The 71,849-nt window shown below is 49.5% G+C and overlaps 2 long non-coding RNA genes across 4 annotated transcripts; one reads left to right on the top strand and one right to left on the bottom strand.

Annotated features, from left to right (window-relative positions):
- Window positions 1-29,698: 29,698 nt before the first annotated feature.
- LOC149915520 (uncharacterized) lies at window positions 29,699-57,429 on the bottom strand. The gene is made up of 3 exons (XR_016472083.1): window positions 56,686-57,429; window positions 56,190-56,258; window positions 29,699-31,762 (listed from the first exon to the last, which is right to left on the bottom strand). It is a non-coding gene; the product is annotated as an uncharacterized LOC149915520 (long non-coding RNA).
- Window positions 55,653-63,103, top strand: LOC116228517 (uncharacterized). 3 transcript variants are annotated; one of them, XR_004166786.2, is made up of 4 exons: window positions 55,653-55,742; window positions 56,295-56,427; window positions 61,786-61,873; window positions 62,871-63,103. It is a non-coding gene; the product is annotated as an uncharacterized LOC116228517 (long non-coding RNA). The 3 variants fall into 3 exon arrangements; XR_004166787.2 differs by lacking the exons at window positions 61,786-61,873; window positions 62,871-63,103 and adding an exon at window positions 58,782-58,928; XR_016472082.1 differs by lacking the exons at window positions 61,786-61,873; window positions 62,871-63,103 and adding an exon at window positions 58,371-58,697.
- Window positions 63,104-71,849: the final 8,746 nt, after the last annotated feature.

Genomic DNA, 71,849 nt, shown 5'->3' with positions numbered 1-71,849 from the left:
ATCCAACCTGTATATTTATTTTTATACACACGTATACGTGCACAGGAGGAGAAAGTGCCGAGACAAAACCCACACACCAGATGCAGGTGGCAAGAAATGCTCACAGCACATCATATGAAAGCACTGCCTGAAGCATTGGGGTCCAAGAAGGAGGATGCCAACACCCCTCAGCCCCCAGGCTCTCCATGCCAGGTGTGAGGCTCTCAATGACGCCGAGTGACAAAATCTGCATTAAGAGAACCAACAAGGCCGCCTCGGAAGAGGCCAAGTAGGAAATAGCAGGCCCCATTGCCTAATGGGACTTATCAATTATTATCTCAGACCATATTTCTTTGAGGGGTGATTGTTTCACAGAGCCTGACATCTCATATAGCTTTAAATTACTCACAACCGGGACGCCTTACAAGATAGCAGTAAAATCAGGAGAGGATTGGGCAATGTAATTATAGTATGGAAATGATGTTGATCGCTCAAGCAGTGAGCAGACCTTGAATCGAAAGCCCCCTCGGCCCCCCCTGCTCCTCACCACCACCGCCACCGAGCACCTGAGCGGGCAACGAGGAGAGGAGAGGGATTGGAGAGGGATGGGAGACGAAGCACACAAACAGGCTGCACTGGCAACAGAACACGGTACTGCAGTGGAAGGAGGGCTTTTAAGGACCTTGGGACTTCCTCGCTTGGACTTGCAGCGCATTGCAGCCAGCACCACTCCAAAAGCAACATTTCCATTTCACGGAGAATTTCAAGGTTTTGAAACACTGTTTTGCTCTTACATGGCATTAATTTTTAATCTTTCAAAATAATCTTTCAAAACACCGCACTTCGGTTTTGCTACTTTGGGTCTTTTACTCTACCTAACTTCAGAAGTCAAAAAAAAAAGAGAAGGAAAAAAAAAAAAAAAGATGGAAATGGTAAAATGAAAACACAATGTTCATATTAAAAACAGCATAAAAACTCCTCATCAAGTGGCAAAGAGCTTGGTAAAGCCCTTGAAATCATGATTTCCCTTCCATTGCTGGAGCTGTGCCACCCACCTGGTGCCCAGAGCCTGGGTCAGTCCCTGCTTTGCCAGGTGGTGCCTGGAAGCAGTGGAGGTGTGGGGTAACAGCCAGAGGTCTGCAGGAAGGAATGAAGGTCCCCAAGGAGAACCACAGAGCAGAGCTGCTGCTTCAAAAGCAGCCCCCATTGGGAGGGCTGGGGCCGGGAGCAGTCGCCGATGGGCACGGCTGACAGCGCTATCAATTTGACGCGTTTAAATGCTGGAGCAGGAAGGCTGCTTCCAGGAGAGGCAGAAATCATGAGTTGCTGCTGCTGCTTTTTTTTTTTTTTTTTTTTTAATTAAAAGCCCTGCTTTCCCCAGCTCCTTAAAAGTTGATGCTCTGTCAGAGGCTTAACAAGAGGCTGTCAGTCCTGTCCCCAGCAGGGAGAGCAGGGCTATGGGATCACAGCCACGCTACCAGCCCCAAAATGGGCTCTGCCCTGCACTCTGCCCTATTGCGTGCCAAGAAGCACCCTGAACATCTGAGGAACATGGGTTAGGGTCAAGCTAGGGGGAAGAAACCAGGAGCAGAGGTCAGCAGAATGGTACAGGAACACACTGCTGGTCCAGCCTGGGAGGAGTCCCCATCCTGAATCGCATCCAAAACAAACACCACATTTGGTCTAAAATGATGTCACTGCTGATCATTAGCGCAGTAATTACAGTGAAAGCCTTTTGCAATTGTATCCTCTGAAGGGTTATTAATGCAACCCAACCGCACCAGTAAATGTCTCATTAGTCTTATTTCAGACTTATGTATTTTTCAGAGCTACAGAATCCTAATAGACTTTTCCCTCCAATAACATTAATATCTGCTCCTTCCCCTAGCAGTGCTGGCAGCGGCCCCTTCCCCTCCAGCTCCAGGGAGAAAGGCTCCAGGAGGCAATGGAAGAGAGGCTGAGAGCTGCTCACAGCAGACATCGTCTATGGGAGGCAGAGGGGTGACCAAACCAGCAAGGATGGGGCCAAATGTCAGCAGCCAGTGATGCTGCAGGGGAATGTGGGGCAGGAGCTGCTCTGTGCTCCCCTGACCCTGCTTTGGGAAAAGGGGAGCAGCAGCTGTGTTTGCAGACTTATGGCTATCCAGAGGTATCATCCACCAACAGCTGCACAAACACGACCACAGCAAGCATGGGGAGGAGGGAACAGGCAGAAGGCTTAGGGCAGGGTTGCAGCTCTCACAACATGCTGCAATGCAAGACACAGAGGGAGGCGAGCGGAGTCCAACAGGGATGCCCCACAAGGGACAACACAGGCCAGATGTCCGGAGCCCCGTGTTTCTGGCATAGGGGGACTCCCTGGTGGGATCCACACAGAAACAATCCAGGAAAGCAGCGTGGTTGCAGCCTGAGGCACTGTGAATGGGAGCTGCTCCCCTCCCCACACCCGCATCACACCAAGCCGTTCCCCGCGCAGCCGGCACCTTTCATCCCAGAGAAACTCTCAGAACAGAGGACTCAAACCCACCAGGAAAGGTGACAGATTCTCCTATTCTTCAAAGAGGCTCTTTAAATATTAAAAATAGCATTGTTGTTTCAGCAGCGTTAATTTAAATGATGCACACATGACACATTTAATCGCCTGCGCGCGCTCCAGACGCAGCGCTTCTCACGGCGACAGGAGCCGGGTGGGAGCTCTGCCTTCCTTGTCTGGCCTAACACAAGAAAAAAAGGGAACAACCACAGCGAGGAGGAGGAGGAGGAAGGGGATGAGGCGCATTCCAAGCCTCTTCGTGCACACAGGGACAGGGCACTGCCAGCCACATGCAGTGCAAAGCTACAGAGCCCAGAGTCACATTCGCCGACCAGCCAGGCTGGGATCTTGTTCCCCATGGTGGGGATGTAGGTGGATCAAGCACAAGTAGACACCCAAAAAGCACACACTGAACTTCTTCCGACTTCTGGTCAGCCCATGCTCAGCTCCCACTTAGAGAAAAAGCATAACTCATCTGGGTTCTCCACCATGATTCACTCTTGCAAGTGTGCTGCTAAGCAGTCTCTCTAAGCAACTGAATCCACACGTAACAAAGGGCTTCTCCTTCCTTTGAAGACCCCACCAAGGGCAAGAGGGAGAACTATGTGATTGTCAAATGATGGAAATCATCTGCAGCTTGACTTCGCTAATGATGGATAGCTGCCTGTGAAGATCTGAAAGCATCACCTACAGCTGCAAGGAATTGAGAGGGACCCAAAGCCCTTCCTTTGTGCAATGCATGCAGGGAATAGTCCAGTTTCTGGCGACCAAGATAGCTAACTCTACCTATATGAAGTGAATACTATTTACGTGTGAAATCTGGACTGTTCATGAGTCAATGCAGCGGGCAGATTGAGGCCCAGCCCCTCACATCCAAATGTCCCCATACGATGTTCATGTGTCTCATTATGGTTTTACTTTGAAACAGACCTTGCCCAAGAGTTGAGCAAAGCTGAAAATAATTTAACTTTCAGTCCTGGCTGCTTGCCTCACTCTGAGTCATAAGTTGCTGAAGGAATTGTTTTAATCTGCAGATTATTTTCTTCTACTAATTCATGCTAGTAAAATAAAACTATCACAAATTGCTATCGGCCTAAAAGCAGATATGCTAGGAGCTGCCTTGTGGACAGGTCTCTCTCTGCTCATGGTAACAGGAGATTCAAAAGTGATGCAGTAGTTCTTTGTGCTCACATGGTGCTTTCCAGCTCAGGATCTCAACATGGCCATAGGGATTCTCTTTTCTTTTTACTGTGATCATTATTCTTTGAACTTGCTGCCAACGGAAAAGAGAGAAAGAAGCCAAAGCACAGAAATAAAGTGCAACAGAGAGATACAGATTAGCTATTTCTAGCTGCTAACATGCTCAGATGCAGAATAACAGGAAAGTTGCTCAGCTTGCCTGTTCTGTCCTTATTAAAAGGAGAAGAGCTGCAGAGACGGGAGCTAGGAACACTCTCCTGTCCCAGGCTACTCCTCATCTCTGTTTCAGTCTCCTGTCCCCTTGGACTAGCTCTGAGGTGTCCAAAAAGATCACGTCCTATTTCAGGTATGAGCACCCTGCCGTACCAGGGGAGGGACGCAGCTCCAGAGTTCCCAGCACGCTATAGCCAAAGGAGGGCCACTGCTCAGGCACCTCAGAGCCCGTGGGAGGCAGTGGAGGGGGCGGCAGGAGGAGGGCAATTAGAGAAACTCACGCCTGCAGACAGCTTAGCTGGAGCTGGTAATTACAGGAGTGAAGGTACAGAACACTTCATCCCAGCTCCTGCTCCAGTGCTTCAAGGAAGGGAGGTTTGGATTATGCATTCCGACATGTAACAAGGTCCACTGGCTTGGAACAAGAAGTCTGCCAAAACGTGCGGCCTTGGAAGGAGGAGCTGAATAGGAGAGAAGGCTGAGACCGCCTTGGTGCTGTCTCTGCAAGCGCAAAGAATATTAACAGCCCTCCGTGGGAAAAACCAGCCACCTCCAGCCGGGAGGATGGAGAATGCAAACCCTATTCCCACGTACGTCCTTGGATTTCATTTTCCAAAGCCAGATGTATTTCCCAATAGCCTCTACTGGAAAAAAAAAACACTGGGCATGGTAATTACAGTGGGCTGAGTCCCGTAACTCCAGCATCTTGAGTAAGGATTCAGTGGTCAGAATGGCACAGCTTGCTGTCAGAAGTGCTGATCCCATAGCCAGGACCACTGCCTTGTAATTCAGGAAAAGCCTTTTCTGACATTAGAATAAAGAAACACAGCAATGCCACCATCAGCACAGTGTAGTTAAAAGATGGTGCTTTTGTGTGCACACAGCTTGTATAACATCTCGCTCCACGTGCGAGTGCTTGAAGGAGTGTTTGTGCAGAGCTGTGCAAGCAGACGAAAGCATTCCTGTGTGTACAGGGTAAGGGTTAGGGTAAGAGTTGACCTGTTCGTGAAAGCAGATACTGTGCTCAAGTGCACCTGACAAGTTTCACAGTCTGCACTCGACTGCAAAACTCAGAATACAGAACTTGTCCAGAGCCACCCCTGCACAAAGTGCTTGGCACGAGCAGCGCTGCGCACAGCCTCACGGCGCTTTTTGTGTGTGAGCCATGCATGTGGGCACGGCACTAGAAGCGCAATCCTGAATGACACACTCATTCAGAAATATGAAAGGGATGTAATAAAAGCCTATTACTACGGAGTTTGCTGCTACGGGTTGGTCACCAAGCTCTCCACATTCTTGTGTGGAGGATCAGCCAGGGGACAGGAGCTGTGCTGACTGCAGGAGTGGTTACAGCTGCAGGAAGGGTGCTGCTAGCACCCCATAATGCACACCAGGCTTTCTTCAGCAATGGCTTGTTGCCTTCAGATCATCCTTCCTAGCTGCCAAAGCCTAAAATAGCTCTCTTATTCATGGAGGAGTGATGGATGCAGTTCACATTCATGATCAGCGTGTCATTCACAGCCCGTGCTCCACGGCAGCTTGGCCCCTCCTCTCACACCCCTGCTTTTGCCTCCCCATGGAGGATGCCACAGAGCACTCCCATGTAGCCCACAGCCCACACCAATCTGTGTGCTCCAGCAGCCAAGCTCAGAGAGATGCAGGAATGCTACAGCAATGCAAACAGCCACAGCCACACACAGCCCTGCAGCACCATGCCCTGGGAACAACACGCTCAGGGCCAACCCTGCTTGCACACCCATGGCTCTGCTGAAGCTGCTGCCCGCTCCAAAACCTCCCCTGCACAGTGCAACCCTTCTCTTCCCTGGGCAGTTATGTTTGGTTTTACAGAGGTGAAAAATACTTGTGCAAACAGGGGTTCACAGCACACAGCATCACTCCAGCTCCAGCCCACTGCTACACCTACACCCGGTCCTGCTGTTAGTACTCCTCACATGCTCCCATGTAAGTGATGGAGAAAAGTGTCAGGCTGGGGAAAAGACAGATCACGAGTATTTCTGGCCCTGACATTTTCCTCCAGATATCTGGATTTCCATATATTTGAAAACCTAATATAAACAACAGAGAGAAAATTTGCATTTCGGGCAGTGAGGAATGAAAAATGGAGGCGGCGTAATGTATTGCTGCTCGAGGAAGAGGAATGACAGTGGTAAAGTCGAGCACACACGACAGCACCCAATCGGCTTGTGGCAAACTCATTTCCTGGCAGAATATAGGGTTTCATCTGCTGGAACATTTAATAGGCATCAAAGAAAGATCACTTCCCCCCTCTCGGTGCAGATTGAGAGCCTTCGCTCTTGCTTTATTTTTGCCATTTTATTAAACCCTTTATATAGTTTTAATACAATATGTATGATTCTCCTAAAAACAAATAAATTCTTAGGCGCTTCCCAGATCCTAAGGATTTCTAATGGTTAAGTATGTTTTATTTATATTTTCAGAGAGACATTAAATACGTGATGTGTAAAAATATGCAAAAAGAAAATCAACTCTAATTTACTGCTCTGTACAGGACCGCGTTATGTTATGTAGTTAATTTGCAGCTCTGGGCAGAGCCCAGGGAATGGGCTGAGCACACTCCTGCCACCCCTGGGTTCTGCTGCAATGGGAGATGTCCTCACAGCCAGGACTTCCCATGGCCCCTCCCAGCCAAGCCACAGGAACACAGGAGTGGCATCTGCCAAACTTTAGTTATGGCTTGGAACAGCCTTTTGCTTTGAGATTCCCATATTTAGGAGAAAAAGAAATAGATCACGAGTTTAAACGATTCATCAATTCTGCTCAGGTTCAGTCTGGTCACATCATCCCTCCAGCTCCTGCTATGAGCTCCCGCCCGCTAAACACTCACCAGCATGCAGACACATGCTAAAAAGATATTAAAAAAAAGAAAAAAGAAAGATATGGAACAGAAGACAAAAGAAACAACAGAAAAAAGTAGGAAGAAAGAAGGGAAAATATACAGAAAGAAAGAGAGGATGGACGGAAGGAGGAAGGGGGAGATGAAAAGAGAAAGAATAAGAATAAAAACAAAGAAGGAGGAAAAAGAAAAAGGAAAGTGCAATACCTCTCAGTGCCAAGAAGCCTGCCACCATGCCCATTGGCCCTGCCTACTATGGGGTTGCTCAGTCAGTATCACGATTAGCGCTGACCCCATCATCAGCTCTACCTCCTGCCCATACCAAAACTGGCTGTGACATTGCACGTGTTCTGCTGCAAAAGCATGAATTGAGGGCCCTGGGTGGACCTGGGAGCAGACAGAGATGACTCCAAGCATCCACACCACTTGAGACCTGAACACAGACATCACTTCACCAATAAAGCTCCAGTGACACAAAGACCGAGCAGACATGGCTTTCACCAGAAGGCATGAGGATGTTCTTAATGTCACTGCAAAGCGTGCTGAGCCTGCAGACACTTATTAAAACACCCTAATTGCATATTACAGACATAGAGCTGAGCCTACACAGCAAACATCCACCTGTAGAGGAGCCAGGGGCACAAAAGAGACTTTTACAGCCTTTCTATCCCAGGCACACAGCAGTTAATTGTAACATCAGCGATGCAACAGGGCACTGTAAGTCCTTCCTGATTCGGGCTTGGATCAGGGCAGCCAGGCAGGAGTTACCCAACCTCTGCTGCCCACAAGGGGGTATTTTCCAGCATTCCTGAGAGCTTCAGCCCACCAGTGCCCTCCCTCCCTGCCCACAGCTCCTACCAGCCTGGCAGTGCTGTGGGGGCACACAGTGCTTTTTACTTTCCGGGTCTGCGGTTGGAATGATGATCCTCATCACCACTCAAATTTAATTTCAATGGTTTGCTTCTGCTTTCATTTTATTGGCACCCATTATATCCCCCTTGTACCTCTGGCATTTCCTTAATAGTCTTTTGACTCATCTGCTCTCAGGAGGAGAAACATTTTTTACCAGAACAATATGAAGTAACAGTTATAAAATCCGTAGCCTGGTGATAAATGTTAAGGACTCATATTCTTTTATTGGAAATTGCTGTCTTTCAAATGTTTAACAGATTTGTAAAAATAATTTCTCCAAAAGGTTACGGTTCCATTGAACTCCATTAGAGAGAGGCTGCGCTCTAAATCACGCACCGCGTCCAGGAGCCCGCAGAAGGGGACACGCCAAAGTCATAACTTTCTCCCTTCATACACAACGCCGCTTGGCTCCTCTCCAGCATTATTCCATTTCCAGGACACTTTCCTTGACCCCTGGGTCCTTCAGCCCCAGCAGAGGGGATGTGCCTGCCTGAATCCAGGCGTGAAATTATGAAGGAATGGGGCCTCGCTCGCTCTGCTATGCTAAGACCTCAGATGTGAAATCGACACTTTTTTTTTTTTCCCCTTCTCCTCATGCCGGCCTGTCGCATGCCGGGCGGAAAAGATTGTATTTATCACCTGTCAGGGTTTGGCAGAGCTGAGTTACGTGGAGCAGGACAGCATAAAATTATCATACACAAGCATGAAATTACAAAATCGCTCGGAACTGAACAACAAAATTATTTCATTTCTGAGGGAGGCCATTCCATTTTTTAGTCATGACACCTCAACTGCCAAACTTTGAATTGAAATTGAGTGTGAGGTGCATGGAATATAGACAGCAATAACAAGCAAAGGCATGTAAACTAGCCATGCAAATACACTACATTAATGGCCCCGGAAACCTCCCACAGGAGATATGTAACTAAATAAATGTCACATGTCCCAATAACTCAACTTTTCTTATACATTTTGAAATGAATTATGCTGCAATCCGAGTGGGCTGCTCCCGTGACGGAGTCCCACTTGCTCAGCATCCTCCTGGACCACGTCTCCTGGTTTTTTGTTTTTCCCTCTCCCAGCACTTATTGTTGGGGTGCAAACATTAGATCGTGGGATGGAGCTGGAGCTGCAAGGGGTGCAGCAGAGCAGAATAGTCTAGTAGTTTGTGATAGCAGTGGTAATGGGAGGACAGTTGGACTAGGTGATCTCATAGGTCCTTTCCAACCTTGTGACTCTATGATTCTAATGGGGCAGAGCTGAGGGTAGGTGACAATGGACCCATCCTATGGACAAACTTGCTGACAGTAAGGGATGATGCTATTACACCTCACCCAGCTGTAAAATCCCCCAGCCCATGGAGCAGAGCTAATATTTCTACTTGCCTGTCACAACCTGGGTTCAGGGTTGCTCTGTAGGCACCAAAAGGGCTCACAGAGCCATGCCAGGTTCATGAGGCTGCTGATGCAAGGCACGCAGCACAGTGAGAACAGTACTCCCCCATTTAGCTTCCCCATCAGCCCAGCAAACCTACGCTCTGCCAGGGAGCCAACACCGGCAGTAATTGCGGTGAGGAGTAAACGAGCAGTTCCATTTTATTGCAACTAGTAGCATCCTGATGGCTGCAGGCAAGGCAGTCCCAGAGGAGCAATATTTCACCCACGCTATTTGTGTCTCAGCTCACGCTGTGCTCACTGCCTCACCCCCAGGGGTCGGGCAGAGCAGGGGCAGCACCCTGTGCCTGGCAGCAAGGGTTTCACAGGCAGCCCCATCCCACACACCGCGCCCCACCTGAGGCAGCAAGGGCAACAACAGGAGCAGGAGGATGCACCAACACTTCCAGCAAAGACAACGGCAAACCAGGTTGAGAATGGAGACAAAGCCCATTGCTGAGGCCAGTTCTCCCAGCGCTGTGTGGGAAGCAGCCTCCCACACTCAGCAGCAGTGGGGCACAGCTTTCTGAGGGCTGCGGGGCTCTGATCCTTCCCTGAAACTTTTGATCTCAGTGGATTGATCATGATTAGCCATTGTTCTCCCGCTCTGCTTGCTTTAAAATATGAAGGGGGATTTTGTCAGGGTCAGAGTTCCAAACTGGAGCCCGAGTAGCACTCAGAAGGCAGCATCATGGCACGGAGAGATGCAAGAGAAAAGAGATTCCCAGTGATTTATGATGGAGGAGGCAGCCCCAGCCTTTGCTTCTCTCAGGCAACCCTTTGATGCTGTCCCTTTAATCCTTCACCACCTGGCACTAGTTATAACTGTAAGATAGCCTTTATATGGAGAAGCATTTCCTTGTTTTTAATTAAATATAATGAGAAGCCTTGGGCAATAGGCCCTGTTCTTCCCTCCCAGCACGCACTATGCCCACTCATCCCAGGATCACACAGCAGTGCAGGAAGACCCAAGCCCCCAGAAAATAGGAAAACCACAGGGTAGGGACAGCAAGGAGTGGGCACAGTGCACCAGGCTGCTTCATAACAGGTCCGGGCATAGGATGGGGCAAACCACAGGAGGGTGGAAAGGGGGAGATAAGTGCAAATCCTCTTCACAGCAGTCACTGCTATAAAGGCAGGCTGGCACAAGGATGCAGCAGGTGTGGGCACCCCAGGGACTCACGGCCATCCCAACATTCTGGAGGCTTTGGACAATGCTGATCAGCACCACAGAGGGGAAGGAGAAGCTGGGGATTATCATCAGTTTAAGTCAGTTCGACTTCAGTTCCCAGAAAAATATTGGAACAAATGATCAAACAAACTATTTATAAGCACCAAGGAGATAACAGGGTGAGTAGCAGCCAACATGGGTTTGTCAAGAACAAATCGTGGCAAACCGATCTAATTTTCATCTGCGACAGGGTAATAGGCCTTCTGGATAGAAAAGAAGCAGTAAATGTCATATCTTGACTTTAATAAGATTTTTGACACTGTCTTATATGACATTCTCACAAGCAAGCTGAGGAATCATAGTCTAGATGAAAATACTGTTTGGTGAGCATAAAACCAGCTGAAAAGATGCAGCCGGAGACTGGCAGTCATGGAGGCTCTGCTGTTGGAATGAGGGACTGTGGCCAGGTCTACCCAGGTCTGGATCTGGGCAATACAGACTAAGGGATAGAACCCACAGGTGGGCATGGAGAAGGAACAGAGCCCTGAAACCCTTCAGTTGAACAAGAGATGTGGGCAGAGCCTGCACAGCCCAGATGTTCCCACCTGCACCCACATCGCTGCTTTCCCTGCCAGGCTGCAAGCCACGATCACTATTTTGTTATTATTATTATTATTTTTACACAGGGGGAAGTGGTGTAGGTTATCTCCCCATGCACACACACCAAGGAGACAGCCCTTAGTGGTGGCTGCAGACCCAGGAGACCCACAAAGTTCAGCAGGAGAACAGGGAAAGGATTAAACAGCAGCGCACCGCCTCCCTTTGTGCATAGCTGCAGTGGCACAGCCCCAGCGAAAGGCACACCAGAAGCTTTCTGATGTAGTCAGACCCCAACTTGTCCCCCCTCCCCTCCCCCAAAAATCACAGCCCCAATCCCTCCAGGATCCCCCATAGCAACACAGTGCAGATGTGCCAGGAGCGCCTGCCCACAAAGAGTTAAAGCCGCTTCGCCAGACTGCAAATTCTCAGCCGGTCTCCCACATGCAGCCAAACAACAGCTTGACATTTTCCATCCTTCACGAGAAAGACAAAGGCGTGAAGATATTCCCATGATTCCTTTCTGCATGCCTAACTATGAGCTCAGGTGCAGCAGCATTTGCCCTGGACCGGCCTCATCAACATGAAGGGCGAACTCATCGTTTCTGCATCTTTCCTCGCCACTGCTTGATTAATTGGCTCACAACGATGCTGGCTGAATACCTAATGCCTCTCCTGTCCCTGTTCTTTCTTCACAGCCTTTTGCTGCATTTACATATACTTTATATTCCATAATTTTCACACACACACAAAAAAAAAAACGGGAGCACATCTCAGTAATTTGATGTAATGACGGCATGTCACCAAAAAGAGGAATTAGAAAAATCTGTAGGTATTTAATTTATTCTTGTTTTTTTTTTTCCAAGTAGATCTCTCTGAGAAAAGCATTAATATTCATGCACGTAAAAAAAAAAAAAAAGTACTCTCAAAAGGAAATTTCCAGCATTTTAGTTTAAATTAAATACGCTTTTAAAGAAGCAATATTTAACTAATAATGCTTAAAGGCAAAATTAACCGAAGTAGCAATTTTTACCTACAGATCAAGGTTTCATCACAGGGGTTCCTGCTAAAACTGCCCTTACAAGAAAATAGCACACTGCTTTTCTAAGGAAGGATTCTGTGAGAATCCCAGAAGGCACAGGGCAGTGAGGCCCCTAGAATTAACCTGCCCATCCCAACACTGCCCCTGAGCTCCTCTGGGACACAGCTCTAGGTGGGAGGCAGAGCCATGCACACAGAGGGTGCCCCATCTTGTTTCAGGCTTTCAGATAAGCAAGAGAAAGCAAAGAGTAGAAATCAAAAGGTTTCACAGGAAATAAACACACCACGTATTCAGCAAATGGGAGGCAATGACTGTTGTGGCAATTTCCCCCAATTAACTTCTCCACCTCTGCTTATCAGGACTACGTTAGAGAGGAAAACTGGAAAAAAATAAACATTAACTTAGGTTCCCTCTGAACTCATGGTGAAAGGCAGCACGGGCTGCCAGGGGCTGGGGCAGTGATGGAGACACCCTGAGGAGCTATGAGGGCTATGGGGAAAGCCAGAGCTGCCCAGCTACAAAGGAGTTCCCACCAGTTGCTGAGACCCTACCCCCAAATTCACGGGTCCTGGAATCTCTTGGGCACAAACCAGCAGCAACTACACACATTCAGGGGCTTCCCCACCTATTGGCCCCTCCAGCTGAGAGCAGCCCTTGGGGTGGCTGTGGCAGAAATGATCCACGGCAAGAGGAAGCTTCAAGGATGCATGTCCTTGACACATGAAATATAAATCTTCAGGCCGGGATTGCCTGTAAATCCTTCCTCATTAGCAGGGTTTGGAGCCAGATGGGGGCCAGGAAGGCCTGGATTCCCCCTCCCTGCTGGAAACACCACCCCTAAAGGACAGGGGCTGGGTTTCCTCCAATCCACCAATGCAAAACAGTCTTAACCACTGTGTCTATGGCAGGCAGGTTGAAACTAGATGATCTTTAAGGTCCCTTCCAACTTTATTCTCTGATTAATCTGGTGTTGTGGAAATAAGACTTCCCATCTTTGCCCCGGCACATTGTGGGAAGATTATCCTCCAGATGAAGTAAAATTATCAGGTTTATTCCTCAAGTGTAAAAGCTGAGAAGCCAGATGCAGGGGCTGGGTAAGCAATAGGAGCAGTCCCCATTGATGGGAGAGTCCCACAAACACCACAGGCAGGGCTGCACACACACAGGAGCTTCAGCAAGGTTCTAAATTGGTCTCCTGATATTTTATGAAATAATTTTTTTTTTTCCTAAAGTACTTCTTGATATTTTTATGTTTATATATTTTAACTCCGGATCGGACTCATAAAAAATACATGAGGAGTAAGTGGTTTCCGCAAATGTTTTATACATGATTTGGGAACAGACAGCGTTCAAGACAAGAGGAGGACTATTCCTCACCACGGCAACCCGGGCAGTACAGCGGACAGCTCCAAAAGCATCCAACCCTACACGCAGCTCAGCACCCAACCAGCAATGCTCCTCCAGCACCAAAGACCACCACAGCAAAAGCCTACCTGGGAGACTAAAGAGTTAACACAATATTTCATCGGCTTCCTCTGTCGTAGCATATATTATCTTTTTTTTTTTTTTTGACTGTGTAATACGATGCAAAGTTTTTTTTAAACGATACAATTGTGTTCTATTATATTCCGCTCTTCAGGGAGATTTTAGGCTCATTTTTTGCATGAATGATACTCACTCGATGCATTTCAATGCTGACACAGATAGCACTGTAGGCACACACAGCAGATAGGGTTATAGCAAGTGCACAGATAAATGCAAAAACATATGGCAACACGAGGAAACTCTACATTTTTTATTATATAAAAACAGAACACATGTTCCTAGATACAGTGAGCAGGATCTGAAAGATGGAGTTACTGTCTCCTTGAGATGGATTTTTATAGGACTTGCTTAAAATAAAATCTAAGCAGGGATTCTGTGCAAATATTCCCCTTTGGAGGATTGGACTACAAATCAAGTTTTGCAAAACCCCTGGATGAAAACAGGTTTGGGAAGGGTTTGTCCACCTTAACTGAACTGAGCATCATCCGGGCTCTGAGAGGCCCAGGGCTGGCAGAGCAGCCCCACACCTTCCCCCTCAGAAGGGACCCCACTCCAGCACAGAGCCCTGGTGCCATTGCAGCACCTCACACAGCAGTGGGACAGGGAGCACCACATCCAAAGGGGCTCCCAGGAGCCAGGAAGGACACCACGAAGGCTGTCGGCAAAGGTCTTAAAAGAAATTATAGCCTGCATAAAAATATTCACTCCAGCCAAGGGCCCTAAAACATTCCCCTGAGCATAGAGCAGTGACTGAAAGTATATTACCATGCACTTAAGGTTACTGTAGTAACCCAAGGTCAAATAGCAGCGCGTTACATCCCGGCGACCAGGATGGATTTCCTTCGGCGCTGGATGGCAGCGGGCAAGTAGGGCTTTCACCAGGCACTGGGATTTAACTCAATATTCAATTTACCCTGGAATCAATTTTGATGGAGTACAATTCCCATTTATAACCCCAGCTTATTGCCAGCAATGCTGTTTGATCAGACAGCGGCGGTCTCTGGCCAGGCACATCCATCCCCATCGCAGCACATCCCACACCACGCAGCCTGGGGACAGGTGGGATGGCAGAGGAGGTACTTCCCTCCTCACTTGAAATTCCCATTATTATAGAGCCTTCCCCCCTCCCCCCAGAAGAGCTAATTATATAATTCCTACGTTTAGACTGATCGTCCCCAGAGCACCACCAAACGCACCAGAGAAAGATTTCAGCCCCAGCAAAGAAGTGCTTGGTGGATGGCATAATGGCACGGCTTGCACCACAGCCCAGTGCCTGTTTTCATTTGTTTATAGGCTCTTCTCCTCTCCCCTTGGGAGTTCGTTCCCCATAATTACAGGGCTGGATGAGCCATCTCTGCCTCGCGCTGTTCACAGCTATTTATATTTAACATACTTAGGCTCCCTGGGTCAGGAAAGGAAATCATTCCACACCTAGCTCACCCTTAAAGTTACAACCGCTGCTCAGTCATCAGATGAACACAAAAGATAGGTTGTTAAAACTGCACAATTTCACAAAACAAAAGATGCACAGTATGAGGCACAAAGTCTCCGTATGGTTAGGTAAGCTCAAATTCCAATACTTGCCCATATCTGATTGGATCTGATGACCTTAGAGGTCTTTTCCACTTGATATGATTCTAAGATTCTGCAATTTCATATGAACCCAGAAAAAGCAGTGATGAATTGGCACAGCCTGCCCAGGGAGGTGGTGGAGTTCACTATCCCTGGAGGCATTCAATGAATGGGCACTGAGGGATGTGGTTAATGAGCATGGTGGGATGGGTCGATGGTTGGATTGGATGATCTTTGTGGTGTTTTCCAACCATAATGATTCTGTGATTCCACGATGCGCCTATGGAAGCAGGAGTGAATGCACAAGCAAGGAGATTATTCATTTACAAAGTTCACCATCCTCAGAGCCGAGAGCTGTCCCTTTAACCACCGCTAAATTGTTTTCTGACAGCCCTTGCTGCAATTTTATCCCCTGACATTTGATTTACATATGATCTTTAAGCACCACCACTGCTGTAATAGCTATTTGGTTAATATTCAAATCACTCTGTGATGTCACATACCTTGATAGGTCATTTCACTGCAGCTTGGCAAAATGCATGTAAAAATAAATGTATAACTAATGAAATAAACTGATTAAGGGGAGAAATCAATCGTTTTACTGCTGTAGTGAAGATCTAGCAGTTAATTTAGCATGGATCTGCAAGGGTGCACGTTAATAGAACAGGCTCTCATCTAATTGGTGCCACAGTAAATGAAATACAGTAATATTCCATGATGCATTGGAAGAGTTCACTTCATTTTCTCTGCTCTTTCCTGAGAACTGTTTACAGCACATAACAGCTTCAGTTATTTTTGTGCCCCCACAGTGGCAGGAAACTCGCCAGGTCAATTCCCCCCAGCATCCACCCCAACCCCATGCCTCCAGCAGCGCTATTTGGGGCAGTTCAAGGCTTTCCCATCTATTTGCTCACTGGTTGCCCACAGCAGGCCGGGTGAGACAAAGTCTGGCAGCCCTGCGGGCCATGCTCTGGTAAACTTCATACAGCTTTCCAACATTTCCAGTAAATAAGGGAGCTCCAGAGGGCCGCGCTCATTTCCCAGGCATTTAATCAATGTGACGCTGCCCTGTTCATTACAGCTGTCAGAAATATGCAAAAAGTCCCATCTGGTCCTTCCAGGTACAGAGCCTGGAATCTCTGGTCTAGAATAATCAGTTGAGTGTCTGATTGCCGCACCCCATTTCTCCTAATTTAAGGTCATCCCATTAAGGATGAGTTACCACCTCCAGTATAAAATGAAACTGTAAATATTTGAGGAATGCCATCTTGGAGCAGCCCACCCTTGGAGCGGTCACAGGCCCGTGCCCAAGTGAGGCAGGGGGAAAATCAGCAGCGATGGGACCGCACTCCCACACCGCTGGAGAGCCTCTCCCCTCCCCAAAATTATTGAGCCATATTAAAAAAAAAAATAGGGAAAAATGATCTATACAAAAGCTTTGCATAAAGAAAGTGATCAATGCAAATTCCGCTGAGAAAATTGCACCAACAGATGGAACCAACCCATTTCCAGCAAATGCCTCTGGCTGTGCAGATGGTAATTATAGGATGTATGTAAATACGCAAGCTCTAGGAAGCGCAGCAACGTGCACTGCTGAATTGGGGCGGTGCAGGGGATGCCACTCAGCCCATCCCAGGGCCATTTGGCCAGAAGGAAGCTGGACTTGGAGATATTCTCTGCCACATCCACACAGCTCATGCTGTGCCAGAGCCTAGAGGCCACAAGTCCTGTGCTTGGGCTCTATGCCATGGATGTCACCAACCCAACTGAGGTGCTGAGCCCCCAGCCCTGCCCACATGGCAGATATGGGGTATATAACCAGCCCCAACCCTGCCCCTTCTCAGGCACGGGGGGGACACCGGGCCGTTCCCAAGGGTCAGCAGGTCCACACTCCAGCAGATATCAGGCCTGGCTCCCATTTCTCCAGTTGGATGCCAAAGACCATTCCTAAGGCTACCGGCTGTTTTACTTCACATTGCTGCTGGCACCATTGTTTTTTCCTTTCTGAGAAAAGAGCTTGCAGAAGTTGTCGGTGTTAAAATGTTAATTGGAGCCAAGTAATTAGACAACAATAGTTAGTGATCTCTCCAAAGCAATAAGCTTTCGGTGCTTTGTTTTAGTGCTATAATAATCACTATTGCTCCATGAAGTGCCTCGGAATTTGACAGGAGGGGTCTGCAAGTGGCTGAAGACCCCTCAGGATAACAGTGAGTGGGCACTGCCACAGCCCCCCATACCCCATCCCCTGCTCCCTGCTGTGCAGAACCCATTAGGCCAACCAATGCATCCAGTTCCTCTGTTCACACTGGCACAACTAGACCCAGATTTATTACTGCCTTTCTTTCCCCAAAGCTTCTTGCTGCCCTTGCAGCTCCCCTACTCCTGAAGGTGATGAGTAGCAGACCTCTGGGTCATCATCCGTCACCCTTTCCCCCCCCAAGGCAGCCTGGCCCCAGAGTGAGAATCCATGTAGAGCTGAGGAGCCCCCAAAACAGCCTCAGACGTCTCAGTGATTTTTAAATATATTAAAAGAAAATTGCAGCCTAAACGACCCGTTGATTGAAATCGCCTTGGCCTTGAGCAAGCAAGCAGTTCTGCCTGGCTTCCTCTCCTGCCTGGTCCCACTGGGTGCTAACTGGGAGCAGCAACACTAAATCCAAGCAGCAGCTTCACTGAGAAACACATTCCTAAAAGGAAATCATTAGGTGTCCACCTGCAGATGTAGACACTGACAGGCATCCCTGCAGCCTCATTATGCCAACAGAAATGCCCTATCCATGCTGGATGGAGGAGGGCCAGACAGGGATGCACCTCCTCGAAGATGGGCTCCTTCCCAGCAGCTGAAGCAATGCTTTGCATCACTCCTACTGCAATCACTGCTTTGGACTTACAGAACAGAGATGCTGGAAGTGTTTTATGGCTCGCACCAAACGCATGGGCACTGCAGGATGGAGGCAGGGACAGCACCGTGCTGGGATCCCACTAACATTGTGCACCAGCATGTCATACACAGAGAGCACAAAGGGAGCCGTGCTCAGACATCACTCCTTCGTGTTCCGTACATCAACTCTCTATCTTTTCATCAGCAATCGCAGACAGATTTTCTCAGCGTGAGAACTGCCATGAAAATTGAATGATTGTACTGCAAACATTCTTTTCTCCTTGATGCCCCCCTCTCATTGTGCTGCCTTTGATTTTATTAATCTGTTTTCATTAATATCCCGAAGGCAAGAGAAAAAAAATTAGAATAGCAGCTTTTACTTCCTGCAATGGCTTCTGCTCAAATCATTCTATATTAAAGAAGGTGTACAGTCTCTAAGAGCACTCATTTTTGGGGATAAGCCCCTTCATGCTCCCCTCCTCCTCCAAGGATTTGGCTACATGCCTTGGATGCTCCTGCAGTGCCAGGGCAGATGCTGGCTGATACCTGGCCCCAGCAACAATGCCACTGCACTACACAGAGCCTAGAGCTGAGTGTAAAGGCCGTTCCTACTCATAGCATACACACTTGTAATGGCTAAAATGCAACAAGGCACCAATGCATAGCTCAAGGACACAAATCACTTCCCAAGCTCCCACCCTCCACCACATAACACAGAGGGACCATCCTGTTCCCACCCCACACTCTTGGAGCTCCTGGTGACAGGAGCAGCGCAAGCAGTGCTTCCAGCCACTGCCAGGTCTTTATTTTAATGGTGAGATGTGTGCAGTAACAGCACATGTGGGATTATTGATGTTCGCTTTGTACTTGCCTGTAAAATGCACTGACACAGTATATTGCATGGTCAATAGGTCTTTAGGGTTTTTCCAGCAGTATTAAATATCATTCCAAGTGATGTGCCCACATACCCTGTGAACTGCTCCCAGGATAGGGCACAAGGAGGGGTGCAGGGAGCAGCTGCACAGCCCCAGCATGCATGCAGGGCTCTGGAGGCAAGGTTGGGGTGGGGGGGAGTTCCTGCAGGCTCACAACCAGTTTTATAGCAGGGAGTGCACAAACACAACCACCAGCATCCAAGAGCTTGCTGCAGCAGGCAGGCCCTGAAATTAGGCTTTGCCCCTTGGCACCCTATTAGGGCACTCCTCCTGCAGTTTCTTGCAGTTTGGGAGGCCAGGAGGAGTATTTGATTATCCAATTTGAAATACAGCCCTCTGAAGAACCCTCCCTATTGAAGAAACCATAAAAAGAAAATCTTTCCTAATGTCACTCTTTCCTCCCTGTTCTTTAGGAGCCTGTGAACGCTGCCATTCATCACCCGTGTGACACTTTCATAATGTAGTCCCAGATAATGGCACACCTTCCAACTCCCCAGAATTGGCTGTCAGAGCAATCAAAGGAGACAAGTGTGAGATGCTAGAGTGGGGCTCCTCTCTAGGTATGGACCTACAGAGGCAGCTTAGCTCTGCCTTGAAGGACAGCAGGCAGCACCTGAGAGCACAGGAACATGCAACAGCATCACCTCAATGCCCCCACCATCTACAAGTACAGATCCCTGTGCAAACAGCAGCCATGGCTCTGCCCATCAGCACCAATTCTGCAGCCTAGTTAGCCACCAAAACATACCTGCCTAAAGGAACAACAGCTTCAAAATTTATTTTGCAGCTGCTGCAAGGAGCTCCTGGCTGTGGAAAGCCAAGCTGTGGGTCCAGAAGCCTAGCACAGAGATCACAGCTAAGCATTCGCATAGCATCTCCCACTCTACAGATAGGGCTAGAGCCTGCCCAGGTGCTCAGAGAAACACCTGGCAACACAAAATCAAGGACAGCTCTTACGAAAGGGTTCTGGCCACAACTCAATGCCCTTCATTCCTTACTTAGATCTCTCAGGTTCATCGAGAGCAAAACCAACACAGAACCAACACCAGGAACACCTTGCCTATAGCAGCAGTCACTGCTCAGACAGACAACCACTCATACAGACAACCAAGGCTTAAGTTTTAGACATTCAGACATCCTCCTACTAAGTCTCTAGCTACCTAAAAATAAGAGTTCACATAAAAATAAGAGTTCACAGCACTTAATTACTCCTCCTCCATACAGACCAAAGAAAGTGCACAGCACTCACCTGGAATCCCAGACTGCTCTGCTGCTCACATCTTCTTTCCTCCCCCCCCCCAAGCAAACAGGACTCAGCAAGCAGAGCTGAGTTTGGCTGTGAGGTGCTGTGCTGCACCCTGCTTGCCAGAGCTACATATATACCTGTGCTCTAAAGCCTTATTCAGCCCTGCTGCTGCTAATTAAGGTTGTAATCAGGAATTGCCTTCAGCTGGGGGTTGTGATCAGGAATTGCCTTCAGCTGGGGGGAGTTGGGGAGGGGTGAGGTAGCACAGCTCTGTTTGCTGGGCACGGCACGCTTGGATGGGAAGGGAAAGTGAATGCTGTCTGCTTGGGTGCCTTATCTTTGTCTTTAAATAAATACGATTTTGTCAGGTTTATGAAAAATAATATAGCATGTTATTTTTCATAAGCCTGACTGATATCTCCATTTCCCATGGTTCAACTTAGGCCATAAACATGACCCTGCTTGAGTGATTTCACCTTCCCCATTGAACAGAGAACCTCAGCAGCACTCAGACCAAGGCCCTGACTGATTATTGACAAATTAAAAATATAAGCTATTGACCAGACACTGAGATAGAGTCCCTGAGCCGGCGCCCGGAATCTAAATGAGGTTATTGAAGTTGTGCGGATCGATAGCGCAGTTATAGCACAGAGAGCAGGTGGATGGCTGCATACATAATGCGGAGGGGAGAGGGCTGGGTGCTTAAGTAAATAGTTGTTCAAATTAACAAGGATGCTCTGAGATGCATTCCTCTGCTTACAGCGTAATGACTTTCTGAAGTCAGAAAAAAAAAGCACCAGGCCAGCGAGCGGCAGGGCAGCAGTTCAACCTCTGAGCCTCTGCTCAGGTGCAGGAGAGATGGGGATGGGGTCTGCGTGGTGGGGACAGTCACCCCCAGACCGATGTTCTGTGTTATGAGAGGAAGGAGGGGCTGCAGATCCTTCCCTGCATGGCACTGCCTGGTCCTAGTGACCTTTCTCTCCATCCATGTCCCCACTGTGCTGCTTCAGGCCCTGCAGCTCCTCCTCGCAGACATCAGAAGACAGAAGGTCCGGGGCATTATCAGATGGGCACAGCTGGTCCCATCTGCTGCTTGCTCAGCAGTGAGAGTATGTGGTGCCCCGGAACGGGTTGCTCATGTCACTGCCAGCTAGCAGGAGGGATTCTGTGGGAACACAGCTGGAGGACCACGGGCACAGCTGAAACCCTGTGGGGCACAGCTGGAAGACTGTGGGGCACAGCTGGTGGCACAGCAGGGGGCAGGGCTGCAGCCCTCCCCTAGGGCAGGTTAGGAAGCACCAGGCTATGGGGCTTTTTGCCTGGAGCTGCATGGTTTCACCTCTCCTTTTTGCTGCATTTTTAGGTGAAACATGGGGAAATCATCCTCCTCACAGGTTCTGATGTTGCACCAATGGGGAGTTCTCTGGCTGATATGAAGGTGAGGGCCAGGTGTGAGCCATGCCACTTGAAAATGCCATGCCTCCCTCTCTGGGCAGGGCTCCCAGGTGAGACCCAGGACACATTGTGACCCTCCTGAGCCCCCTGTGCAGCAGCAAACCCTCCTGTGCTGCACATTCAGCTCCCAGCAGCAGGGAGCTCAGTAGGCAGTGTGCATGGCTGTGCCCCTTGCTCTCATGGCGCTGCAGACATCCTTTGTTTGCTAGTTAAGTGATTTCTTGGCTCTCCTGCTAATGCTTGCTGGCATTTATATTGCTTTAATCAATATTAATTATCTTTTGTCCCGAACCAACAAAAAAAAAAACACTTCTTTTATTTCCTTCCCACCAGTTTGACACCCTGCAGGATGTGTGCCTATTCCTACTCCTCCCCATCCCCAGCATTTCCATTTCCCCACTGTTCTCCAGCCCCAGCACTGAGCCCAGTTGCTGCGTGGCAAGAGTTAAGCACTCCACTAGGAAGCAGCATCATTTACCGGCACAACCGGCGCACAGCGAGCCCTGTCCTCTGGGGAAAGCACTGCTCAGAGCTGCCTGCATGTTTGAAAACACTCCTGTCACCCAGCAGGCTGCGGCAGCACAGCGGCTTTCCCAGTGCTGCCTGATCGACAGGGTCAGAGCCCAGCAACGGGGCTGCGAGGAGGATGCTCCTTCAGCCGCTGTGCGCCACGATAGGCGCTGACAGCGCCTGTGCCAACCTGTGTTATTGCACGGCTCGGTGCCAGGACCAGCAGCCGCTCATCCCGCTGGCGATGTCCCCACGCAGCCCCTGCAGGGTCACGCAGGCAGCAGCTATTGACAGCAGAGCTGCACGGAGGGTACGGCTTCAGCAGCCACTGCTGTGCAGCGCTGCGCTGCAGCTCCAGCGCCGAGATGAGGTTGGAGCAGGGAGCAGCTACTAACAGATTCATTAAACTTGCTCCAGAGCAGCTATAAAAAATCAATTTAGTTCACCAGGCGGCTTGAACCAGTGCCAGTGGCAGGGAGCAGCTCACAGCTGAGAGCTCTCCAGCCCTGAAGTGCCGCTGTGATATGGCCGGGGCTGAAGCACAGCAGCGTTGGAGCACACAAATGCAGTGGTGCAGGCACACGTGGGGCCTGGTGCTCCTCTCCTCTGGTGCTGGCCTTGGCTCCATCGCCAGCCCTGCCTGCAGTGGCGGAGAAGTGACAGCCCTCAGTGAGACCCTGTGCTTGTCCTCTCATACAAATGCCCTTAGATGCCACATCCCCCTCAGGCCACGCAGGCAGCATTGGGCAGGACTGCACACAGCACTCAGTAGCATTTGTATTCACAAAGTCCCTTTCTATTCAACTTTACTTGTAAATGTGTTCCTTAAGTTTCTTTTCTCCTTCTGAAAATTTTCCTATGGTGAAAAATAATGCAAGGCACTGGCGAGATGGAGCAAGTGACTTCCATCTCAATGACACGTTTAATGTGCCTGTGAATGGAAAGTCTCTTGCTCATTCTGGTCCCGTCTTGTGCATTCGGCTGCTTGGAATTTAGCAGGGCAATCATTAAAGCTGAGCGATGTGGAGGAAGGAGCTCGGTCCCAGATGGTGACACTGGGATGTGGCTCTTCCCAGTGCATCAGTCCATGGGAAAAGCCTTATATCCACGAAGCAACTGCACAGCACAAAAAAATCACATCTGTGGAGAAAATGCAGAGATGCCCACCGGAGTGCTGGTGGCCGTGAGAAAAGCCTGAGAACCCCCATGGCATTGCCACCAAGCCCACCCTGCCCCAAGCCTCAGCAGTTATTGAACAAACAGATCTGGAAGAACGCAATTGTCGCTGTAGGTTACTCTTAAGCAGATGATTTGCAGGTCAAGCCTGACACTGGTGGGGTGATTCTGCCGCTAATTAGCTTGGTTTTCAGCTCTTCTGCCTTTTTTTCCCTCTGTTTACATAATTAATTCTGTGAATTTTGTATTCTCACTTAAACTCACTTTTTTTTTATAGAGCAATCACTACTAAAAAATGAATTTTTTATAAGTTTGCCTTTGTTACTTTAAATTTTTTATAAACTTCTTACCCTAAAGGAATATTTCTTATAGCTAGCAATAAAGTATGTTAATTTCATTTGAAAAGGGAAATGTAAGTTTGTATTTTATTAAACACACACACCACCCATATATCTGCACGCGCGGTGCTGAGTGATGTGCAGGAGAACCAAGAGTTGGGTGGGAAGGCAGGGCCCTGGGTTGGGGCTGGGTGGGAGATTCTGGTGGATATCATGGGGGAGGTCATGGGGGGAGGATATAGGGGAGGCTATGGGGGAGGTCATGGGGGAGGCTATTAGAGTGGCCATGGGAGTGGTCATGGGAGGAGGATACAGAGGAAGCCATGGGGGAAGTCATGGGGGGTGCTCATAGGAGAAAATATGGGGGAGGTCATGGGGGAGATTATGGAAGATATGGAGAAATCCATGGGGAAGGCCATGGGGGAGGATATGGGTGATGCTTTGGTTGAGGCTACTGCAGGAGGCTCTGCCATTGCGGGCTGTAACGCGGTGTAAATGATCATCTTTTGCCTTTGCCACAAAAATCTGTCTCTCTTGAAATGAAGCCCTTTTTTTTTTTTTTCACTTTGAAAATATTGCATATTTTTATTCCTTCATTTGCATAGAATTTGAGATCGTCGGCTCAATACATAACGTGGAGTGCGTGCAGAATCACTGGAACACGCGTAACACAAAGCTTGTGCTACCTGGGGAGGCTGCAGCCCCAGTAACAGGGTATTACTGCATCATAAAGCATGAGCTACTGAAGGAGATAAAGAATGTTTTCCCCTTTGGACAAGTAACCAGCAACGCTCTGACATGTCCTCAGGTGAAGGCTGCTTGTCTGAAACTATAAAACGCAAGAGCAAGCGGAGGGCAATCGGCAGTGACACAGACACAGACGTTCTCCCTCGCAAGGCACCAGCATTAAGGCACGTCATTGTGGTCAGATGCAGTTCCTGGCTGGCCATTGTGGTCACACAGGCACCCCATCTGCCCTGTAAATTAAGTGCTCTTTGCACTTTTCATAGGATCATAGAATTACAGAACCATTAAGGTTGGAAAAGGCTTCTACATCAAGTCCAGCCATCAGCCCATCACTACCACGTCCACTCATACAATCACGGAACCATTAAGGTTGGAAAAAACCTCTAAGATCAGCAAGTCCAACCACCAACCCATCCTCACCATTCCCACTAACCAACATAACCCACTGTCCCCAAGTACCACATCTCCACAGTTCTTGAATACCTTCAGGGACGGTGCCCCCACTGCTTCCCTGGGCAGCCTGTGCCAATGCCACTCTTCTGCCCCACTGGTGAATGCTTTCCACACCAAACCCAGAGCCCGTGCTAATGACAAATGTTTTACAGAAGGAATCACCAGGGTCAGCCCAATGAAGGTGACGTACGAGCATTCAGCCCCGTTTGGGCTACTCAAAGACAAATCGATGGACCACTGAGTCTCCAGGCTAATAAATAATAACAATCATAAAAATAAAATATAGCTAATGGTCCTGCAGCACATTCATAGGATGCAACTCTCAGATCTAATAAAGGCTTTGCTCTCAAGCTTAATTAAAAGCGATACCGAATAAACTTTCCCTCATGTCTGACCCAAGGTCACAAGTGGTTTGTGCTACAGGACTTGGGCCATCCCCATGGGTTGGTGCCCAGTCTGAGGGCAGCAAAAATGTTCCATAGTGCTGTCCCACAGCAGTAATTCATCCTCATTATTTCCTCAGTTAGAGTATGCATTAATGACCCTCATATTAACGCAGAGCGATATCACTTGTTACCATATGAACCAGATTGCTCATTAATACCCTGTAAATTGTAACAAGATGCTTCTTGGCTGCTAAGTATCATTGTGTGCTTAGAGCCTGCCCCATGCATGGCATAGGACCCAGGAGATGCTGGCAGCCTTAGGATTGCCCCGCAAGGACAGCTGTGGGATTGTCCCTGCTCCTTGATGGGGTGAGGAGTCCTGGGGCTGCCCCTTTGTGGAGCTGTGGTCTGAGCTTGGGGTGCCCATTGGCTGCTCCCACTTGGTCCCCTGAGCCATCCTTTACCACAAAATCTCATGCCAAGGTTTGTGCCGGCAATGAACCTGCTGCTCTGGTGTCCCAAGGGCAGAGGTTTTATTGTCCCCAAAGGCAGATACCTGCTTCTTTATTGTCCCCAGGGCACGCACTGCTGATTTGGACAACACTCCACAAGCCGCTGCTGCTGTTGGAAGGACACCTCTCAGCCGGCTCAAAAGCAGCACCTGCCCTGTTTGAATCCTTCCTGCTTTGATGAGTTCAGATCTTTATTAGCACAAGGCGTTTTTAATCTCTTATCTATGGCATTTTGTTTTCCCTTTAATCACGCGAGGTGGGCTCAGCCGGGAGGGCACAGCGCAGCTCCCTCCCGCTGCTCCTTTGTAGCTCAATATTCTCACATAGTAATGTTCAATTATTCGTTACACAGTGTCTAATATTTTCTATAGTAAACGGAGTTTTATTATCAGTTAATGTATTGATGAAAGAGCACGAGTTAGTCGATCGAATATGTAATAAATACAGACATATACTTGAACTATCGATTACTTCAGTTGCTTACGTGAAGTATTGATATAAAGTGTGCAGATTTGCCCTCGGACTGTTGAGTCATGACACACCAGCCACCATTTTTAATAACAAAAAGTGACTATTTTTAAACACTACACAAGAAAAAAATCCATTTGCTTAATGGGTTTGTGCCTATCACTGGGAGCCTATCACTGCTCCCATGGAGGCAGAGGAAGGCAAATAGTGCCAGAGCCCAGGCAGGTCCCAGGTGGTAATGCTACTTGTGATTTCCTGAGTGATTTGGAAAAGGGAAGTGTCAGTGTTGTTAGGCCAAAGACTGTGTGAACCCGCTATGCCTACCAGCAAAACGCAGCCTTCCCATCACACCTGCTGAAAGGAATAAGCAATCCGAGCGGGCTTTGTGGAGATGTGCTGGATGCTTTGTCCTGCAGCCAGCAGTGCTGAGGGCTGCTCCCAAGTTGCGGTGTCTTCCTCTGAATTTTTCTGTGTGTTTAAACCTGGCCCAAGTTGAGAATCATAGTCCATCACATTCCACAGGCTGCGGGGCTGAGCTCAGCTGCAGCACTGTCTGTGTGCGCTCTCTCAGTTTGCAGCAAATGTAAATTTATATTTAAATCACTTTCTTGACATTTAAGATCAGTAACAGTTCTTAGCAATTACCTCTGGATAAGAGTGCATGTGTGCAGTTAGCTCCGGTGGTCTGCAGCAACCTGCTAAGTGTGTTTACTGATTTGCAGAAAAGAGGGAGAAAAATGAACTGAAAAGGAAGAAAACTCATTGTATGGGAATGTCAGAATTAAATTTGGCCACTGCTGTGCTGAGGCACAGCTCCTACCTCCTGCAAACACTGCTCCCGGGACACCACTGGCCACCTCTCTTCCTGTCCCATTGGATCGCCATAGACTGAGGCAACCTGGAGTGATGGGTGCAGATGTCCTGGCGGTGTGTAGGGGCAGGGGGTGGGCAGTGCCCCAGGATGAGGCCTCCCCAGAGCAGGGTGTTCCCAGGTTACATCCCTGTTACACCCCCGTGTAAGGGAGCTCTCAGCAGAAAGAGGACCCGGGCTCTTGAAACGTGATCTCAGCCCGCATTCGGTACACAGCTGCCCTGTGTCTTTATTAAGAGCCCTTCTCTATTCTGCAGCTCTTGTGTTTCTTTGGCCACCCCGTTCCAACCCCGACTCCTCCAGGGAGCAGCTCAGCTCATGCCTAACCCCATCCTGGGGCAGATCGCTTACAGCCGCCACGAATGGCCCCATTGACAGAGCCCTTTCAGCAGAGCAATGTGATCCTCAGCCCATGACTTTCCCACTCCATTCACAACCCTCTTTAGGTGTCCCCCTTCATTAAAGCGTCGCTGCTGTCTTCTGCTTTACCTTCACCAGGCACTACAGAAGGGACTGTTACGTCGTATGGAATTTCTTCTACACAATGGCCTGCGACCAGACGGCTCTATGGAGCGCATCCTTTTGTAAGACACGGCTTTGTTAAGAGGTTCACCACGGTCTGAAGTGTCATGGCAACACCAAAACCTCACAGCAGGACACCTGCAGGCTGCCCAGACCGCACCACACCTCCAGGAACAGAAGCAGGACCCATGTGTTGTATAGCCTGAATGTTAATTGTTGGAGCCAACGAATTTGCCTATTTCTGCAGTTCTGGCCATCGACATTGAGCAGTTTGTCTGCACGAGTGAAAATCCTCGAGTCCTTTTCTATCAAATAGATTCTGGGTCCTGGGAAATCAGAGAGCAAGCGACGTTCATACAGAGCACTTTCATCCTAGAGGAGCCACAAACATCCTTCTGATAGGTGTGAATGACTCTGTGCTGGGTGGTGCCAGGAGCTCAGAACTGTGGTTTATCACCAATCTGCACTTCTAGAAGCTATGATGAAAGTCCTCTGCCCAAAGAACCTGGGAACACAAAGAGCCTCCAGAAAAAGAGGGTCATTTTTTCCTTGTTTTTGAAGGAAGTATGGCTTGGGTTAGATAGAAAGGAAATCATTTTAGAAGTTTTGCCAATCTTTTTCTCTACTTTTCAAAGAAAATATTCCAGTTCCCACTGAGCAGGTCAATACCTCAGTAGTGCTCCACGCTGCTGCCTGATCTGCAGGGAGGGCTATGGAATTATCCTCACATCTGGGGCAAAAATAAATATTTAATCGTGGTAATGGCTGTAATTTGCATTCAAATGTTTTTCAGAGTAAGAATTCTTCACTAAATGGCACCAAAGGCTTTTGAGAATGATGAACTCATGCGAGAGCGTTGCTTTCTATTCCCCTGAATGTCATCATCAGAAAAATGGCTAAATTTAGCAAAAAAGAAAAAAAGAAAAAAAAGAAAAAAAAATAGCAAAAAGAAAAAATCTATTTTCTCAGTTGTAATAAATACAGTGTGTAGTAAAAAGGAGCATACTTCAGCTGTAAGTGGGGTATTGTTATTTGATATGTGGGAGAAAAAACAGAAACCTAATAAGACATTTTTATACATAAAAAAAAAAAAAAAAATCATGTAATCCTGGCGCATTACACATGCTGTACTTATTCATGGTCTATCTATGGGCAGATATTTATTATTATACACAGCCATCCGTTATGTGAGGAGATGCAGATCTGAGCTTTCGTATGGAGAAACTCAGGGCACATCCCTCGCTCGGAGAGGATCCTGCTGTTATCCTACCCATGCAGCCCTTCCTCTGGCTGTGCTGCTGCTGGCACTTGGTGACCCACTGCTTCCTGCACACACGGGGCTGCCCCATGGGACAACATCACCACTGAGACACAGCTCTGACCTCGAGGCCCCGCTCGCTGCCCCATGTGCTGGGGACACCCGGTGCTGCACCCCGTGGTGCTCAGTGCTGTGCTGTGCCTGCATCCAACCACAAGACTTCTCAGGCACTCTGAAGTCCCACGCCCCCTTATTCTTTCCCAGACAGTGTTTTATCTTTCTGTGAACCATTCAAAGCAACAAAGAGAGCACATCCTTTTAGTTTTGCCAGCTTTCCAATACTTTTTTTTTTTTTTTCCCCCAATATCCTTTCAGTCCTGAACACCGGCTGCCGTATGTCTGTTCTTGTGTGAAGATAATCCCATGACTTGATTTTCAAGTACATTTAGTGTCTAGACAGGGCATTGTAGTCCTTTGTCCTTCCCCTGTGGTTCCATTACTGATTTCTGTAGCCCTCCAGCGTGGGCACCACCCAAACACAAAGTGGTTGGTGCTGCAGCCCCCCACGTCCCACCTTCCAGCAGAGCCCACGCACTGCCATCCTGCAACATTTCCCTCCATTACTTATCAAAAATGGCCAAAAAACAAAAGAGGTCAGAATGGGTATGGAAATTACCATGGAAGAGGATAAAGAAAGGCCAAGCAGTGACCATGGCATGGTCATGGGCACTTAACTCTTTGGACGTGCCCTCAAGCCGCTGCCTGCGCTCAGGTCCTGGGACAGCCTGGGGGTACAGCACAGCCCTTCAAGCACTTCCCTGTCCCCAAGGTCCCCAAAGTCTGTAAGGTCCCCCCATGGACCCCAAGGTCTCCCCAATGTCCCCAGGCCAATGATGTCACAGTCCCCACTGTCACCCAGGGAGAGGCAAGGAGCAGCAGCCCCACACACCCAGCAGCTCCTTCCCTCCTCACCCATACATCAGAACAACCCAATTAAGTCATTTACAGTGAGGACCTGGAGATGGCAGCAACATATAATCACAAACATAAGCAGTTTTTACATGGTAATTATATATTCTATTTTTTTATCAGTGCAACACAGACAGAAGATTATTTTATGCTTGATATCATTCTAATTTTTGATCCATTTTTCCCCCCAACTTAAAAAGGATTAAGATTGGGCTTCTGGTAATAATTTTGGATATGCCGACTTCATAAGTACTACACAGCTTTGTATTAAACCGATTATTAGCTACTTTTGCTTATTGTTAACAGCGCTTCTCTTCTTTGGGCGAACATCTGAGGTGCGTGGAACCAGATGGTTGCAATGGTCAAACCGAAAGGCCAGAATATTTTTTAAGTCTGTTTTAAAATAAAACATACTATTCCTTTAAACTTCATCTGATAAAACAGTCTCGAGGAGATAGGCAACGAGAGAGGAAACACCGTGCCTGGCTTTGATCATTTTCAAAAGGAATTGGCACATGTGATTTTCTAGAAGATGAAGGCACCAGGTGAAACTATTTCATAACCCAAGCCCTTTTCTCTGCCGAAACCAGCATCTGCTTCTCGTTTTCCCTTGGTTTGAAGAGCAGCCCGCCTGACCCCCAGTTTACATCAATTACTGCTTGGTAGCGGCGGACAGCAAGAGGCAGAGGCTTGGAGAGTGGGCAGCCGTGGGGCCACGTGTGGTGGTGGGGATGGAGAGGAAGGGACACGAGCATAGGGGCACAAGGATGCACGTGGAGTGGTTGTAAATGAGGCTTCATTCTCCTCCTTTCTTATTATCACAACGTTCATCCTCGCACCCATCGAATGATTCACTCGCTTCCCACCACCCAACGCAGTGTGCATAGAAATGGGTGGGAGGGCTGGCAAATGTGGAACAGTTCCCTGGGGACACGACAGCAGTCCCCTTATCCCCCCTCTGCCTTGGCTACGTGTCCGTGCAAGCAGCTGCCTCCCATCTGCAGGGCCCCAGCAGAGATTGAGGCATTGAGGACACCACTGCCATGTGCACTGTGTCCATCACCATGTCTGGTACCGTGTACAAGAGCATACCCAGAATCATGCCCAGGAGTATAACCAGCACTGTGTCAGGCACTGCACCCAGCACTGTGTCCATCACCATGTCTGGCACCAAGTACAGCACTGTATATGGCACCACATCCAGCACCGTGTTCAGCCCACGTTTCCAACCCCATGTCCAGCAACCTCAGCCCCACTCCCACCACCCCTCTGCCACAAAGCTGCGCACAACAAACCAAAACTCCTGTGCATGCAGAGCACTCTTTGGCCAACACTCATGACTAAAGCCAGCCCTGTCTCATCTGGCTGTGTGGTGTTGATGTGCCAACCACCAATGGACAGCATCGTTGCGTAAAATCCAGATATTATCAAAGACAATAATAATTATAACTAGTACCATAACACTGAAAATAACAAATGTAATTCTCCCTGTTTGGTGCCAGTAGGGAACAAGTGTGGAGTGAATGAGTTCATGGGTAGGAATCAAAGATTTACAGACTATCTAGGAGTAATTTCTTATCCACATGAATTAGTAAATCACAGGTAATTATTGCAGACAAAGCTAGGCAGGTTCATCTTACCAGGTCAGTTAAGAATAGCCAGGATAATCAAACTGTCTCTAGAGCCAATAAACAGTGCTGGAGCTGGAGCCAAAAGGGCCACGTTTCCCAGGTGCTCACTTCCCCATAGCTCCTCCTGCTCTGGTCATTCCCTGCTGGAGGCAGTTACACACACCTGGTACACACTCACAGATCAGTGCCCACCTGAAGCAATCACAGCATCTCTCCAGTGCTGCCATGGGCGGAATGGGATGGTGGCAGCTCGGGGGAACCACTGGGGATGAGTTACTCCAGACACCACCCAGAGGAGGATGCAACGTTACTCTCCCAGTGCTCAGTGTTTCCTGGAAAAAGGATGCGGCGTCATTAAAAATAGAAGCATGAAAGATTATTTACATTTCAAGAATAGCTGACGTCTTTAAAGAAACTTCCATCATCCTTTAAAGGCTCTTAGTCAAACGCTGTTCATTATTAATGCCTGTTGGCTTTATTTAGCCTATGACTACAATTATATATTTATGAGGTAATCAGCAATTGGAAATTTCCCTGTAATGGTAACTGGAGCTTGGCATCCAAATAAAATGAACACCATTAAGAAAGTATTGCGGTCATTGGGGTGGATCAAGTGTGCTAATAGCCCAACTAACAGCAATTAAGTCAATTAACCATTCAGACATATGCTGCTCAATTTCCCTGCTTAAACAGCCCGGTGCATCTGCGAAATTTGTGGAACTTATTTATGGTGTAAGCGGCTGCTAGTCATTATTAACCAGGGGAAACAGTGAAAATAAGGGAGGCTTGTAAAAAATTAACTACTGCAGCAAAGGGTCTGCTAATTGCCAGTTCCCCTCCCAACAGGGGAAGGTTCTGTTTTGCCAAGTGTTTATTTATTGTCTTTTGAATGTCCCTGCGAGCATTTTATGGAGCTACCTCCATAGGTGGATGAGGCAGGTGGGTGTTGTGGAACAAACAGCCTGGCCAGAAGCAGCGTGAGGTGCTGGGAAATGGGAGATGAGCAATGGGGATATGGGCAGTGGGTGATGGGAGATGGGCAATGGGAGATGGAAGACTGGCATGTGGAGATGGGTGATGGATGCTGGGAGATGAGTGACGGGAGATGGGCACTGGGAGATGGGCACTGGCTGGAGCGAGGCCTCTCCTCTCCCTTTCACTGTTTTGGGTTCTTGTCATCTGTCCAGGAGAGGATGTTCCAAAGTTTTGTTAAGTGCCTGTTTTAATGAACACCATTAAAGTTAACCTAGCCATATAAAATACAGGAGAAATCTCCCATAAATACAGGTAAATAGAGATTGTAAAGATAAATAACAATACCGGTGTGTGAGAAGTGATAATGTACTCTATTTACTGCAGGCCCATAAAAGGCCAGTAAAAGATACTGCGCCTTTAATGACTTACTTTCTCCATGGCAGCCAGCACTCACAGTTAGCAAGCTAAGGATGCAGTGACACAAAAAAGCTTACAGATAATTAAATATTGATTTTTGTTTTCTAATCCTATATAAAAATTGTCCTGGGTCTCCCAATGGTAGTTTCATCTCACTAGGACACAGGGAGTGCTATTAACCCTGTTTGGTTTCAAGCTGTTGCAGAACAAATAAACTGGGGTCTGGAGAACCCGGGCAGCTGCCAGCACCCTCCATGAGCACCGTGCCCAGGCAGACAGCCAGGCTGTGGTTGGAGCCATGTCCCTTCCATGAGGGATCCACCAGCCCTGTCTCTCTGCCCCCCATCCCTGCCCCATGGAGCACCATTGGGTGCATGCTGACAGCTCGTGGGCGTTCTGCAACGAGCAAAAAGGTATTAAAGTAATAACCTCCGAGTCTGCCACGCATGATGTTCTCTATCACTATTGGGAAAGCAATTGCCTCCAGCAAAGATCTATTTCCTAAGTTGCTCATTTACAAACATGCGGTAAGTACTGTGTACACAGTATGAAATGGAATAAACCCCACCATTATACAATAGAGCCACTCATTCACAAAATGAAGCAAGGGGCTTCCTTTCCCAGCTATCTTTTCAAAACCACCATGCAGCACAATTCGCACTGTTTGCAGACCTCAGGATGTGAGTAAATCACGTTGCTTTGCATAATTCCTGTCCTTGGGTACACTGTGCCTTGTCTGAAAGAGGAGAACATCCATTCCCATCACTTCTCCAGTGCTGTGCGTAAAAATGAGGCCGTTGCTTTAACGTGCTGGATGGGTCTGATTGAAGGGAAAACAGCAAAACATCCTCCTGAAAAGCTGCATGCACCGTTTGCTTCGAAATCTTACTTTTACTTTTTTTTTATTTGATTTTATTTTTATTGCACAAAGCCTGTAGGCTCAATATTTTCCATGCCAAGTATAAGCAGTTCACCACGTACCCTAAGTCCCTGCTCAGCCAAGCATGGAAGTGCAAAGTAAGGACTGAAGCATGCCCTAACTCCGTGCTGACCGCAAGCACTTGGAGCAGGGGGCTGAGGTCTCCTCCAGATGCTGTACAGCCCCCCCCAGCCCCACTCCCCTCTTCCCAGCTCCCAACTGAGCGCTGTGTGGCTGCGGAGAGCTCAGGGAGGGCTGGAGAGACAGAGCAGCAGCCCCTGCGCGCTGCATCTGAACCTGAGCAGATAACCACAGATCTTTTGTGGTTGTCTGACTCTTTCTCTGCTCTTCCTCTGGGGGTTCCCGACCTCATTTGCAAGCGGTGCAAGCTAACCGCTGCGCTCCTGCAGGAGGCTCCATGGGAAGCAGCGCGAACTGAGACTGCTGTGCTGTGCTGTGCTGTGCTGTGCTGTGCTGTGCTGTGCTGTGCCGGGCTGGGGGTGCTGCTGCCTGAGCTCACCAGTGCCCTTTCCCTGCCTCCCCCCACCAAATCCAGGCTTTTTATGGAGTCTGGATCAACACCTGCCCTGTGTTACAACACCTTCTGCCAAAGCCCCAACACTCGGTCTGCCATTGGCTCTGCCTGTCTGCCTGCCCCAAAAACTTCAGGTTGTTTTCATCAAGACAACCAAGTCCTTCCTGAAGGGATGTAGTGAGCCCCACTCCTACAAATGTCTTCTCCTTACCCAAGGAGGAGTGGTTGGCAAGTGAGGAGGAACACTGGAAGTAGCTCTGCATGCAGCCCCCACCTTCTCTGTAGGGGAAGCAGTGATGCTGCCCTGCAGCCCCCAGGATATGTGCAGGAGAGAAGCACCAGGGCACAGGAACATCACCTGCCCAGAGATCAAACTTAAGCACCAGATCCACAGCGTGGAGCTGGCGGCACTGAATCCTCAAGCATGAGGTCAGCACTGCATGGCAGCACCCACTGACCTCACCAGATCGTGATGGTGGCACCCAGCTGTCCCCTAGGATGTCCCCGTGCCACGGCCCTGAAGTGTTCAGTGTGGGGGGCACCTTCAGGCACTGCCAGCAGGATCCACTGATTGAGACTCAAAAGAAATTCTTGGAGGCCAGCAGGATGCCAGGCCGAAGCAGAACAGCAGCAGGTTTGAGACTACAGACGCGTTCGTCAGAGCTGATGAATGCTGGCTTGTCAAGCCTTCCCATTTCAGACCCTGGATTGCCTTTAAAGTTTGCCAAGTCACTTTTCAGCATTTGTGTGGGCAGAAGGAGACGTGCAATTAAGCTGCAATTGCTGCACCGAAGCTGAATACTTTCAAGTTTGTTATTTCCTCAGAAATGACAAAATGCTGGTACCGAGACAAGGAACAGGACAGGCACTGCTGTTGCAAAACTGTACTCAGCGCAGAGAACACGTTTGTCCAAAAACTGATCTGGCTTTTACTGAAGAATGAAGACGTGTACATCAAGAGCTGCTTTAGTATTGGAGAAGCAGGCTGGGGAACTGGAAGCCACAATCACAAGCCGCATCAGAGCACTGGGAGGTGGAGGGGGCACAGACAGCAGTGCTGCTGCAGCCACCATCCAGCACACATATCCACTGGCACTGCTCGGTGCAGGGCTGTGGCTCAGCACCACCTGTGAGAAGCCAGGACACCAATTTCCCAACACCAGAGGGACAGCTTGGTGGGTACCTTCCCCACAAAGTTCTTATTCCTGCACGCATAGCAGCACAGTGCCAGCATTGAAAAACTTCCTCCTAGGCCATAAAGCACGCCGGCAGCAGGACGGATCGATCTGGAGGCAGTTGGCTGCTGCACTGCGTTAATTTCAGGCTCCTGGCTGAAATGCAGCAAGCACCTCAGAAGGAGACACAGGACTGGGGAATGGCTCACCAGGCCTAGAGATCGTGATGTTCTCCCGGGAGTAACCAGGCAACAGGAATGGGAGCACCCAGTTGGTGCAGAGCCTTGCTAACATATTGCTTCTTAATCAACACTTAAACAAAAAATGCTCTTTTCCGTCTAATGCCTGGGCTCATTTCAGAGCAGCTCGTCATGCCACCCAGTCTGAAAGCAAGAGAGGAACTCTTTCAGAAGGGAACGTTCACCCAAAATATGTGATGTAATCCAACAGTCATTTTCTGCCTTGGTTTTGCTGACTGCAGAAAGCTGCGTTTGGTTGCGCGCTGCTCTCCTGCCAGCTCAGCTTTGCTTCCCACTGCAAAGAGGCAACACAACCACAGAACAACCAATTACCTTGCATAGACAGCCCAGCACTGGGATGGCACAGGGCACTCCTGGCTGTGCACCTTGCAACCCCTTTCAGCAAAGCTGTTCCCTGCTGCAAGCTCTAAGCCAGGCCATGGGGCACAATGGCACGCAACATGCACATCTTAGGGATGCTGTGTCAGTACGCAGAGCCCCGCTCATTTTGTTCATTAACTGGGCCAGAACAAGTGCAGCTGCAGTGGCCGTGAGCACCTCGAGTGGGAGCTCAGGGCGTGGGAACCACACCAGCACTCCCTCTGAGCTCGTTCCACTCTTGCTAGCCAAAAATTTTGAAACCCAAACTCATCTCTTTGGAAACGGTTGTGTTATGGTTGCAAACTTCCCATGGCAACATGTGATTTTGATAAAGTTTAATTTCAAACAAAATTGAAACAAAGTATTTCAATGAAGGCAACACCGTCCCCTTTTTAACATTTTCCAAATGTCACATTCTGATATTTCGCTTTGAAATGTCTTTCCTTTGGAAATTTATACTATTTAAGAAAATGAAGACAAGGTTCGATCTCGTCCCAAACCACGCGACTGAGGGCGGGGATCCCTTCCATGCATGTGGATGTGGCACTGGAGCCCACTTACCCCAGCGGTGGCACTGAGTTTGATGGTGCAAAATAAGACAACAAGGGAGGGAGGAGAGGGCACGGCGAGCACAGAGAGGGATTTCTAAGCATCCTGGGGCGTTTTACGCACAGGGCTATGTGGATTGTTGGAGGTATTGGGCAGCAGAAAGGCGCTGTGGCCACTCATGCCTGGGGGATGGGGTCACGGCAGTTCTTTGCAGCCTATTTTAAATCACAGTTTCCAGCAGAGTTGGAGAAGACAAGGACAGGAGGGAAGGGGAAAAAAAAGTGCCGTGCAAAAAAAAAAAAAAAAATCACAGACAGCAATAAATTCTCCTGCAACGGTCTGAAGAACAAAACGCTTCCTAAGCAAGTTCAGCTAGAAGTACGCGTGCAAAAACCATATGGGCAGTGGGAGTGCGTGGGTGTGCTTGTCAGAGGTGCTGAGCGCCCAGCGCTGCCCGGGTGCAGAAGCATGGCATCTCAGGGCACTCGGCTGGGAGCGGCGAGCGTGGGTGGTGTGTGCATGGCTGTGCACGTATGTGTCAGCGTGTGTACATGTGCGTGCATGCGTGTGCGTCCTGCTCCAGCCAGCCGCGTGCGGGATGCTGTAGGTGTGCTGGGATGCTGCTCTTTCCAAAGGGCAGCGCCTGGAGCCCCACATGCAGTGCTGTGCCCGCTGTGTGGGTGGCAGCTCTGGGCTCGTGCCCACGTGGGGTCACCGTGTGCGGCTGCTGATAATGCAGGGCTGGTGGCTGCGTGGAGCGTGATGGGAATAGCGACAGCGCTGCTGCTCCCGAGGGCTGGGAAGGCACGGCGGTGTGCTGGAGCTGCAGGCAGCCTGTGAGTGGAGACAGATAAGGGACAGCATTGTGAGCCACGGGATATTTTTAACACATGCGCTTAAAGAGAAGGTTGTGCCCCGTTCCGATGGTTCGGATAGCAAAGCCTCGCTCCTTGTGATATTTTAAAAGGCTGCGGGAAGGATTAAAATGTAATTCCAAATTCAGATTCATGTCTCCTCTTCAGCTCTTTTAAAGGTCCAGTGGAACTCGTCCTATTTCAGAGGAGCATTTCTCCTCCTTTCTGGCACCTCCATCACTGTCTATGCTCGGCAGCCTGTATTTACACCAGGAGTGAGAGAACTGAACACAATGGGAATGTTGGAATGTTTTGCCAGTTTACAATCCGCAGGCCAGCTTTGGTTGCTCCTTGTACCTTGTTCTGCAGGAGCTGAACGACTGGTCCAACTTTGCCTTTGGTACCTGAGTTCCCTTTGCAGCCCCCTACAACCCCACAACAGCCGCGTGCTGCTGCCCAGGCCGAGGCATTGCCCAACTCTCCCCGCAGCTGTATCAGAATCACCCAGGAACCCAAGGTTCCTTCAGATTTATGCCACCACAACTGAATTTAGCACGTTAATAAATGGCCAGGCCATTAATAAACGGAGAGCTACCAAAGATCATGGACTTCATGACTAGACCAGGGTCACGCAATCACTTCTGCCCCATCGCTTTCCTCGCCTTCACATCCTCCGCACTCCGGTCTTTCTGATGCCAAGCTGGGTATGAAGTGTGTCCGCATGGAACCCCATGGAGCTGTGTGTGGGACAGCCCAGCCCCTGCTGCCAGCCCTGCAGTGGGGCAGAGCAGTGCCACACTCCTCGTGACACGCTTCCCGCGGTGACATCCCCCCCCTCCACTCACGGCTCTGGCACTTCTGTCACTCTCGTCCCAAACCATCTGGCTCCTGCAAGCAAATAGAAGTCCTCCTACACAGACCCTCTGCTGAGGGACGGATCCTTTCCCGGCTGACACCAGCAGCCTCCCACTGACAGCGGCCATCCCCAAGCATCCGACCTGGGCCATTTTCCCCCCAGACGCTGCCTTGGGAAAAAGGGAGCAGGGTCTGGGTCAATAACTGCCGTCAGCAACAAAATATTTCATTCTGACTTCAGATTTTAGAAACTATTAAGAAAGCAAAATGAATTTGAAAATGAATATCTGGCAGTCCGTTCCAATAAGGCCAACAGATAATGCTTTAACCTTGTTAAAATGTGGGGGGTTTATTTCAAAGCAAAAACTTATTAACATAGAAATGTTCCTGCAAAAAAATAGTTTCAACGTGATATATCTCTGACAGGTAAAAATTGAATTGCAAAACTGTCAACCAGCTGTGTTTAGATCAGGCACCTTAACTAGAATCCGAAGGAATACAAAATAATGGGATTTTGCTTACGCTCAAATTGTCTCTTATGTTTAGAGCTGTGAGTAATATGTTCTCAAAACACGTGGTGGGAAAACAAATAAAGAAATAAATGCATGGGATTTTGACCATTGGTGAATCAGAATGTTCCGAAAAGCCGATTTCCAGATGAACAGAGCGGCTGCGTATGGGAGTTTTCATTTTATCTTTACTCCTTTTACCTTTTCCCCCCAGCAACTGTGTTGGTGCCATGGCTCTGCGCTACCCCTGTGCCTGGGATCTGGCACCCAGGCTGTTGTCACCAAGCAGTGGGTCTGTGCCTCACCCAGGACGTCCTCACATTTCTTCCCCTCTTCTATTGGTGTCTTTTGATTACAAGCCCGCTTTGAAGAGACACTAATTGTAGCCTGCACACAATGCTTGTAATTATGCCTATTACATTTTGATTCATTTCCATATGTCAACACTACTACAAGGGGGACGCTGGGGGGGGAGCGCAGTTTTATAATCGGTTATTGTCTGCAAAAAAATCTGCGCGGCGCGTGAGTGAAGTGTTCTTTGTGGAAATTGAAAATAAGATGATAAATAAAAGTCTTCCTCTGACATCCAGAAAATGGACACTTTAAAATAAATTGCCACTGTTGATCAAGAAGATTGCTAGCTACCTTTTACATTAATGAGGCAAATACTCTTCAAGTCCCTAATAGCAATATGTTTGAGTATGTCATTTCAATAGCTTCTTTCTTAATAAAGCTTGACCCTAATATTCCCTTTGCTGTCAAAGGCATTGTCCTGCCAGACGTAACTGTGAGTTTTAGCTGCTAATCAGAATAAAAAGGGAGAGGCGAGAGTGACTGTCATGCAAAGGGCCACAGCACCAGGAGCAACGAGGTGCTGCCCCTGGCCAAGGTGGGACCCATGAGGATGGACGGGGTCCTGCATCCCCCTCACCCCGTGGCTACCAGTGTTTCCAGTGCACCCCACTGCTTCCAGTGCCCACCTCGGCATCATTACACCCAGTGCCCACCAGGTATCCCGACCCACTAATTACAGCACTTGCAAAAGTCAGAGAGGAGCTTATTCTTTAGCAATCAATCAATACAAGTTAAAAGGGCATCTTGTTTGTTTCTGTAACAATGCTCTTTAGAAAATTGGGACCTTTTACATTTCCTGGCTGATACGCCATCAGTCATACGTTGCATCAGTCACATCACGTTACGTCTCAAAGCATAATATAACATGATGTGACCGGTGCACTGGGCCAGGGATTTACAAAGAGAAGCGTTGCATTCTGTGAGATATTACAGCGAGTTTTTCTTTTTACCAGTCTGAGTTTGAAGATGAAGCAGTCGTCTTTGTGCAGCTGGGAGCTGCACACCTGCATGGCCATGCAGTGTTGGTAGCTGTGAGAAGGGCAGGGACACGTGCCCAGAGCAGTACCCACATCTGTCACACACTGGTGGTCACTGCCTGGTGCCTTGGTGCCCACCTGGGCACAGATGGGTGTTCTCAGGGACGGTACTTCAAAGGAACACACAGGGAGGTTTTGTGAACAAAGCTGCTTCTGGGTTTGTCATACGGATGAATTCCATCTTTCAAGTTCCTAAGACACTCTTATTTTAGCAAAGTGAAATTTTAAACTCCGAAACAGCAGAAAAGCCACATTTTCCCTCAAAATAATGGTAGCAGAAAGATTTCCTGGATTGGCACCAAGCTGTATTACATAAAAGAGAGATAGCTCAAGCACTGATGGGGATACAAAGCGGTTGACTTTCCAATGCCTCCATTTGATCAGAGACTCCATCCTCCAGACCTCCCTGATTGGAAGGTGATCTCAGAAGACAGTTATACATGAAGTATAACGTCTGAATTACAATTAACCCCGAGTTTCTCCAAGCCTGGGCGCTCAGCCTCCCTAAGCACCTGTCACCAACCACGGCTGCACAAGCCCTCATTTGTGGTTCCTATTGCAGAAGCAGACCCCCAGAGGCACTGCTCGTGGAGGGATGCTGAAGAGCTGAGGAGGCTTCAGGAGCGAAGGGGATGATGTATTCCGTTTTTAATCAGGGCTGTGGAGAATATTCAGGCAGCTGCCCACATAGGGACATAACCTGGATGTAAAGCACAGATTGGTAGAAAAGTTTCTGAGAAGGGAATGTTGTGACTTCTTCCTACAGAGCAGCTAAACAGTAAAAAAGTTAACGATTGGAAGAGTCCTTATTTATTCTGATAAGTTATCATCAGTGTCACCGAGATGAACATTTAGGCAGAACAGCTCCCCTGCCCACACACGGTGTTTGCTTTTTAAAAGTATTGCAAATAGCTCAGTGGCTTTAAATAAATAAATAGCTAATGAGTCACACCAATAGGAATTTAATGTCAAGACGGAGGAAGTGCCTGCTGAGTGCCTAGCCTAGAAAGTTGGTTAGCACTTGTTAACCACCTCGGTGCCACTCCTGTTAGCAGCTCTCCAACAGGACCCAGGGGAGCAGGGCTCCCAGTCCGGGGGCTGGGGACATCAATGGGGAGGTGACAGGGAGCTGGAAGGTGACAGCATCCCTCTCCTTCATTCAGCTCACCTGATGGAGCTGTAAAGCTCCCCAGTTGCTCAGTACTCCAGGTCCCCTCTCATCACCCACACCGCCTGTATTGGGACTTCCCATGTACAGCAAGCTGGCTGCTGGGAGAGTGGGCTGAGCTCAGGCAGCCCTGACTTGCCAAAGAGCTGGGCCTGCTGCTGACCCCAGCTCATGCTGGCAAACCTGCTCCCATCACACGGCACAGGCTTTTTCTCATGGAAATCTCATCAGCAGAATAAGAGCATTTTTAATTTTTTTTTTTATTTATTTATTTTTATTTTTTTTTATTTTTTTTTTACAGTGCTGGTCAATCTGAAAGCCCAGACAGAGATCATTTAAATTGCTTCTCCATCCCCAGTGACCCCACAGTCTGTCCAACAACGACCCATTGAGGAGCCAAGGAGAGAAACTCCAGCTCAGCAGCCACACAGCTCCTCTCCCCGCTCCTTGCCCTGGGCACTGAGCAGCACAGGAGGGGTCAGCTGTAGGAAACCCAAGGTGCATGGGCAGGAAGGCACCGGAGCTCTGCACAGGACATCGAGGTGTGATGCTGAGCCCTGTGCATAGCAGCTGCCACAGGGGAGCACAGGGTGTTCAGACCCCAGTGCTCCCAGTGTGGGCATTGCCCAGCGCCTGGCGGTGGGGGAGGCGAAGAAGGAATGGAAAAATCATCACACACATTGCACAGATGGAAAGAGTTTACAGCCCTCCTCACTTCCTCATCCTCGTGGTGTAAATTATACGGACAGATGTACAATCTGGGACGTTGTCCAGATTTCCTATTTTTTATATATATTTCTTTCTTTTTTTTTTTTTTTCTTTTTTTTTTTAAGAAAGAGAGATGCTAAAACAACACTAGCTCTGCCATGTCTCGTCCTTGGCTCTCAGTGTTGGCTATAGGATGGAAGCAGCCAGCACTGCTGGCACGTGGGGAACGATCCAGATCAGCTCAGGGGCTGCCCGCGGCGCTGCTCGCTGCACTCTGGCACATGGGGACGTGGCACTGCCCAGGCAGGGTCTGTCTGTGCCCACTTGGCCTCTGTAGGCACAAAGCACCACGGGCACTGCTGCCAGTGCTGGGTTGACCGCACTCCCGCACCTGAATGGGAGCAGCTCTTTGGATATTTACTAGATTGCCAGGAACAAGAGGGAGGAGGTAGATGACAACATATTTCCAGTGCTTTGCTTTGCACAGCCATCCTGAAGGCAGCATGTGTGTGTCTGCAAAGGGCTCAGTGTGCCTCTCTGTGCTGCTTCCAAACAAGGATCAAGCACATTTTCCAAAGCATATTCTCCCCCGTCAAACGCTGCTCTCACTTTGGAGACTGTCCACGGCTTTGACACTCCTGTGGGTTTTCTACCCACATCCTTGTGCCAAAGATTCCTTGGCGGAGCAGCAGGTTATGCTTGGCTGCTGCTGGGGGGGGGGGGGAGGAGTGGAGCCGCTCACACCCTGATCTCAGGGACCCAGCCCTGCTGCCAGCAGGTGCCCAGGGACCCTGCATTGTGATGCCTATAGGGGTGACATCCTCCTGCTCCCTGCTGTCCCCCCCCGTGGACCCAGCCACAGACTGCACTGAGACGTGAGATTTCCCAGTGCGTTTCCTTTAGAAAACAGTCTGATTGCAGTGAAATACGCTTCTCTGTCTGAAAAGTTCTGACTTGCTTTAGGAAAGGATAAACAGTAATTAAGCAGTGAACTGGACATCATAGAAACGGGTGTGCCAGCAGCACCTCTGCAGGACAGAACTGACAGAAGCACACATGGCTCTTTCAGCTGCCATCCCATGGCTGCAAGGTCCTGGAGGACCCAAGGATGAGAGCAGGGGGAGGGACATGTGGGGCAGCATGAGGGCTGAGCACTGAGCACGCAGCCCAGGGAAAGCCTGACGCGTGCTGGGAACCAGGGGACAGCAGGTGACAGCCCAGGAGCTTCATGGACACACCACCTGGGCAGCAAGGAGTCACCCCAGGGACCTCTGTGGGCAATTACAGGGGATGAAGACTTTCTTTATGCCTTGCTACAGCGGGGAATCAGAGCTGTTAGTGGGAATTCCCAGGCCTAGTCCTGCTCGGCTTTGCTCTTAATGGGGATGGATTTTTATTCTAAACCACCAGAGAACCAGAAAGCAATAAAAATAATTTAAAAAAATTAAAAATCAGGCCACAGGTTGGCCTCCCATGCCCCACTGCAGCACGGCACTAAGCATTCCCACACACTGACCGCAATGTTCTCCGCTCTCCCTGGGACCTTACCCAGAACTGACTGTTCTGCTCTGCACCCAGGCTCCAGCAGAGCACAAACAAGTTGCTCCAGAGCAGAGAATGAAATCCGAGGCATTTGTGTGTGCTTTGTACTCTAAACAGGAACTGGCCTGCCACCTCAAACTCCATACCAAATCACAAGCAACAGAGCAGAAAACCAAATTATTCTCAGCTGTTACACTGCTTAATTTAATATTTCCAATGAGCTCCTTTTCCTTCTCTTCAAGAATGAAATGCATATTTGTGCTGTGTCACAAAACATTAGATTTTGTCAAGGCAATTCATTTTTCAATGGTAATTTGTAAGTGCGCACCATACCACACACGGTCTGGGGAATTTTATGGCTTCTTTCAGAGGGAAGGAAAATAAGGAGCACTCAAACTAGTGATGAGAGCATGGAAAATAAAAGTGAGGAGAGGTAACAATAACAGGCAGAGCATTCATCTCAGCCACGCAGCTCTCAGGAAGGAGAGCCCATGGAGCCAGCAGTGGCTGCGGGCTTTGGGTGCTCCAAGGCCAACTCTGCAAGCGTTGCCGATGGGCGCAGAGCAAGCTCCAGCTCTCTGCAGCGTTTCAAACACGGAATGTAATGGGGCATAAAACAGGCTAAATAGCCTCATCAGCTTGATAATAAAGCAAATAGAAGCCAGCCAGCTCCTGGGCTCGTTATCACAGGGAGAACTTTGTTGAAGACAGCGTTTAGGTGGGAAGTTCATCAGAGGAACTGCATGATGAGACAGCGTGCTCCTGTAATTACACCTGTGATTTGAGGCTTGAATTATGTCACCAGTGGGGGCAAGAGGGGACTCAATCTACTGTTTGTCATACTGTACTCACAGGCAGCCAATTAATTAAACTCATGCTGCAGAGACCTCCGTGACCAGACCCAAGGAAAAGAAAGGAATTCCCCACCCCAGTGCTGAACTCAGCTTCTCTAGCATTGGTTTGCTTTTCCACCTCTTTGCAGGCATCAGGCATGGAGTGCAGCAGGATGGGATGCAGCCTGCATGAGCTCTTCTCCAGTGATGCTGAGAACACTGGTAGCAGCCAGTGCTGGTGCTTGGTGCCAGGGTGGGATTTCCCCCAAAGCAGGCTGTCTAGAGGCTGCTTCCATTTCTGGTTGGGCCACCATAGCACCCACACCACACCGAGCCTCTGGGTCCCTCAGTCTTGCCTGCTTTCTCCCCAGTTGGCACTGCAACTCAGGGCAATGTGGCGTTTGTAGCGAGAGCTTTGTATAGAGCTATCAGACATCAGAGGGCATTTTCAGTTTATGCTCTGTGCCTTTGGAGGGCACTTTGTTAGTAGGGACAACAGGAGGGTTTTCCAGCTGGGGGTTTCTGTACTCCTGCCCCACAGACATCACAGGGGAGCAGTGATCCCACAGGTGCTTATTGCCTGATGAAGCACCAAAGAAAGATAGCGCTGCCATGCTCCTGTCCCAGAGGGCCATGGGATCCTTGTGCATCCCAGACCCCCCTGCTGGGTCCTCCCACGTGCCACCCCGCACAGCACCCAGTGCCCGCGGCGCTCCCTCTGCTCACCACCTGCACTTTGTGTTTGTGCTCTGCTGCGAGCTAATAGCAGGTATCCAGCCTGTCAGGGGCTGACATGTTGTGACACACCGCAGTGTGACAAGTCCTGAGTGATGCCACTAAACGGGATCCTGTTGCATCCGTGCCAGAAAGCACTGAGACTCTCCTGGTTGGTACCACCAGCCGTTCTCCTCCTCCAGCAGGAGATGGGCAGGGCAGCCCAGTGTTGGCACGCATCTAGGTGGCAGAACGCTGCCAGCTTTGTTCTGCACTGTTGGCTGCACGCTGCCCTGGGGAGCAGCGCAACACCCAGCAGCCCCACACACCCATCCCTGCTGGGTGCTGGGCTCCAATGGTGCAGGGAGCTGTTTGCTTCTTCAGTGCCCAACAAGCAAGCAAGAGAAGATTTATAGCGTATTTTAAGGTTAATCAGTAAAATCTTTCAGGCAACTAACTGTATAAGCTTCCATTCAAATCGCATGATTTATAACGCTGAGAAGAAGTGATTGGAAACAGCACAGAGAGTTGCAGGAGGTGGTGTTTGCTCAATGGGCACTGCTAAGCTGCACCCATGCTGAGCCACCAACATCCCCAACGTCCCTTTGCAAGCTGGGCTTTGTTCCCCACCATCCCTGCTGCCAGCTCACAAACCTGTGGACACAGTGCTTCAGCTTAACAAAGACAGCAACCAGCCTGTGGATGACCACAGCCAGTGCACTGACCACAGCCAACACATTGACCATGGCCAGGCAGAGTTAAACAATGATTCCAAGCAGAGAGAAAGCAATTATACAACATCTAGACATTCTGGGTGGCTCCTGAGCCACTGAGCTCTTTGGGAGCAGCCAGCGAGGGGACTGCAATAATCACAAATGGTGTTTATTTGCCTTACTTAAAAATATACGGATTTTCTCTCCAGTTCTGGGGAGGGGGAAAGGTTAATGAATTCCTTCAGAGCCAAGAGATCTTCAGGCCTCTCAGTGGAAACGAGGTCAGAAATCAATGCTGGAGGTGGAGAAGGGAGGCCACGTTGGAAAATAATGAAAAAGGGGGGGGAAAAAAATACATAAATAAAGAGGCAGGGAAAAATTATAAGCTAAACAAATGGCAGGGCAACATCGCTCAGCTCCCCACAAAGAATATTGAATTATTGTCTATAATTTGGGCTATCGAACCTAAATTAGGGCCTCCAGACTAAAAACCACTGCATTGTGCAGGGGTACATCAAGGGTCAAACGCTCCTTTGGTTTGCTCATTATTTGCTCTGATACTAGGCTGTCATTAGCAGCAGCAGCACTGAACAAAGCTACATTACAAAGGCAGTACACATCAATGGTGCTAATTAATTGGATTAATGGAAGGGCAGCACAAATTAGGTCTGGCTTGGATAATTTCAATGAAAACTGAATACCAATCCCCAAAGTCATTGGAATATGGATGAGGCAAATTGAGTTAAAATAGAGGAGACTGCTGCATTCATTAGCCCGCCCACCCTCTGAAGTAGTTGTTTAATATGCAAACTATTAATATGCAAATCAGCACAAATGAAAAAAGTGCATTTTTTTTTTTTTTTTTTTAATTCTCCTGAACACAGGCAGCTGCCTGACGTGAAAGAGCTGCGCGTTTCCATGCTGGCAGAGGATGGCATTGCAGAGAGGAGCTTTAATCTCAGAAATTCACATCTCGTAGGCTGCGCTGCCCTCGGCCCAGCAGCACACAGCCTAGGGCACGGAATAGGCTGAGATCAGCAAAAAAAAAAAAAAAAAAAAAAAATCAGCAGTCCTGCCCCAAACCAGGCTGCCAGGCTCAGGTTGCTCTGCACACAAGCTCTGTGAGCAGAGCACAAGCGAGGTGGGCTTGGGAGATGCTCAAACCCAACAGGTTGGCACCTTGTCCTGCCCCTAGGCCCAGGGCTGGGCCCGTGTTCCCATGTTTGAGGCATAGCCCTCAGCTCAGTGCCTCTCCTGGTTCCAAAGCACGGGTAACTGCTTTGCTTGCTAAGCGGAAAGGCAGCTTTCTCACTGGTTGTGATCCCTCTTGCAGGAGGAAGCCTTTCAACAGCAGAGAACTCTTCACCGATACAGAAACAAAGCAACATCCAACATCCAGACCAAAGCCCCTACATTTGGGCCAGAAACGTGAGAAAGAGCAAACCAAACCATTTATTGAAGCAAGGCAGCAAGCCTGCCCACCCCTGTAACCAAGGCACTCCATCTCTCCCAGGACCTTCAGATCCGCGTGGGTCTCAGGCAGAGCTCTGGTGCCCAGGCACTGCAGGAGCATCACAAGATCACACAAACGGTTCCTCCCGAGACCATAATCCGAATTGCCTTGGTCAGCATAAGAACAGCTGAGCGTGTGAAGATTAGCAATAATTCCCAACCCATTTCTGACTTCACGGTTCCAGCCCCGTAAATTACAGCTCTATTGTGGTGCTTTCCCAGCGCTGCTGCGGCGCCAATCACCACCCTCCGACAATTACACAGCAAGTGAAAAACTTCTTAGAAACTGTAATTACACCTAAGAACTGTTTCCCTCTTTGGCTTCCTTTGCCTAGCGGGTGACCCTTCAATGTTGTGACAAACGTGTTGTTTGGAATTATTTTTTCATTTCTAGCTGTTAACCAGACACGTCACCGCTTCAGCTTTCGGCATTTCGCGCTCTGATTTTTCTTCATAGTTAAATAAGATTATGCGTGTTATCTCACACCCAGCCCACCACGTGCCACTCGGGGCCCATGCAGGCAGATGCGGCGCTAGAGAAACTGAGGCACACTTGCAGAATCATGAAGGTTGGAAAAGACCTCTAAGATCATCCATTCCAACCATCCACCAATATTGCCCACTAGCCATGTCCCAGAGTACTACAGCCACCCTTTCCTTAAACACCCCCAGGGATGATGATCACACCCCTGCCTGGGCAGTCTGTGCCAGTGCCTGACCTCTCTTTCTGACAATGAATTCTTCCTAATATTCCATCCTTTGACTTAATTGAGATTCCCACCTCCAGGAAAGCAGCTCCTTCTTCCCTGCAGGAATGAGCCTTTTGCAGCCTAAGCACCCCTTGTCAGAGTAATGTCAGCAGGACAGGGACAGCACTCTTTGTTCCTTTTTGACCTGTTACTTTTACACCTTTCCGTTCTTCTGCAGGTTCCTACACTGCTCACCACTTGGTTTTGAGTGCCTCATCACTGCAGAATACTTGTAAGCCCTTCGCACACAATTAAGCCATTAAATGTCACAAGAGATGAGGGTTGCTCCTCTCTTCCAGGACATCACTGAGTCCAACAGACCACACCATCAGTCCTGAGACATTTGGATGTGTGTGAAAGCAGCCCACTAGGAAGTAAACATCTTAGTTTGACCCAACCACAGCACTGCACTGATTTGCTCGGTGCTCCATCCCACCACAGGATGGGCATGGGGCGAACGCAGGGGTTCCTTAATGCCACTTTGCAGGAGCACAATCCGCCTTTCCTAACAAAAGTCAGATCAGCTCCTCAGCAGAACAAGCCTGGAGCACGGCAGCTATTTTCTTGGTGATTTCATTGGGTTTGTTTTTCTGTGCATAAGGCGATGTTCCTGTGATCCCTCCAAGACCTGGCAGAGCCTGCGCGCTCTTGTCACCCTGTAACAGCTTCCTGGATTAATGATTCTGCAAAGGGCTAATTCTTAAGAGGGCAATGTCTTTTGCAGGCTGGTATTGATCTTTGTCAGCTTCCCCTTGAAAGAAAGAAAATATTGGCTTATTTACAAAAGGCAGCTTTTTGCTCCTGGCAAGTCAGCCTCAAGATTCACGGCTCCTCGTGTCCCTCAGAAATTGGATAGGCTGAGGGGGGCTCCTGCAGTGTCAAAATCAAAGTCCTCAAAGTTCACAAAACTGCAGACTTGGAAGGCAAGAGAGGGTGGGGACTTCCGCCAAGCCAATGGGCAGAGGGTCCCACACTGCAGATCAAAGCCCATCATAGGGCTGAGCTGGGAAAAGGAGCTGTGCAGAGGGCAGACCCCGTGTCATGCCTGAAATGCTGCAGTTGAGCTCTGGTTTGTGTTCCACAGCAGAAGATGATAGAGGTTTTCAACAGTATGTATGGGATAGATTTTATATGTATATGTTGATATTTGTGTAAGAGCAATGTAAAAATATAAAAAACATTACACATGTTGAAAACAACATTCAAACTGAAAAACAATCTAAATTCTGGGAGAAAAAAATAGGAAAACACAAAGAGAGACTCTTTGATAAGCAGCATTATACTGAAATGGAAGCATTCCCACCAACCATTTTCCCTTCAGAAGATGGCCCTTGCAGCAGCAGGACACAGCCAGGCAGCTCTGGTTCCTCCCTGCAGAGGGTCCCGCGGTCACTGAGCAGCACAGGAGGTATACACAGAGAGCCCTGAGCTCTCTCTGCCTCCTCAGAACAGAACCCAAAATATCTGCACAGCAACAACCAAAGGCACAGGGCTGATTTGCAAAGCCATCCCAGAATAGCGCAAATCTGTGTGCATCTGTGCATATGTATAGATACGTACACACACAAATAGAGAAGGAGGCGTTTTCGGCTCAGATAAAGGAGGAAACATGAACTACAGTGCTAAAAAGAGGCAGGAGGATGCATGGCTACAGAGCACTGCCTGGGGTGCACCCAATGCCTGGTGCACTCACTGCACGCCCTATAGCTGCCCCATGCCTCCTGTGGGCACTGTGGCACTCAGCACAGCAGGCACAGGGCTGGGCTGCAAATTCCCCATTGGATGTTTATGGCCAAGCTTGGGGCAGCACCACCAAACACCGCATTGCCAGGCCTTGGTGCTCTCCCCATCTGAGGATGCACACCTGAGTGCCTGCCGGGCTGTGCATAGGTCGGCGGTTCTGCACACCCTGAGCCCCCGCTGTGCAATATTACACACAGAATACAAATAAACAAAAAGACGAAAAAGCTCTTCCACCCACCAACTCCTGCTGTGCAGAAGGTGCCAAATCAGATTACAGCGCACAGTTGCCACATTATCCTGTCTCGACTTCACTAACGCTCATTAAGCTTCTAAAATCCTTTTTATGGTGTTTATAACACCTCCAGAGGAGTTTACTGTGTAAATATTATTCTACCATTAAATCCTGCAACAAGGCAACCGTCAACAAGTGGAATTTGTAATGGGCCTGCCGAGAGGGCTCTGCTTGCAGGCTGCAAAGCCTGTGAAGTGAGGCCAACGAAAGCAGCCAAGAACACAGTACGGAGTGATAAAGCACTTCATTTTGATGCTTTAAATCTCCTACCACTTGGGCCTGCTTAATGTAACAGGCCCACTGAGACGTTAGATTTGGGCCTGGAGTCAAATAAGCTACGGGGAGCCACTTACTGAAAGCAGCCTTCCACGTAGCGGAGCATTAGCAGTTTAACCCAGCTAATCTGGCACGGCGGTGTGGGAGGGGGTGTGAGGGGGGGGTTACCCCAAAATGGGGCCAAGCCCAGCTCCCAGCATGGGGCAGTGTGGATGCATGGGGCAATGGGACCACGGAACCATGGCACAGAGCTCCCTGCTCAGCCCACTGCAAACAAAGGCAGGCAGAAGGAGATGGGCGCGTGGAAAAGAGAGAGCAGAAAGAGGGGAAGGGGGGGGGGAGGGGGTCAGGAAGTGGAGGGGAGGGAAGGAGACTCCCTGAAGATCCCGCGGAGTTGGCGAGTGTCAAAATATCAACAGCTGTTCCCAGAGCACAAAATAAACACATTGGAAACGCACGCACTCTGCAGAGCCGCGCTGCCCGCGCCAAGAGCCGCTCTGTTCCCCCGCCAGCCCCGGCACCCGGCTCTGCTGGATGGCAGCTCTCGGGGTGTGCCAGCCCTGCTCACTGCCAGGCAGCACCCGGCCAGCCAGACACAGCACCACCGCCCTCTGCTCCAGTGATGGAAAATGAACCCGGAAAGAAGCGTAGGGCGATCGATAATGAAAACGCTGAGCACATCGCCGATGCCCAATTGAAATATTTCAAGTCGTTGCACCCCTTTCTTAAAGCCTCCCATCCCAGAACAAAGGCAAAATCCCAAATCTGCCCTTAACTGTTAAACACCGCTTTGAAATGAAAAATCTCATCTTGAAATAAGGAATCTGATGCATTGTGAGGTTTTGGGAAATGAAGAGCCTTCCTTCTTTTTGGGGCCAAAGCAGCAGTCAAGCTCAAGCTCCGGTTCAGCAGCCCCCCTGCCCTGACCCTTGGGGCTGTGCCAGGCAGCATTGGGGTATCTCAGCACAGCACGGTACGGTACAGCACGGCCCCGCAGCTTGGCAACCTGCACTAGCGCAAGAAAGAAGATGACCAAGTTTGGAAATGTTGCTAAATAATTTCTACCAGATGTGTTTCCTTGTTCCTTTGTCAGTGCCTGCACCCACAAACGGGGCTCCTCAGGTTCAGGGGCTGCTCTCCCCCCACACAGAGCCAGGCAGCACCACAGCAGCTGGGAGCCCATAGAGGGTCCATTCCGTGAACTTCGCATCTCACAAAGCCATTTGGAAGAGCAGAAACAAACACTGCGAAGCGCCTGTGAAGGAATACGCTGGAAAGCATTGCTGCAGCTTAGCTAAAATGGTTGGGGCTTGACAAAAGCGCTTGGAGTTTATTTTGATTTTGACTTCCAGCAAAATGATCTACCGTGTAAAAATAATACAGAAGACAACAGTTGTGATGCAAAACACAATGCAATATGATAAATAATGAAAATATTGAAATACAAGCTGTTTGCAAATTAAAAATTGAAACAACTTGATACGAGAATGTCACAGAGGGTGTCACAGCGTGCTGAGTGCTTTTCCAGCCTCCCCCCCCAAAACAAAACCCTGCTGCACAGCTCCAGCACTGGGCTGCTGGCACACAGCTTGGCAGCTGCTGGCACCGGAGCACAGTGCACCCTCTGCCCCATGGTGTGCCCCCAGCTCTGTGGTGATGGCAAACACACAGATGTGCAAAGGAGCAGCCATTGCCATGGCAATACAACACAACAGGCAGTGGGTGGGGGACCAGGATGGAACAGGGCAGGGCCCCCCATCCTGCAGGGTTGGATCCTGCGCTGCCCCAAGCCCCACAGGGCACAACCCTCTTCCAAAGCCATGTTCAGACACAATAGGACGATGGTAGCATCAGGAAAGGAGGGAAAAATATCTCCTCATGCCTCTCCTAGGAAATCACAGCTCAATAACTCCCCCCGAAGATGCATATTTTAGCAGCGTTGTCATCCACATATTTATCTTCTCAGTAAGCCCCGAGAAAAGGCCAACACTGTGCACACGCGAGAGCTGCAGCTGGTGCTGCTTCCTGCATGAGGCCACAGCTGTGGGGAGGGCTGAAGGACTGGAGGGGTCTGCCCTGGGCAGGAGCCACCACAGTAGGTCACCCCACTCACACACAGCCTACCTGTGTCAGAGGTGATGGAGCAGTGCTGCAAAACACACTGGTGTTCACAAGGTTTTGTGGCATAGCACAGCACATAGCATGGCATGAACACTGATATCAAACGAGGGAACTCCAGGGAGTCACCAAAGGGGCTCTTTTCCAAAATGAGGTCTAGAGGAATCATAGAATCACAAAGGTTGGAAAAGAGATCACCCAGTCCAACCATCCACCTACCACCAATATTGCTAAAGTACTACAAACACGCTTTCCTTAAAAACCTCTAGGGATGGTGACCCCACCACTCCCTGGGCAGCCTGTACCAGCCCCTGACCACTCTTTCTGAGAAGACATTCTTCCTGAATGGGCTCGAGACTTTCTTCAAAAATGGGCATGGAGCTGCAGCTGTGCAGACGGGGTTTGGCAGAACAGGAGGACTGATCTGAGTGCCAGTGCCTGCGTTCCTTTGGACTGCTTGGAAATACATGGTCCGTCCATGGCGACAAGTAACACTGCAACAGCTCCTACGCAATAAATGCTTTACATGATAGTGCAACAAGAGGCCAACTGCAAATGCCCTATCTCCTGATGAGCAAAGACACAATTCCTGGTAAAGATGGATGGTGGCCCTGCACTGCCTTCCCAGCAGTACCCACTGGACATAGGGCCAGCCCCACAGCACAGCTCCCTGCTTCCATACCCTGAGCCACAGCAGTCACTCTCATAACCCAAAGCAGACAGCAGCAGTGGGCAGGATGAGGAGCACTGCTGTGCTGCTACAACATGCTGAAGGATGCACTTGTGCACCACACAGAGCCCAAAACACCCCAACCTGAGCTGCCAGCGTGTGAGAAAACAACCAGGGTGCTGAGGGCACTGCTGCACGTACAGAATGCTAATTAGAGGGTTTCCATCAAAAGACAGGCTGGGTAAGGTTCCCAATTATCCAGACAGGGATACAGATTTTAATGGGCACCAGCACTCCCAACAAAGGTCTGCGTGCTGCTCCTGACACAATCCCATTCAGGCAGCTTTTGTGAGCCTGTGAGGGAGCGGTGCTGGGAACACCACCATCGCTCCAGGCAGAGGACAGGGCTGGAGCAGCTCTGCTTACAAGGAAAGATCACACCTAGCTCACAGCAGCAAGAAGTTTCACCCTGTCTGATCCCACCCACCACAGTGCTGCCCTTCGGAACCCGCTGCTGCGTTCCTTCTGCAGCGCTGCAAACGCATGCTCAGAGACCTGTCGTTTGCACAGAGAAAGCCACACTCCCACTCACTCAGCTCTCACCGAGGGCACCCTCACCAGCAACGCCTGCACCCGCTGGTGCCAGCAGCACCGTGCCATGGCCGCCCGCAGCCGCCACACGCCGTGACTCAGGCAGCAGGAATGTGGGAGCTCAGCCCCATGCGGCGCTGAAAGCCTTTTAATTCCAGCCTGGTGATGAATGGGTAAGGCCTGAAATGAAATGTTCGGAGGCTCAGTGTACCAGGCCTCCCGCTTGTAATTATTTTTGTACAGAATATGTCAAGTGTCGTGCTTCACAAGAACTCGTTTAGCATGCAAACATTTTGTGATTAAGTGAGGCTTACTTAATTAAGCACTTTGTAATGACTCTTAAACCAAAGAGTAGTGGATTAGTGCGTCCTATTTGTGTCTATCATGTTAAAGGCGCGGTAATAACAGGTTGCTGCAGACAATTAGGGTTAGAATACAGAGTGGATGGAGGGAGAACCAGCAGGCTTCCAGAGCCCCACCACTCGCTCATGCCCTGATTTAAAGCCACCTCAGCACAGACAAAGCAAATGCGTTCCCTGCATGTGCTACTGAGCTGCAGTGCTTTGCACTGCTGAGTGCCACGTATCAGGTTGTTCCGAGGGGCCCACAGCAAGCAGGAGGCTGGGTGGGGTGGGCATTATCCCAGGATATGGCCCCCACCCCAGCCAAGACCACAGGTATGAAATTGCCACAACAGCAGCCTGCTGGTGATTTGCTCATGGTTCCAAACCACCATGTTTGCATGCCGATATTGATGACAGAGTGGCACAGCCCATGCCCGCAGTGCTTTTAGGGCACAGCCTGGGTGAGGGTCTTCTCCACGCCAGGAAGAGAGCACAGTGGGTGTGGGTCTGTGCCCTGAGCTCACCAACCACCCACATTAGCTGCTGTCACCACAATGGCACTTCTAAGCCAAGGAGGACACGCACAGCTGCGTGACTATGGAATCATCTGAGTAGGAAGGGACACACCTAGTCCAACTCCTTTCAACACACGGGGACATCCACAGCTCCATCAGGTGCTCAGAGCCCCATCCCCTCACCTTGGGTGTCTCCAAGGGCAGGGCTCAGCCCTCGATGCTGGTGAGGCTGCCATCAAGCCCGTCTCCTGACATGGTTTATCTCAGCAATTCTTGGTCACCCTACACCACTCAATCAAATAACAGCTTGCCGTGTCCCTCTCCCTTCAGGGCATCTATCAGGCCCAGAGTTTACCTGATGCTATCACAGTACATCCTGAGCAAGGCACTGCTTGTTGCTTCAGCTCCTGGCCACAGAAGGTGCAAGCCACCTCCTGCGGTCATTTGTGACGTCTCAGAGGCACTCCAGGTCACATTCGAGAACCGATGGGCTAAAAGACGAACACCCGGAGATCCTCCGGAGCCCACGGCGGCGGCGCTGCCCCTGCAGGCGAGGACGGCACAGAGCGGCAGCTGCGGGCGCTGCTCTCCGCCGCAGCCCGGAGCCCTTTGTCTCACCGCGGCCGGGAGCACAAAGGCGCTGCCGAACCCGACCCGGGCTCTGGAGGGCGTGCGGTCCCCGCGGCCCGGCCCGGCTCTGGGACCCGGCCAAAGGCAGCACCTGCAACGTCTCCTCGCTCCCTTCCTGTGTGCTCGTGCAGAAATACCGATGTGCTGATGGTACAGCCGGAGGGCTGGGGGAGAGGGAGGCTGTTTGCTATGGTAACGGTCCGACAGCGAGCCGGGAGCTGCAGCGTGTTCGGGAAGCAATGCTCAGCCCCTCCTGTTCCCAGCCCCGGGGTGATGCGTTTGTCACAGGTGCTGCCACCACCCCGTACATCACAAATTATCTCATTACTCCCCACCAACTAATTCATTTAAAGGAATAAAGCAAGCAGCACATCAATCCAGCAAGTACAGTGAAGGTGAGAGGCAGAGCTCCAGCTCCATACATAGCACATACCAGGAGCAGTGTTCTAAAAGTACCAGGCATAGGGCAGCATGGAGCACTCCGAGGACTGCAGAGGCTGAGCAACACTGCTCCCATTGCACACAGTAAGCACCGGGCCAAAAGTGCCCGGGGCTGCACTGAGGCAGGGATGGAGGTGGTAATTCCTGCAGTTCCTGCTTGGCTTGCTGCAGGAGGTGGGAGACACGGCCAAGGGGAGAAATTAAGGTGCACGGAGAAGCACTCAGCCAAGCCCTGTGCCTCACTCCCTTACTAACAGTGCCATTAAACCCCACACTAATCCAGTGGGTTCTGCTCCTTTGTTCACTTTTGAAAGTAGAAAAGCTGAGACAGTACTAATCCCAGAAAATCTTTCCCTTCAAATCAAGAAAGAATTCTGAGTTTAACAAATAAACATACTTACCTTCATCTGCATGGGCTTACAGAGCTCCAAGCCAGTGGTTGTGTGCATTAGGGCCAATTCTTCTCTGTCCTGAAAAACATGAAACTCCTATCATCTTCCCTGCAGTAAAACAGTGCTACAAGCAAGCAGTGCCCTCAGAGCAGAAGGCAACAGTGCAGCAATGTTAAGGCTCAGAGCTTTGATACCACTCACCCCCTTGCCCCCAGCTCCTGATTTTCAAATGCTCAGAAGACAACAGGTAATAAATCTGGATATTTTACACTTTTTCATTTCCTCTTACCTCACATTTAATGAGATTTCTCCCTTAACAAAGGTACTATTGAAACTGACTCTTAAACAAGGCCAGACAGGGGCTGGAGCACGCTGGGGATGGGCAGGGGAGGAGGGCTGTAAAGGACTGGGGAGGAAAAGGGACCTCAGGAAGCAAGTAGCTTGGCTTTAGTTCAAGATTTGAGGGAAGGCTTAAAAGGGATCTTATTTTATCTCAAGCACATACCCAGCCTGGAAATCATCTCCTCCTTGGCATTACATGGGGCTGAGCCTGGTCTTACAGAGCCCCAAGCACAGGAGATTTACTGCTGCAGTACCCTCAGCTCCTTCAGCACAGGTGAAATTTATACTGCTAAGAGGGACACCAGCTGAATGCCCTTGCAAACATCAGCAGGGGATAAACAGTGGGACTGCCATTAGCATAGCTCAATCACTATTAATTTACATTGGATCCCCCCTGAGCTCAGGAAGGAGAGAGGCTGTGCAGCATAGGGCTGGTAGCATAAGGATGCTACTGGGAGGGAAAGGGGGATAATGGTTTAGTCCTGTACTGTGTATGGGGGAGAGAGATTGCTCATTCCAAACTTAAACCATCCTTGAACACAATGCAAACCCAGCAGCTTTAACTGGGAACTCCTCAACTTGCACTGCAGCTCTGAACTTGGAAAAGCCAAAACATTCTGCAAAACCTCCAGCTCTGTGAGATTTTCCAAGCCCTCAATGCCTTATGTTTTAGTAGCTGTTGAATTTCAGAAGTTCAGTGTTGCAACTGAAGGCGATTAACGAGCAAAGGGAGGGAGGGGATCAAAGCTTCCACTCTTGTGAGCACTCTCAGAGGAGGTTGCAGGTGGAAGTGGTGCTTCTCAAGCCGGCTGTGATCGCACTGCTCTGTTGGATGCTGAGGCGATGGCTCAGCTCTGCTTGCACTCCCCGCTCTCCTTTTGTTCCCATTATCATTCTATTGGTACAACTCCTTTTGTTTCTCACAATGTTAAAAAGACATAATTAATTAATTGGGATATTTGAGCCTGCTTTCTTGCCCATCGTACAGAAAGGGGCTGGCTTTGCGCTCTGTCCCATCCCCACGCTGGGTGCTTGTGCCATGGGAGTGATGCTGAGTACTGGGAACCAGAGAGCATCCCATGCCTGAAGGCACTGCTCCGTAGGGCAGGGAAAAGCCAGCAAACTGAAATGCCAACGCACCCAAAGGGGAAGAGCAAAGGCCAAACACAACTATGGGAAGGAGCTCTGGTGGCAGAGGCCATCAGCGCAAGTGCAGCGCGGTGCCGACATCTGCTTGCTGCGACGCGGAGCTCCAGCCTGCGAGGCCTGGAAAAATGCAGCACTGTTTTAGTAACTCCAGGCAGTTGGCAGTTTTACTTTAAATTGCAGCGTTAATCAGAAACACATTGTCCATATTGTCAACACTTCGTTTAACCACTTCTATAAATTCGGTATTAGCGTTAAAAAGATTCTGATTTGACGGATGAAATAGTCATCCTCCTGCAAGCCAAACCCAATAAAAGAGCGCTAATAACTTAAGGAAATGAGGCAGAAGATACTTGACAGAGGCACAAATGGGTGAGATTTCCCTTCTTTTGTATCTGCTTATGAAGGAGCTGGCGGAGCCAGAACCATGCGTGGCAGAGCGCTGCTGGGCCCAGCTTTGGGCACCAACATGGCACTGGGGATGGGTTGGTGTGAGAACATCCTCTGCGTGTTTTCCTGGTGAGGGTGGCACATGCTGTCACTGGACCTGCAGCTTTTGGGGTCTTTTGGCTGTGTGCCCCATGCACATCCCCAAGTGGGGTGAGCTCGCGGTGCGCCGACCCACATCTCCTCCACCTCCCCCTATCAGTGCAGCCTTCTAAAAACACTTTTTTTTTTTTTTTTCCTTTTTTTGTGAGCCAGGTCCCGGATTCCAAATCTAATTGCATGAAACGAGTGGCTTTCAGCACTTCTCATCCTACACAAATAGTTTCCATTTTGATTCCCAATCTTCTTGACAAAGTATTTGAAAGTTGTTGTTTTTACTGCAATATGAGTATTAGAAAAAATAGCTCCAGTCAGTGAACTTGGAAGTCATGGAATAATAATCCAACAACACAAGCCTTCTTGGAAAACTCTTCTGAGAATAACAGTGCCCTTGGGCATGTCTAGAGCCTTGTTTATTAAAACAATATAATTTAAGAATTAATGCATTTATAAAGCAGGACTTATTACATAAGAATATTGTGCTTCTTTCATCGTTACAAAGGATCTAGTTACTAAATGAATGTAACCCATTTTAGAGGTTTTTCTCTTAATCTTATTTGGATTTAGGTAGCTGTTTTTGAGAAAAATATGGAAGACGGGAGAAAAAAAAAAGGAAACCTTTCCACAAATACTCATGTCAGCCAAACTCTTCACGGGTTCTGCTTCTAAAACTGAAGAATGCAAGAAGAGATCAGAATTAGGGGAAATAAATCACATTCCCAGAAAGCTCTCTATTTGTGTTGGAACAGAGTGTGTCCGAGGGAGAAGGGAGATATTGGGGGACTGAGAGTGTTGGGAAGCACTGAAAGCAAATCAAGGTTCCAGTTCTGCAAATAGTTATGCAAGTGGCTAATGGACGTGCTGGCTGTGCTGCCCGGTCACTGGTGGTCTGCACGCACCAAGGGCTGAGCACAGACTGGCACAGGGACACGGCGGGGTATGGGGACACTGCTGGGTGCCGTGCTGATGCCACTGCTGCTGATGCTTGTATCGATGCCAATGCAATGCCAGCTCCCCAGCCCTGGGCTCAGCTTCCTGAAGACCAGGTCCATGCTTCTCAGTGGCTCCTGGCAGGTGGCAGTGGAAGCCACTCCTCCATGGGTACGGCCCTGCACTGCCCCATCCATCCACCAGCAGCCCCACGGTGGGCACGAAGAGGGGCTCATCTCAAAGTCGCTTTTGGTTGGGAAAAGTCTGAGTTTCATAAGCCCTTTTCAGTGTGAATTTTTTGAAACTTTTCAAAGTGATATCACTTTGAGGTTTTCCACTGCTTCAGAATTTCTTCCAATTAATGGGAAAAACATTAATGTCCATTTAGGAAAATAACTTTTCCACTACTGACAAACTTCTCCAGCTATGCCTTATGCAGCAGAAGTCGTTCCAGGGGCACTTTGCCCCAAACAACCAGCTATCTTATTTATGCTAATTTTGCTTTTAATAATCCTGGTTGTTTTTCAGTCTCCAGTACCTTCCATCAGACTCTGGGACAGTTAGCAGACATATAAATAGGATGTGCTTTAATAGGGCTGTAAATGAAATTGATGGTTGCTGTAATTGAAAGCGTTCAGGTCAGGGGATTGTTTCTCAAACACTTGTGTCTGTTCTTATTTGGAGATTTCACCATTTTGAAAAATTCCTCCCCTTTCAGTTTTTGGGGTCTGGGAATTTCTGTGATCAGCACTGAGAAACTGAGCAGTGTTCTGGTACCCTGCACCTGCTTCTCTTTCATGTGCTGCTGTTCTGCACCCTCAGTTCAATAAACCATCCCTTTCCACAGCACAGAACTCAGTGTATGTGCTGTTGTCCCCAGGCCGTACCTCCCAGGGCTGATATTACAAGCTAGGTTTCTACCTCATAAATTCCCTTTCTTCCCTCCCTTATATATCTGCATCATGCATAATCCAGAATTATCCTTTAATACAACTGGATAAAGCACCTGGGTGAAAACATGCGAACAGCCAAAACAGAATGGGGGGATTGCACTGGCAGCAGCCAACAGATCAAGTGGGAGCAGTCAGAGCCCTCACAGTCCTGTGAGCACCTGAGTGTGGGCATGGGAGAACCAGCTGGGGGGGTTTGGGGGACAGCACAGAGTTTTGGCCATGCCCACAGTCCTAAGAGTGGGGAGATTGAGGTTGGATGTGAGGAAGCAATTCATCACTCAGAGGGCAGTGAGGCCCTGGCAGTGCTGCCCAGAGCTGTGCTGCCCCATCCCTGGAGGTGCCCGAGGCCATGGATGGGCCCTGGGCAGCCGGAGCTGGGGGCAGCCAGCACGCAGCAGGGCTGGGGGATCTGTAAGGCTCCCTCCAACCTCAGCCATTCTGTGATCCCATAATTCTATGATTGTGCCTCATTAAATATTTCATATTTGCTAAAAACTCCGAATTTCAGACAGTTTTAAGGCACAACTTCCTCAATTCCAAATATTTTCTTAAGGATCATTTTCAGCACGAGTTCCATCCACGTTTCAAGCCGGTTTGAATTTCCAAGTTACAAGCTCCGCTGTTATCATTACCATTCAATACGGCCATTCGTTACCAGGAAGGCAGTGTGGTGACTCCATCACTGGGAGCCACCAGCCCTGGGCTGTGCACGGACACAGGGGATGTGATGCCCACCGTCATCAGTGCCATGGGGCTGTGGCCAGGTGAGCAGTGGGGATTTGTCAGCAACAGAGTGATAACAGCAGCAATAGTGCACAGCCACCAGGGCTGATGCGTATCTGGCACAGGGCTGAGCGCAGCCCCAGTCGCTGGGAAGCTTTGAGCTTCGGAGCCTCGGAGCCTGAAGGAAATAAAGCCCTTGGTAAAATAAGCGGATCAGATAAGCTGGGAGAAAAATGGAATCGTGCAAAGTAAAAATACCTAATCTAGCTGTTTTTGACCGCATACAAAAAGCAAGAGCTGATCCTAAAAGATACTCGCTGAGTGCGTGTTTGCCAGCTCACAGCTCTCTATCTTACTTTTAAGAACATGGAGATCTGAGCCGGGGCCAACGCATCGCACTGTGCACTGCTCCTAACCAGCATTTAAAGACCTGGAAGCATTTCAGCTGAGGAAACGCTAAGATTGTATTTTGTGACATTTTAGAGACAATGATCCGTTGGTCCAAATGAATAAATAGTGTTTTAGAGCGTTGGGTCCGTAATGCAAGCACTGGTGTGCAGGGAGCTGCTGGAATGCATGCCTCACAATGGGCACTGCTGCACTCCAGTGGGTTCCCAGCTCAACTGAAGAAAAGAATTGGGTTCACATCACCCTCCCTTAAAAAAAGACTGGCACATTTCTGCTTTATCAAACCCCATTTGCAAAAGACGAAGGCTAAATGATCTGAAAAGGTTATTTTGAAGCAGGGTCACCCTCGCTGCCACAGGTCTAATAAAACAAAACTATAGCCAAATTAGAAACATATTTCATCTAATAGGGGAAAATATAATTGGTGAATCTGTCTGGTGTTTGACCTACAGTATTTATGCTAAATGAAAGTTTAAATATATCACAATGCAGCCTGAGCAAGAAAAGCTGCATTCACTATATCTTCTGTGGTTTGATCCCTTTCCCTTAACCCTTAGCTTCTCACGAAAGCCAACATCAGCATTGCACAGATGCTATGAAGCAAGAGCGATGGCCAAGATCTGCAGAAGTGATGAGTGATTCTGGGTAAGTGCCCGAGGGACCTGGGGAGGGCTGAGGAAGTGCTGTCAGACCTCAGGGCAAACAGGGGACACTGTGCTCTGCTGCTCCCAACGCTGCAGGCTGGGGTTGGGGTACGGGCACTAAACCCCACTCCTGGCACTGTCCTCGTGGGCATGGGGTGATGCAGGTATGACCTGGATGCAATGAAGATATGAATCCTGTCAGAGCTTCCAGCTCCTCCCCAGCCCCGGTAATTTATGCTCTCCATAAAAGCAAGAGGATCCCCGAGCAAAAGTGATGGATGAAGGAGATTATTACCAAGGATATCATTTTAAGAGAGTCTGTCTATGGGTTCCTCACAGTTACATAACATTTCATAAATTCCATAACAGATTGCTCCCTGCTCATTAACCTGGCAGCCTCCGGCCCCACTGTGGGGTGCCCATGCCTTGAGTTCTGGGGGGCAGAGCAGGGCCATGCCAGGTACCCAATCACTGCCATGGCACACACATGGCTGGGCCCCACAGCTAGGGATGGCACCAGAACAATGCTCATCCACCCTTACCACTGCAGAGAGAAGGATTTCTGGTATGGTTTTTGGCACTGCAGTGGAAGCAAGCACAGTTTATCCAGGTCTAGACATCAGCTGCACAAACAGTGCTCAGTGTCAGCACAGCAGGTCTGCGCCCCGTGTCTGCAGTGGGAGGGGAGGCCACGCTCAGCCCCATGCACCTGGCTGTGCCCCATGGCTCAGCACCCAGCAGTTACAGGCACCCAGCTTGCACAGGGCCGTGCTCACAGCACCTCTGCCCTCTGTTGCAGTGCTGCTGCCCCAGCAGTCAGGTTTTCCCCTGTGCCAGGAGCAGCGTGGGGCAGAGCAGAGGAAGCCTTGGCAGGGCTGCTTGGTGCTCCCTCTGACAAGGGACACATGCCAGTCCCTGTGTTCCCCAGTACTCATGTGTCTCAGCAAAATTCATGCACGCTCAGCCAAAGTTATGCAGCTATGATTCATCCCTTGCAGGAGTTTGGGCTGAAAGCAAAGATCCCGACAACCAAGCAATCCTTTAACCTCCAAACAGGAGGCAGAGGGATGCACGGAGCCTTCTGCTGATGCACTCAGGGCAGTCATCATGCACAGGCAGGACAGGCTCTGCCCAACCAGGCACTACTTTCCTTCCTGGAGATGCATAAAAATCCCACAGAGAGCAGCAGAGCCACGACAAGGAGTTGAGAAGATGGACTTAGAATGGGGAGCTTTTTTCCTTTTTTCCTTTTCTTCTTCTTCTTTTTTTTTTTTTTTTTTAAAGCTTCACGTGGAAGAGAAAGAGGCTAATTAAATTCTTTTGCTGAACGTATTTAGCGAGTCTTTCAGAGAACCGATTGCTTTTGGCTGCTGTCCAGCAGCGGGGAGATGGGATTGTGCTGGGTGAGGAGTGGGAGCAGAGCCCGGATGCAGGAGGAAGCACAGTGACTGGCTGACAGGCTCTGGCCTGTCTCAGATGTGCAGGAGAAGTGATAAAGGTGGCCAAGGTGTTCTGAATTCCTAGAGCATGGGGAATCCACTCTAAAGTGGATCCTTGCTCTGCCACATCCTCCAGTGCGGTGCACACACCACGCCGTCTCCACTGATACCTTCATTAGTGTTTATGCAGCACCAACCATTCCCTGCATCCAAAAATAAAGAAAACTGCTTGTTGCATCAGCAGCCACGAGGAACCTCTCAGAGCTGCACCGATGTTGAAACACACACAGGTTTCCAGCCTCATTCATGTCCAGCAAGCATCAAACGCCTCTGAGCACGGGTGCTCATCTGAGCTGAGCTTCAGGCTCCTAGCCGGCTCTGCCTGTCCCAGTGCCACAGGTGAGATGTGGGGGGATGCACGATCACGGGCACTGTTCCTGCTGGGGCTCAGCTGTACAAACTACAAACACTCCAGGCTCTTGGGAGCACAGTACCAGCCTAGTGAGCCGCTGCAGTGCGTGGGGCTGGGGACAAGGCAGCGCGGTGATGGGCTCCCAGCAGCCAGCAGTGAACCCCTGTCCCACACACAGCGCCAAAGCTGCCCCTGCACCAAGCCAGCCACTTGGTGAGACATCAGCCCCTGCAGGGTGCCACATTTACATCTCCTCACCTATTTCCGGGGCAAACTGCCTGATTTTATGATGCCTGACCGGCTCCCTCGGGGATATCATTAGTGGGCAGTTAGTGAACCACAACACGAGGTTCTGCTTTTCCCACAAGGTTTCTGTGAGAAAACCCTCCTCCCTTCCCCCATCAGGGTTATCTTATCTCCCAGCGCCGCCAAGCCCAGTCCTTTAACCCCTGCGTGCCAGAGAACCCTGGGGCCAGACCATACTGCACTGGGCATTCACTCACCAGCACAGCCCCCCATCCCCGTTCCCACCCCTATCCCCATCCACAGCCTCAGTGGCTGCTCCCAGCACCTTTCCCCACTGCTCAGGCAGCTCCTCAGCTCTCCTGGGCAGCTTCTGCCTCTGATTTCAGCTCTTTGGCATAAGCCATTTTTGCGGAGAAAGCATCTGTCCATGAGTTTAAAATAGAGATGCTGAACGCGCAATCTCTGCTTTAACATCCACACAGGCCTGAGGCTTTGCAGCCTCGCAGGCACCGTGGCCGCAGACACCCTGCATGCTGAGCATGGCCCTGGGGCTCACACTCCATCACTGGTGCAAGGCATTGCGCTGGGAAAGCCTTAACAGAGAGACAGCTTCATCCCGAGCAGATGGTTCAAATTTGTTGCTAACCCGTATTTATTTAGACTGATAATAACAGGCAGCCCTCCAATCGTGCCGGGAGTTTTTACAATAAACTCCAGCTCACAGTATCAAAAGCAAATCAATTAGCGGGCGCTGTCGGGCCCCACCCCGGGCAGCAATGCCCGCAGCCTCATGCGGCGCTGAGCCCCAGCTCCTTCACAGCTCCTTTTAATTTGCTTCAGGGAGAGCTCCAGTGATGCTCACTAAGGGGAGGATTGATTTAGACATGCAGTTTTCTCCACAGACTTCGCAAATGGTTGTAACAAGGTCACAGAGAAAAACAATTTTATCCTCTGATTACTGTAACATGATATGAGCTTGGAACTGCATTTGCCTATTTATTTAGGCGTTGCATGGCTGGTCCCTGAAGGAAAAGTTCCTGGTGCAGGAACAGGACCGTTCCCACCAGCCCCACGCTCAGGTGCTGTGGTGGAGCCCAGGGACATTCCCCATGTCCTTTCCATTGGCCCAAAAGGCAAACCTGAAGAATGCAGCAAGGAAAGAACATGGCACATCGGCTATTCTTGATCAAGCTGAACCGATACAGAAAGAAATGGATACAGCAGTTGTACACGCCTCACTGTGTGAGGATACTCATCCGGAGTGAAATACTGCAAATATGCAGCAGATTGTCAAAATAACGGGAATGTAACAAAATCACAATATTAAGCCGTATGATTGCAATCAGCCCTAATTCCAGCACAGCCACGCTTAAAGGAGATTGTTTTGTCACCAGGCTTTCATGGCCCGATGGCTTTGTAGCACAAGGTTGTTTGGATCAAGTCATTTCTGATGAACATTCATCACAGTGAGGAAATGTCACATTCATTTTATGCTGCGAAAGTTCATAAACTTTCTCGGATACCGTGAGGACTTCCCAGCGGGTGACCTGTTGCCTCACGGTGATTTACACACCGTGGATGGGCTGAGCACAGGGTCAGCACCGAGAGCTGCAAGCCTGGCACCAAAAGCAGGGAGCCCTCGGCATACCACGGCCACGGGGGTGTCCCAGGTCCCCTCCACCCCCCTTCTCCAAGGGTTAACGCTCCCGCGCAGCGAGCGGTGGGGGTTCTGCTGACTTTCTGCTCTTACATCATGGCTGTGCTATGAGGCCTGGCAGGGGTCCGCGCTCCGGCGCTGCAGCTCGAGGCCCCGAGCGCTGTGTAATCTTTGGCAGGCGGCGAAGGAGCCTCACACGGGGCCATCGGGGCGTGGGGATGGGGCAGGGGCAGCGCACGCCCTCCCCTTGCTGGGGCTGCAGGGGATCACCCAGAGCTCAGTGTTGGGGTCTCATAGTTCGGGGAAGAATGTGCCAAAAATCCCCCTACAGCTCCTCCCAGTCCTTAATCAGGCTTGGTTCGGTGCTGCACAGCTGTGCATGGCATAGCATGGCACAGTGTAACATGGCATGGCGTGGCTCCATGTGGCTCAGCACAGCAAGGCATGGCACAGATCAGCATGGTGTGGCTTGGCTTGATACAGCCTGGCTTGGCACAAGCTCACTCCCTGGGATGCCCTCGGTCCATCGGGGCACGCATCATATCAGGGCCATTTTGACAGTAACACACATGCCTCCACAGGTCCAGACTATGGGAATGAGCTCACAGAGCAAAACCAGGCAGCTGGAGTCAGCTACTCCCTAGAATCATCCATTACCCCATGACAGGAGGGGAAGTCGGGGACACGCTGCTCAGGGGAGGATGAGGCCAGAACCAGAGGGCGGTGCTGAAGGTGAGGCTGTGAGCCGGGAGGCAGCAATTGCATTTCCAGATGCAAAAGCCCTGGGGGCTGCACACCCCCTCCTGCTTTGGTTGCAGGCACCAGCAGCCCCGGGAGCTGCATTCTGGGAGGGAAGGGTGGGCGCTGATGATCACCAGGGCAAGGTTTTTCTCCTGAGCAACACTGGTGCTTAGGAGGAGAATGAACACCTTATGGGTAATGTTACAGAGGAGACCCAGCTGGGATAAATTGCAAATACACCAACAGAAACAGAAGTGGAACTTGGAAGAATTAGGAAAATGCAGAATGTGACCAAGAAAAACATAGCTGGGACCAGTGCAGCTGACATGGTTGAGATGTAAGGGAGGAAATATCAAAATCTGGATGAGGTTACAAGGGAAGAAGCAAAAGAGATTTGGGATGAGTCTGCAGTGATGGATGAAAGCAAAGATTGTTTCCAGTGGCGGTATCACTTCAGGCCATGGAAATGCAGCTGCTCTGTCAGTGACTGCAGCAAAGCTGGGCACCAAGCACCCATCTGGGCTTCTCCAGGGCACCAAGAGCACTTGGAGACATCCAAGATCCACCATGCACCATGCCAGCTCCTCTGGGCAGAGGGGCAAGGACAGTGCCACATGCATCCTCCACTGCAGCATAAAGAACTGAACCTGAGCATAAGTGAAGCATTGCTCTTTTTTATTTCTCCTGGCAGAAGGTTTTGTCAGATACCCGAGGGAAGCAGTGGAAACTTTTGTTGTGTGTTCTAGCTGTGTGAAAAACAAAACCAAAGTGCAAATAAAAACACAGACTGGGGATTGGTAAAATATATCTTAGGGTGCAAACTCATGAGGTGACCCAAGAGTCCTTTAGCACCTCTGGGTCTAGAAAGCAGTGTGATCTGTTAGATTCACCTATTATTCAGCAAAACAACATTAATTGGAACATGGGAAAATCATCAGCAGCAATGTCTTTTCAAAAGTTACATGTAATAAAACCCATCCACAGAAAAAATAAGCAGGAGTGTGCATGGGACTACTATTAAATTACCTTGGTTTTACCATATCAGAACCGAAGGGAACACGGTGACATCTGGACAAGCTATCAGCAGTATCAGCCCCACATGTCGCAGCCGAGGTCAGCACAGCCATCAGAGCCACAGCCAGCACTGCCCTGGGCTGGGGGTTGTATTTCCCAGCACCAGATCTCCACATGAGGAATGGCCACTTTTGTCCCAGTGCACAAGGAGAGGAGGAGGAGCAGGCCCCCAAGCTGGAAATAATCCCTAACTAGTTCCTTCTCCTCGAAAAGTAGGTTACTTCCCCATGGCTAACATCACTGTCACCTTTTATGTGCCTTAGAAATCCACGGGCTTGATGGATGTAGAGTAAAACTGAAATGAAATGCTGGGAGATAATGGCCTCGCGTGCTGCTCCCCCAGCCCTGCACCGTGCTGCTGGCTCCATGCAGCCTGCAGAGAGAGCAGCTCCTGCACTGCCCTGCAGCATCCTTGGGGCCATAGCAGCACCAGCGCTGCTGGCATGGGAGGGACGGGGGAGAAAGCCTTCATTGGAGAAGGAGGAAAGAAGCGAGGAAGATGGGGTGCAGTCCATGCTGATGGAAATAAACACATTCCCCGACAGCTGCACAGAAAAATAGCCTCTTCCCACTTTCTGCATTCAGGAAGATGGAAAGGTCAGTGTGATGATGGTGCAATCTCACAGCCAACTCCTCACATCCAGAGCAGCTCGAGGTGCCCCATCCACACACATCTTCCAGCAGCAGCTGCAGATGTGACATGGGGAACATAAATTAAAGACAGACAGAGAATGGGGATTTCTTGAGAGGCTGTGAAGCAAAGCACCTCACCACTAACTCATCAGTTCTTACCAACAAAATCACCAGTTCCTTTGGCCGCTGACCACCTCCACGCTGCAAAGGTGATGGCAGTGCCTGGTGCAGCTCATCCTGCGTTTGGAATTCTGTGTTGGTTTTTTGATATCCTCTAATTTCTCCATGCTGAGGCAAATTTGTCACACGCATGGGTCTGTTTGATTTCATTAAACAGAATATTTAAGCATAAAAATTGTTTAATCGCCTCGTGTCATTATGAGATGAATTTCATTTTGCATACATTTGCATATTTCATCAAAATTAAGGCTGCTAATATGCAAATGAGAGGCAGGTTGCAGCAGAGGTGTTTATTGTCATAGCTGGAGGCTGCTCCACGCGACGAGCTCTGTGAGGGGCAAGGGAGCAGGCTGGGCCTCACCGAAACGGCTCCGAATTCCTTCAAGTCTCTTTTCTGCTATTTTCTTTTCCCAGCAAGGCCCTCTGCAAAAGCACTCTGGGTTGTTAACACGTACCTGCGCTCCCCCACCCCCACGCCTTGCCCACCACTTGAAGGGCACTTACACCCCATTTGTTTGAGAAGCTGGAGTAACGGCGTCTAAGAAGCAAAGCCCATGATGAGCGATCAGCGATTTCGACTTGCATAGAGTAATTAAAGCAAAACGAACTGGTGAGCAGCCATCGCCATCCATCCTGAGCAGGAGTGCTTTCTGCTGACTCCGCACGGAGCGCACAATGCAGACGCACAAAGTGAGCCCTCAGTAGGGGCTACAGACAATGGTTGAGCAGCACAAAGAAGAGAGCTTATGGCAATTATTATTATTATTATTATTATTTTTCTTAAAGCTTTTGGAATTAACGTTTAAAGCACAGTGAGCTTTTTCAGCACACATTAGTCAAACTGAAAGTTACAGCATCACTTTTCGAAAGAAAATTCTAAAGCTATCTTTGCTGCAAGGCTTGGAGATCAGTACTGCCTGCGTACAGAACGTAGGTATCCCTAAACCTATATACTTATAAATGCTAGTTCTGAATGGCCACTTCACAATGACTAATAAGGTAACCTTGCACTCCACATAGCACAATTGCAAAGGAATGCAAATCCCAGCACTATTCTGAGCGTTTCTCTTTGCACAGAGGAAGGAGGATTGGTCCACCTTAAGTCCTTCTGAAAGGCTGAGGCTCAAAGGTATGTATTTGTTTAAAAAAAAAAAAAAAAAAAAAAAAATTGTAGTGATTGCAGAGAAAAGAGAAACCTGAGAGCTTATTCTTGAGCAGTCAGACAGGGTCACCAAAACCAGACTAAATAGTCTGACTGCAGGGCAAAGCGCTGGGGCTGTCTGAAAAATGATCCTCTGGATGGAGGGAATAACAAGAGAGCAGGGAAGGAGGGATGGGTGGGAACGCAGAGCCACCAGAGCTGTGGGCAGAGGGGAGCACTTGCACCTGGCCCCACACGGATGGCTGTGCCCACACCTTTCTGTTAACCTCAGCCTTTTTTCCAAACAGCTCCCATACTCTCTGTCTAGAAAGATGGTCTCCAATCGCTCTCAGAGGAATGCTGCAGGAAAGGAGCTCCAATGGATAATGAGCAAAAACCTTCTTCTTCTCTAGGTGAAGATCTATACCATCCCCTCTTAACACAACTGCACACTAGAATCTCATAGAATGAGGAAATCTCTTTCAGAAGAAGTCTAAACTAAAGCACATTTAACTTCTTTTGCACTTTACTTCAACCTAGGGAAGTTACCTCAACCTTCTATGGGCTGACAGCTGGCTTTTAAATTGTACAGGACCTCCTCCTGTTCAGCTCTTTGCAGGTGAAGTGTGTATAAGTGAAAGGGCATGGATCCCATAGGGCTGTGGGAAAGGCTTTATGGAGAGGGATTTCGGCTTCTAAGTTCAGGGCATGGCTTAGGTTGAAGAAGAACTTAAAGATCATCCAATCCCCTGCTGCAGGCTGGCTGCCCCCCATCGGTTCAGGCTGCCCAGGGCCCCATGCATTCAGCATCCATCCATTGCATGCAGCAATCTTGAGAAATGGGGGTGTCCCATGGAATCCCACTGTGTCTGTGCCCCAGAGGTCACCTGTGGGGAGTGGGGTGCTCTCTGTGGGAACACAGGCAGCTTTGAAAGGCTCTGGTTCAGCAGATAACTGAGTAAACACATGGCACTCGCCAGATATTGGGCAAGCAAGAGGCAAGCGTTCAATTCTTTTAACTTATGACTGCATTTAATTACTGCTTTTTCCTCTCCTCATAAGCTGCATATGGGATTAATAATAACTCTGAATCAGATTTACTCTCTTATTCTTCAAAAAAAAAGAGCAGAGCAGTAAAAATGAGCAAAGGAAGCCCTTATGATGTGAGATAGCCGTGTTTAGGGTTAAGCTGCTCTCTCACACGGGCTGCCCCAGCACTGGGACCTCACAGTGGGGCTCTGCTGCTGCCCTCCTGAGTCCCAAAACCAAGCACAAAGGCTGCACGGGGCTGAGCAGCAATGCACACAGCCCATGGGAGGAGCCCTGGTCTGGGCAGGACCTGAGGAGGAAGGGGCTCCTTTGTGCATTGCACGGCTCATCATCGTGGGTTCTTTATCTGGGCGTGCCAATGGATGCAGAGCTCAGGGACACTTAAATAATGGGAAAATTTAATTCAAGAAACCCAAACGGTGTGTTCTGCCGTGTCTGACTGTTTACCTGCTAATGTTTGCCAACTGCTATCTCATTAGCTGTACAGGAAGTATAACTGATATTTCTGCAGAGAGATGACACTTGTGCCTCTGCTGAAACTGGAAGGCTTTCTCAATGCTTCATATCACTTCTGTTTGCCGCTTCCCATAAGTGATACTGCCTCATTTTGGGAAGGAATCCAAGAAATAAGAGCTTACCAGAGAGGCCTCTTGGAAGTACGGGCAGCTTTATGTTAGCCTGGGAGCTCCCTCGGACACAAATCTTCCGCAGGAAAGAGCGGATTCTACGCTGTTTGCAAAAGGGCCACAAATGGGAAATAAAATGTTTGTGTAGCTCTTTAATGTGAAAAACATCCATTTTAAAGCTCGGATTCTGCGTCTGGGCTCAGTGAGGCTGAGCAGGCAGCAGCACGAGGCCAAGCTGGGGGAGATAGAAGCTGGGGGTGGGGGTGTCCAGCAGCCAGCACCCCATGTCTCTGCGCCCAGAGCTGCTCCTGCTCTGCCCTCCCTTCCCATAGATGCTCCACGTCCCCACCAGCAGGCTGGGGTAGCCATGGAGGAAAGAAGCAGGATTCCCACCGGCAGAAGGAAGCAAGGGTCAGGGGAGAGTGTGCTTGGAGGAGACATTCTCAGCTGCTCCCAAGCTTGAGTTCAGCTGGTATTTCTGTCTGCAACAGGAGCTATCCCCGCCGGACACACTGCGAGCCTACAGGAAGGAAGAATTTCTGGTTTGGTGGCTCCGTGTCCTTATGTCTTTCTGCTCTTTATTTTATTTTGAGTAAATATTGAGCTCTTTTAAATAGAGGAAGTCCACACGGGGCATTGCTGGGCATTGGGGATGCTGTGAAAAATGGCTTTGCTGACACAGCCGCTTCCTCTCTTCTCCCTCCAGTGATGGCGTTCTGCATCATTTCTTGCCACAAAGCCCCATCCCCTCTCTTCTGAGATCTGCATACAGTTCACA

This window comes from Phasianus colchicus, chromosome 18 (genome assembly GCF_987193195.1).
Source record: "Phasianus colchicus chromosome 18, bPhaCol1.hap1.1, whole genome shotgun sequence".
Classification (NCBI taxonomy): domain Eukaryota; kingdom Metazoa; phylum Chordata; class Aves; order Galliformes; family Phasianidae; genus Phasianus; species Phasianus colchicus.
Note: the sequence above shows the minus strand (reverse complement) of the source record. Positions and strands in the feature narration are given on the sequence as shown.